This window comes from Zootoca vivipara, chromosome Z1 (genome assembly GCF_965207765.1).
Source record: "Zootoca vivipara chromosome Z1, rZooViv2.hap1.1, whole genome shotgun sequence".
NCBI classification, from domain to species: Eukaryota; Metazoa; Chordata; class Lepidosauria; order Squamata; family Lacertidae; genus Zootoca; species Zootoca vivipara.
This window is the reverse complement of record NC_142583.1, coordinates 47390461-47451448: the sequence shown is the minus strand read 5'-3', so window position 1 is coordinate 47451448 and position 60988 is coordinate 47390461. Positions and strand designations below refer to the sequence as shown.

General features: G+C 42.3%; 2 protein-coding genes across 2 annotated transcripts; both read left to right on the top strand.

Moving 5' to 3' along the window:
* Nucleotides 1-5587: 5587 nt before the first annotated feature.
* Nucleotides 5588-11513, top strand: REC114 (REC114 meiotic recombination protein). The gene is made up of 6 exons (XM_035112013.2): nucleotides 5588-5840; nucleotides 6290-6379; nucleotides 7460-7543; nucleotides 9336-9548; nucleotides 10046-10093; nucleotides 11292-11513. Exons 1-6 carry the CDS (start codon nucleotides 5634-5636, stop codon nucleotides 11451-11453), a joined length of 804 nt encoding a protein of 267 aa, XP_034967904.1. The 5' UTR covers nucleotides 5588-5633; the 3' UTR covers nucleotides 11454-11513.
* A 10459-nt stretch (nucleotides 11514-21972) lies between these two features.
* On the top strand, nucleotides 21973-42453 carry LOC118083516 (uncharacterized). Its single transcript, XM_088660799.1, has 5 exons — nucleotides 21973-22033; nucleotides 33858-34093; nucleotides 39421-39496; nucleotides 41086-41253; nucleotides 42190-42453. The coding sequence occupies exons 1-5, from the start codon at nucleotides 21973-21975 to the stop codon at nucleotides 42231-42233; spliced, it is 585 nt and encodes a 194-aa protein (XP_088516925.1). The 3' UTR covers nucleotides 42234-42453.
* Nucleotides 42454-60988: the final 18535 nt, after the last annotated feature.

Genomic DNA, 60988 nt, shown 5'->3' with positions numbered 1-60988 from the left:
ATCCCTTCTGAGTTCTCACAGTATCTAACCCTCAGACAGAATAGAGGGAATTGCCTTTTGAGGGTGACTTCTGTTTGCTCCTTCAAAAGCCTGTCTTGTCAAGCCACTGTCATATTTTCAGCAGGCTTTTTGACTGGATGCAGGCCCTCATCTCTTAGGCCTTCTTGGCTGAAGAAATTGCACAGGTTCTGTGAATGGATGTTAGTTCAGGCCTGTGAGACAAAATATGGGAAACTGCTGGAGGGGGTGAATTCAAATTGCTAGGAGTTTTAATTTGGAGGAAGCATATTTTCTAAGAGTGCCCCCCCCCCAAGGCCTAACCAAGTGCCTCAGCTCCTGACGGCTTTTTTCTTTCTATGAGGCAGCTCTTCTATAATAGAATTGTGGTGTGTGTTTGTAAATAATAGTCCAAAAATGACCCCCCCCACATGAGGCAATGCAGTTGCACATGTGAAGCAATCATTCAAACATACAATTGCTCTGAAGGCCTGCTGTAGGTATTTGGGCACGCTGCCATTGTGCTCTTTTCTTCAAACTGAATTTGGGCCTTGATCTACAATTTGAATATCGCAAAGGGTATTCACAGAGTTTGGTAGTACCCTGCACAGAATTTCTCTCATGACAGACTTTTGAACAAAATAGGGCGGGAAGAGGAAAGAGAAGTGACTTTCTGGGTGGCGGCGGCTTCCATGGACAGCAATAACTTTTATTACCTCCTTGTTTGTACTTGAAGTCTCTCAAAATTATAACAAGTTGGCTAAACAAAAATGACATGTAACCCTTAACAAGAAAAAACATTTGAGAAGGTTTTAGGAGAATTTGAAAGATGGCTGTGGTTACATAAATTGTTTGTGTCAGAGAACACCAGAATAAAGTTCTGTAGTAGCTTGTTGACTTAATACGCATTTCAAAATGATACTTTCATTTCATTTTCTTATAGAAAGTAGTATCAAAAGGAGAGTATGGCATGTGAGCACTGAGTCATAATTAAATACAAATCAATCAAGTATAGTTTTCTGTTTTATCCATGCTGTCAAAATATTATACATAAATTTTGTCATGTGCCAAGTGACCTACAGTTAGTTATTAGCTTGCTCTTCCTTAGATTAAAACAAGTGGATTTGACATCTAATGTACAGTAGAACCTAATAGTTCTCTTTCACTAAATGTTTTCCTTTTACTTCTTAACAGCACAGTCCACTTTTTCCAAGTTTCTTCCATTCAAAATCCTCTTTAATTTTCAATCCTTGTGTCTCCTCATTTGACCATTTTAAAATAGGAATTTCAAGGCTGATCATCTGACTCAAGGTATTTCCCCACAGCTGTCTTCACAGCAAAAAGCCCATTATGTCACAGAAAGGCAGAACATATTTCCTTGAGAACATTGACAAATGAATCTTAGTTGCTGTCCCCTTAAAACAATACTCAAACCAATGTATCCAGCCATAGAATTTTAAAAGTTCATCACTATATGGATAAATCTGCTTTTTCCTGGTATTATTCCATCCTGTTCTCATCAATATTTTCCAATGTTTAGCCCCACTCCCAGCTTTCCTCAGTTCTGTAATCCTTTTATTTCTTTAATCCAGAGGGGATAGGTATTGAAACCTTAGAGGCAAATTACAATGTATGTCTCAAACTTTGGGATTGTTGAAATATATGCAACAAAAAATTACCGTATTTTTCGGCGTATAAGACGACTGGGCGTATAAGATGACCCCCAACTTTTCCAGTTGAAATATAGAGTTTGGGATATACTCACCGTATAAGACTACTCCTCTTCCAACGCACACCAAAATAATAATAATAATAAAATAAATAAATCAGATTTGATTTCAATATAGTAATTTTAATTCAAATGCTTATGACATGCAGGTACTTAACAGGAAAACTGTCACATAAACATAAGGCTGTTTGTCATCAAACATGTAAACATAAAACAGTGCAAGTGGATTAAACTTTTCCTAATTCACTCTAAAGCTGAAAGGAAGGATAAGACAATAAACCCATGGGAGCTGCCATGCTGTTTGTTTTCTAACCTGTCAACCAAACTGGAACTGATGATGATAGGAGGAAGATAACAAACAATAAGAGAGAGAGCAAGTGCCGGGCAAGTCCCTGGCGAATTAGCAACGCCCATCATAACTGCAAGCTACGGTATTTTTACAGGTTTTGCTGGCGTGACAGTTTCCCTTTAAAAGCCTTCAAAATCCTCCTATTCGTCATCTGATATCATAAGTACATCAATGACATCTTGTGATACATTTGTAAGGCAGTCATCGTATGGATCGAATTCTGTATCGGATGGTGTGTGGTTTCAGCTTCGGCTTCCTCTTCCTCTTTCCACAAGTAGTCGTCCTCCATACCAATCAATCAATCAAAATTTTATTGCATTAGCCGGTTGGCCATAGCACATAACACATAAAACATTAATAATAATAATAGCGGTAACCTACCGCTATTATACAGAACATATATCAAACACTTACAAAACATTGGATATAAAAAACATGTGATATAAAACAGAATTTAGTAAAAACTAGGATGCATCATGTGTGTTTTGTCCACTGGGGGATGTTTAGTGAAATCCGCATCTAGAGAAAGCCAGTCGAGAGAGCTCTGAGTTTCAGGGCCTGCAAGATATAGATGGACACTCCGCGGGTAACCCTGGGGTTAGCGTCCACCAATAGAAATTTCATGTGGTCGTCTTCCAAGGCGATAAGCGAAGGGATTAGTATGAGGAGCCTTGGTCTTATTGCGTCGTATAGAGGGCAGTGAAAGAAAAAATGGATAAAATCCTCTATCCCTTGTTGCACGGGCAGTCTGAGATCAGGGGGAGTGTTGGAAAATATACCCTGTAAAAATGCTGTGGGAATGGAATGGAAGTGGGCAAGTGTGAAGGCCCTTCTTTGTGAAGGGTTCGTCAGGTCGCTCAAATAGTGAGCCATAGTTCTTGCTGCCTTCACACGAGGATACCACGTGGATAGGTTGGCCGCATTAGATAGGGCCAGGTCCAGTGCTTCGTTCCTGTCTAGAATCCATTTACAGATTTTATCATTGTCCCAAGCGATCAGAACGGAGAAAGTTGGGAGGGAATAACGTTCACAGATGGCCTCCATGCCTTTTGACCAAATGTGGCTGCCAGTAAAGGCTAGAAAGGCTTGTTTGGCAAGAAGCGAGTTGGGGGCTTCTGCAAGAGATTTATAATAAGTGATTATCCTGATGTGAGCTCTTGCCACAATAGATGGCAGTCCCAGTTCCATTCTTAATTGGGCGGGGATGGTCCCGTTGGGGAAGACCCAAGATCTTTCTTACCAGGAGGTTTTGCAGGGTCTCCAGGCATTGGAGTGCTTTCAAATTCCACCCCCATATTTCCACCCCGTATAGCAACATTGGAGGGATTTTGCCGATATAGACCTTTCTTATTGGCGCCTCCATACCATCTAATGAATTTGATATGCCACACGTCTTGAAAGATTTGATTACTGTTTCTGCATCAATATCATTCCAGGCTTCTATGACAAACTTGCACAAAACATCCAACTGTGGAGCACGCATGTTTCCTCCTTTTGTGAATGACTTTTCGCCGCTAACCATCCATTCATTCCACTGTTCTCGAATGCGATCTTTAAATGGCTTGTTTAGGCACACATCCAGTGGCTGTACCAACGATGTCAGTCCTGCAGGAATAACTGCCATATCTGTGTTTAGTCTTGCAAGCCTTTGCTTGGTGCTGGGAGTTAAATGAGCCCTGAACATAACCCACACCAGTAGACTTATGTTTTTGAATAAGTCCACCTGGTCCCCTGCTCCATACATTATCAAGCCATAGCTTTACCCCTTCTTCATCCATCCAGCCTTTTTCATTCACATGTACAAAACAACCAACAGGGAACTTGAGTTTCGGCATTGTTTTTCTTTTAAAAATAATCATTGGTCTCAGTTTAGCACCATCAGCTGTGCATCTTAGTACCACTGTAAAACTGGACTTCTCATGTCCTGTTGTTTTAATTAAAATTGTTTTTTCACCTTTTTGATGGACAGTTTTATTTCCAACCATATCAAAATTCATTGGAGTTTCATCCATATTTCCAATACTACTTAATGCATAGCCATGTTTAGTGCGCTGTTGTATTACGTATTGATGGAAACTATTTACTTTGCTATCAAGATCTGCAGGTAACTTTTGGGCAATTTTCGTCTTTTGCCTCAGTACCATATTATGCCTTCCCATGAATCTAGTACACCAGGATACAGTGGCCTTAAATTTGTTGCTGTGATCTGGGTTAGATTTGGCCCACTGAAGTGCAAACAAACATATTTTATTTCATGTCACTACATAACCATTTTGGCTCATTCACCATGTTTTTCGAGTTCTGGCCAATGTGGGGAGCCTCTTCTTAATGCACACTTACCCCTTGGCATACTCTTTAATGCTTTTTCATTTGCTTTCCAGTCCCGAACCATCTTTTCTGTTACTCCATATTGTCTTGCAGCAGCGCAGTTATTATGTTCCATGGCAAAGTTTACAACTTTAAGTTTGAAACTGGCTTCATATTTCTTTCTTCTTGCTGGTGGAGCCATGATGGGGTTTTGACTGTTGGACATTTGTATCCTGTACTGTATGTGCTGGTGCTATACTGTATGAACAGGTACAAATACTGGTGCTGTACTGTATGTGGTACCCAGTATACAACAACCAGCCAATCACTGCAAGTGATGTACCTTACTGGCGATTGGCTGGTTGTTGTATACAAAGCCTGCTTGGATTGGTCAGCTCTCCCTGCCTGCCCAGCCCTCCCAGTCTCCAAGACTGTCAGAGCGGTAGCACAAACACGCCTCTTTCACCCGTCTGGCCCGCCCTTGTATCCTATTACCTCCTTCTCTGCCTCTCAGATCTCGCACATGCGCGCCTGTGCCGCTTCACTGCAGTCCCCAGGAGCAAGATCTGAGAGGCAGAGAAGATACAAGATGCAATAGGATACAAGGGCGGGCTAGACAGGTGAAAGAGGCATGTTTTTCTGGGAACAGCGCTGCTCTATCTCTTTTTTCCATACCCCAGGTATCCCGGACGCCTGCCGCTTGCTCCGCCCTTCACTTACACCTTCCCGGTGAAGCACCCCCTCACCTCGTCATCGGGACCATGTTAAGTCACTTCTTTCCATGAATCCTGCTGAGTGGATTTTCTTCTACTGTACTTGTACAACGCTACCCTTGCTGCTTTCATATGGTTGCCGCATACGGTGGGGATGCGGCCGCGGCCGTTTTTGAGCTCCCCCCACCATATGCGGCGACCGCAGATTCTCCAGTCGAGCTTGGAAGTTTCAGCACCCGCCCTATAAGACGACACCTGACGTATAAGACGGCCCCTGACTTTTGAGAATATTTTCCTGGGTTAAAAAGTCATCTTATACTCCGGAAAATATGGTAATCAGTTTGAGTTGTGCAACTCAAACTGGGTCTACTAGTCCCAAACTTTTTAAGCATTGTGGACTAAAGTCACTTCCGTGGCCCCTCCAGTATTAGGATGGAAAACAGGCTTCATTGGACTATTGCCTAAATCTTACAATTGTGTTGATTTTGGTAGGTTCCCCCATTTTTTGGTTTCCTCTCAAGTGACTGTAGCCTAGAAGATGGCGACAGGCAGCAGTAACAGCCATGGGTGGGTCAGTTGTGATCCAGCTTCATGCTCTGAAGTAGAGCGACCACTGCCAGACCAAATTCCCGAAACAGAACAGTCACGGGATGCTGCTTCCTGCCTTAATGCTGCAGAATGGATGCTGAGACGTTATGGCACATTCATACCTGGAACATCAGGCAGTTCCTCAGGCTCTTGGAAGGTAAGCTTAATTTAGCTGAGCCTATACGGAGGACCCTGAATGTCAGTAAAATATGACATCCATGCATGGCAGTCTCCATGTATTTCATTCTCCAAAGGGACACAGACCGTTCGTGTGCTTGGAACTCCATGGGCTCTTGCCACTGCTCGGCCGAGAGAGGGGCAGGCACCAGTCTTTGTAACAATATACTGTCTGCCCCTGTGTCTCAGAGACTTAAGATAAGTAAACAATAGCTGCAGTAGGTGTTTTTGAGAAATCTAGAAAGTTTGAGAAAATTCTGCACCTATAGGTGCTTAGTGATGAAATAAAACTACTACTGTTTCTTAAAATAGGCACCAATAGATTTAAGTACCTGTAATTCATATACAGTATGTTGTAAAAATAGTTGCTTTGAAGCAAAAGATAAATTCCTCATACACATTGTCTTTTTCATTGTCATCATAAATAAGGTTTTGGAATCAAACAAGGAATCCGGCTTCCTTGCTCTTACCATAGTTGTTTCTGGCCATTTTTTCATTTCCAGAGGAAAGGAAGTAATGGTGAGTATTCATTTTCATAAGTAATTGTGTTCATTGAAATTATCCCTTCAGTTTCACAGTGTTCATTGTAGGAATGTTATATTGGTTGTACTAAGCACATCTTAAATGGTTTCCAAGTGTAAGAACTTTGCTAGATGCTTTCAAATTTGCACATAACAAAAGTGCAAATTTTGTGCAAATTTGCACAGAAGAAAGCTATATAGTCCAATTAAAAGTTCACAGTTGGGCAATAATTTATTAGGACAAACCCAGTATCACAAAACAGACAGAAAGCTTTCAAGCACTCGGAAGGGGTGCCCAGCAGATTAGGGGGTGCAGGAGAAAAAACAAAGTTGGCTGGATATTTTAGCCATAGAGTCTGTAATTTAGATCCAGCTGTAAAAAAGAATTTACAGAAAGTCTCCCCAATGCCATGGTCCTGATCTGGATGGGCTAAATTTTAGCTGGAATACAAAATTAAACAGAATAATGCCCTAGCCACCCACCCCGGGATACTATAACCATTTAAGGGCTCTGACCGCTCTGAATACACTTTGATCTCCAGACCCATGATAATGATAGTTTCCCTTCCACTTTAAAAATGAATCCCTCATTGATGACTTTGATCTCAGTAGTTTGCCAAAGAAATAAAAATATTTAACATTTAGATGTCTCTTGAGTGTGCAAAGTGGCTCACAGGCTCACACTGCAAGCTCCTATTTTCTCCACTCAGAAAGACAACAAAAGCACGTGTGATTGAACAATAATTCCAAAATGGAACAATGATGTTTGCTGCTGCTAGTTGGGTTTTTGTTCTTGCTTTTGAGGAGCGTGTTTTCTGCTAACTGCCTTCTAATAACACTTTTTAAAAAATCGCAACATCCCTACAGAATATTCCTAATCATTACTGTATATATGCTTATGCACCTGTCAAACTGTTAATTGTTTATGGGCAACTTTAAGGCCCCTGCTCTTCCTTCTTATGGTTCTTTATCTTTAGCCTGGACTTGGATCAGATAGCCCTTGAAATAGACTGTAAGCTGTATTCCTGCTTCAGAGCTTTTTCTGTAGATAAATTGAGCCATGTTTTTTCCCTCCCAGGAAGGTTTTTCATTGATTGATGCTTCTCAATGGCTGAAGATAGTTAGAAATGCAGATTGCATGTTGTTTGGTTCAAAAACAAAGGTATGCTGTTCAGGATTCAAAATTATTTTCTTAGCATGTTTTTATATCTCTCTCTGGTGTTCTCTGACACAGTTGTCTAGATTATTTTCCCTTCGTTATTCTATACTTTAATTATGTTCACTTAATAAACCTTGAATAGTTCCAGGTATGTGTGTGCTCCTTACACATCTATTTTGTTGGCATTTTAAGATTATGTGCACACAAAATCCAATGTAAAGAAAACCCTTCTGTTTTGTGCTGTATGTTGCCTGGTAGGCCCCTCCTTCCTTATCATCCACAGTACCACAGAAAATTTGACAGCTTGCACAGATCTGGAACTACTGCATTTCTTGCTGAACAATGCACTTGATGAAGAATGCTATCAGAGGCTATGTGGGGGGAAAAACCTTCATTAATTCTGTACTCTTTGGTTTCCTGCTGCCTGATTATAAATCTACATTTCTGACAGCTTTATGCCAAAGAAACATGGAAATAATAGGATTACATGCTTTGGAAAAGGTTTATAATAGTTCATCACAAGTATTAGAATTTATTTTATTTTATTTTATTAAAAATACAATTTGGAGTTCCTACATGCGATTTGGTACACTCAAGAAAAATCATTTACTTAGATGTCATATTTTGATGTACTCATTCAGTTGTCATATTTATTTATATATTCAAGTCCTCTTTCTTATATATCTGAAGACCTTGCTAAAGAATTGTGCCAGCTGTGAATACTGTTGCAACAATCACCATTCACAAAATACTTTGCTCCATAAAGTTGTGTGACCGGTAATTATTGATATGGCAAAAATGACCATATGAAGCAGCCTAGAGTGTTTTTGATAAAGGTCTTCATATAGTCACATTAAACACCACACTAATTTTTAAAAAAATAAATACCTGAAAAAGAAGCTCTGAGGTTGGAAAAAGCAAGTTACATTTAAGTTCTAGTCAAATCAATGCGATAAGTTTTATCAGTATCCCACCCATCAGAGTGTGAGCCAAAAAGACTCCCCACACCCAAGTGTCTGTTGTTTCTTTTGGTAGCCCAACTGGTGATTGATTGTTTTGGCTGGGTCAATCTTGGGTTAAGGGTCACCTTATGACGTACATCAGATCAGAGCATTCCATCCAGAACTTCCACTTAGGAGGTGTGCCATGGCTAGTTAGCTCCTGTCTGGGTATCAGAACAGGCACTGCCTTCTGGACCCCAGGGCACCTAAATATTTTTAGTGGGAGGGATGGGATTCCCAATGCTGCCCCCCCCCCTAGGATCCAACCTTGTCCACCACCGAATGAACTGGGAGCTCTCCTTTATGAATGATGCAGCCATACCCAATAGCCTGCCCGTCATTGGCCTGTTCAAACAGACAGTCTCCCATCCACTTGCGCGGCCACAGGAGGATTTTGTCCCCCAACAACTGCGCAGGATGGGAAGAGGGCGCCTAGCTCAGCCACAGTTGTGCCAGGCAACAAACCACTGCTCCCAGGGGTCTTGCAGTAAGTGGCCATTGTGAGTTGTATTGTCATTGCTGCACCAATTCAGTAAGATCTAAAAGAAAAGCTTTTCATAAAAAATGAGCTACTGGTCAGAAAAAGCAAGTATTAGATGTGCGAGCTATTGCTAGCTACTTCTTAGTTTCCATTAGAAAGTGATGGTAATATATCACAACTGTAGGTGTATGTATATACCCAGGTTGATGGTTTTAGCACTGCATCTATAAACACCTAGAACAGGCAGGCAGCATGAATTAAATTAAGGAGCTGGAAAGTTAGTTTCATTTTCTCTTTTGTGACTTTGAAATAGAGCAAACACCGTATGTTTCGTGTTCAGTTTATTGGAGACTCCAAAACACAGGCAGAGGAGCACTGCAATAACTGTGTGCAGAAGCTTGCTGATTATGTTCCAGTTCAAGAAGTGAATGCAGCTAGACAGGAATTGCAACCAGTTCACAGCCTGCTGCTGGATAATGAGCGTCAGATGAAAGATGCTGAGCAAAATTTACCTACTGAGCACATTGTAAGGTGATGGGGTGTATGTAGGGGGTGGATTGACAGAAGGAACAGAAAAGTACTGCTTTCACTGTTTACATTTCTTCTATAAAATAGGAATATTGGGTTGGCAAAATAGATTACCCCCCCCCCCCCCGCTTCATGGGGTTGTCTCAGCGTGCCTAATGTAAGGGCTGGCCCTGCAAAAACTGTTGGGCTTCAGCCAGGAATGCATGTTTACCTATTCTTTTTATTACCTTTTTATACTTTAATAGCCCTTAGGTATCAAAGTCATGGGATTCTGACCATTTTCAGGTCACCTTGACCCCAGCTGTCTGCTGTGAAATACAAACATGCTACTGGAGTGATGCTTTAGAAGGCTCTTCTGATTTTAGTAATTTTTTGGAGCACACAAATTCTAAATATTTTGGATCACAAAAACGGGGGGGAGCTCATTCCATTTTTCTGTTATTTTCATTCCTTTGGCAATATACATTTATTGAATTTATCTTCAATACTTTTTAGATTGTAAATCAAGCACAAGAAAGAGCATCTGTAGCAGAGCTAGCACAGGTAAATAGTTGAGCACAGGACATATAATGTCTCTGACAGAGCAGAATAATGAAACTGATGATAATAACACAGACATTCATCTAAGGACACATAAAATAACAACATACCCCCTAATAAGTAAGGGGAAAACCAAAACACTGGCAGCAGCCAAAAGGGCAAGAATCACCCCTCCATCTCCAGAACCCCCCTCCTCACTGCAAGCAAGATACCTGTCTGCCTCACTTTGAGAACATGGTGCACTGAAAAGAGAAAGACAGTGTTAGACATGTTCACATATTTTATTATGATTGGCTATGGATGGCCATCGCCCTGCCCTGCCTTATGTTAAGTTAACCTGGTGCTCTCTGTAAATGGAGCAGTGGGAGGGAGAGACAAAACAGCCGGCTCAGAGGAACCAGACACCCTAGTAAAAAGCAAAAAAGAGCCACAGGTTCTTATGAATGCCCCTGGAGACAAAAGGGCTAGACCAACTAAACCGCCTCAAAAAAAAACACCCAAGAAGAGGACAATATAAAAAGACAATTACAAACAAGCAAACAATATATTAAGACCATAATGCAGAGTTTCTCTGCTCTTGTTTCCTGCATTTTAATCAGTTTATTATTTTTAATAGCATATTTAGAAGACAAAAGCTTCAATCCTGTGCATGCTTATTTGGAAGTAAACGCTGTGGAACAGTGGAATACTGTATAGATATATGGTAGATATATACCGAGTGGCATGGACCCATGACCCTGAGATTAAGACTCTCAAGCTCCAACCACTGAGCTATCTGATGTAAAGTTCCTACATATTAAGGCAGCCCAACACCTCTTCAACTGCAGCAAGCGACTTAATGTTCAAGTGATGCAAACCCTTTATGCACACTGTGTATATACGTCTATAATCTATATAAGAATTAGCTGCAGCAGGCTATGTATTGCAGCCCTTGAGTGCAAGAAGGGCCAAGGGGGAAGACCAACTAAGATGTTGCGTCACATTCCGGCAAAAGAGGAGGTGCCGCAACCAGTGCTCACCAGGAGGATGGTAAGTGGCCATTCTGAGTAAATAGGGAAAGGATAATTCTGAAAGAGTACTTAAGTTGTTCCAATGCCTTTGGATTTCATCAAGAGAAGGACTTAATTAGGCAGAGCAAAATTGGTAGAAAGCATTGTTATTTTATTTGTAAGCAGTTGACCATATCTTCTTGCTTCTGCAGTATGTGTTGACATCAAACATAGAGCTTCCTCTTGCATATCAACACTCCCAGTGGAATGCTGAAGATCTAGGCAGTTTCATTCGATTGTGTCTCTTGGATCAGAGCTTCCCAGCATTTGTGCAAGAAGTGGAGAACCAGTTGAAAAAAATTACAGATGAGTAGGAATCAAAGCAATAAATGAAAATGTATTACGATTAGATAAATTCAATATAGATAACTGAGAAAGAGTACCATAGCTAGTGGTTTTATTTTTAAAAAGGTTATCTGTTTATTACACTTCAGAAAATACACACAAGTTTTAGAGGTATGCATAAAACAACATAACTTTAAATTGCCATGGGAAAAAAATTGCTTTTTGTTATTGTGGCTGAAAGGACATTAACACAAAAGGGTCTTTCATAAGAATATAAAATCTTAATGGAGAAATCCTGCTTCTACCACAGTGTCAGGGACCTGGTCCCTCAGCTTCACTTGTCTGAAGTAGCTGTGTCTTGTTTCTTTAAGTTCTTTGCTGCCACCAGTTCCCTCGGAAGGCTTCAAAACCTCATTGTAAAGGGGTTTATTAGGATTGGTCATGACATGGACTGCACCACAAGAGACAGGATAAAAACTGGGGTTGTTAAGGGATTATATCTACATAAGCGGCATCCACATCAGCATAGTTAGGACCCAGTACACCAAAAATTGAGCAAAGTCATATTTCAGTCAAACACCTTGTTTCAGAATGGGTGCTCAGCATCCAAATGTAGATGAAGATCACCACCTCCCATTCAGGAACCCTCATGCTGAGTTGGGTGACAATATCTTTTAAGGGGTACCAGAATTGGCACAGGTTGGGCCTGTCACACAAAATTTGGCAATGTCCCTTCAGATGTGGTGACAGTATCTTCAGAGGTAACCAAATCAATGCAGTGTGGACCTGTCATGCCAAAAGTCGGGCAAAGTCTTGCCAAAGTATGTTTTTGTCCACCATCTTAATTTAAAATAGCGCCCAGCAGCCCAATATTGACAAAACAAAACAAAACCCTGCCTCCATCTCATGCCAAGTTTGCAATTGGTGCAGTTTAGACCTATCATGCCATGCTGAAATTTGGGCAAAGTCACTCCAGCCAATATATTGAACTGCCGTCGTGATTCAGAATGGCAGCTGGTATCCTAACATTGGCGAAAACCACTGTGCCTACCTTGGGAACCCTCATGTCAAGTTTGGTAACAACAGTTCAAGAGGCCTCTGAAAAACACAGGGCGAACCATTTCCCAACATATATAGTAGACACGGCATGTAAACTGCTGCTTATCTTCCTGAGATTTTATGAACCAGTTCAACATCTCTCTATAGTAATGATGAATTCAACTATTTTCAGGAGTATAATGGCTTCAAAATATATGACTTTGATGGAATTGTGCAACATGAAAGACACATCAAAATTTCTATTTCCCACGATACATTAGGTGCTCCCATGTGCATTGGTTCAGATAATAAGTGTGTCTGAAATGTATTGAATCAGTGGCTGAGAAACTTTTCATTAAGACAACATTTCCAATTCACTGATCCCTTGAGAACACCATTAAAAGTATTAGTAGCACAGCCCCACTCCCCTCAAAAAGGAATCCCATTTTCTTCTGATGGCCAAGTGAAAACTCAAGGCCTCATCCTCATTTGGTGTAAACCAGGACAATATTGGCTTGAATATCTAATTCTGAGACATCACAGAAAAAATGCACTGAGTCAATGGGAAAGGATGATGGAAACCAACAGGCTATTGTTTACAGAAATTGGAAGGTAAAGAAAGTACTATTGATTCTCAGCCACAAACTTGTCAAATAATGGATAAATTAATAACACAAGGGCATTCTAAAAACCCGGTGTTGCTTCTCCAACATTCTGGTAGTATTTTACCGTATTTTCATTTTGATCTCTGCCCCTTACTCTGTTTTCTATACAGTACACCTTTTGAATAAACTGCTTAATTGGATTTCTGGGCTGTACTGGTTTCTGGGCACACTCAAGGGGTAGTTGAACACACAAGCTTGTATGGTTGCTGTGAACCATTTGACCTACGTATACTGGATTTAAATGTGCCTGAGAGATCTGGAGGGGAGACAGGCTGAAGTTGCCAAGTAAGCAGCCTTGCTCGTAACTGACACATAAGCAAGTGGTGGCAAATAGAGAAATAGTTGCCTGGTTGGCAGGGCCGTCTCAAGCAGGTCGGATGCCCTGGCGCTGAGGCACGGAGATCGCTCCGGTGCCCGCGTAGCACGGCTTCCTGGCGGCTTCGCCGTGAGCACCTCCCCCTCTCGGCCCTGCGCCACCGGGACCTTACCTAGAGCCGGGCCTGCTGGTTGGTGTTCAATTGAAGTGACACTGTCCTCTGCACATAGAACATCTGTAGAGTGTCTTTCTCTTATCACTGAGCAGCTAACTCCCACACAGGCAGATGAGGGGAAGCTTGCATACACAGTACATTAGCTCTAGTGCAGAGCTTTCCAAACTTTTCGTGTTAGTGACACAGTTTATAGGCATGCGTCATTTCATGACATAGTAATTTAGTTTTACTAGCAAACCAGAAGTTAAACTAACCCTTTCCCAGCCCCGGGAGGAGTGCAGGGAACATTTGTGCAACACACCGACATGCTGTAGCTGACACACTTCACGACCCACAGTTTAGAAAGCTTTGCTCTAGTGCCTCATATTAGAAACTTAGAACAGGGAGCAGCATTTTAAAATTTCTCAAATCTATTAACTCCAAAAAATGTTATTTCAAACCTCAATGAGTTGAACGGTTTCACTACAACACATCACTACTTACATCAGAATTAGTTTTGTTTCCTTTACCCTGTCTACAAAAGATGCATACATGCAAAGGTTCTCAGTCACAACAATGTTGGAATATCTTCCCAAACTTAGTTTGATATTTAGCAGACTTCTCAATCATCAGGTCTTCCCTAATTGTTAGCTGCCTTTCATTTTTCTCCATTTCTATAGACAGTTGGGACTTTGAGTTATCAAACACATTCTCCAGGCATTTGAGGAGTGATTTGTCACAGACAGGCTGCTGTATCTTGAAAGTCTCTCTCTGAAAAAGGACATTGCGTTCTTTACATGAAACAGAAAATGAGATTGCGTTCTTTACATGAAACAGAAAATGTTTCAAATATAACTGTTAGAAAGACACTTCTAATAAACTTTCCTAGCTTTCCAAGAGAGAGTTGAATTCCAGACATTGTTGGCAGAAGGATTTGCCAGGATGAGATAGTTTAAAAATACATCACAAGAGGGTCTTTAGGAGATCTGTGAAGGATATTTTAAATCCTGTGTGTAGACATTTTCATGCATGTACATTCATCATTTGATGACTGCAATGCATCATCAAGTAATGACCTGTAAGTTTAAGATAACCATCCCAGATCAAACATTACAATACAGACTTTCATAACATCTGACATTAACTCAGATGCAAAACTTTCAAATGCATCCAGTTTGCATGGATAGCTGTGAATTACCAAGTGATGAGAGATCACGTTTATGTATGTGAATGTGTGATTTATCCCAAAGCATGGTTTTGGGTTTGAAGGCTCCTTCCAGTCCCATAATTCTGATGTGTGTCCCTGGTCAGAGACTGGTCTGCCTAGTTTAAGAAGATTTAACTTACATGCAGTGTTACAATGCCAACTGCCCTGCTCATGGATACTATGCATCCCAAGAAACATTGCACGATGTAGAGTTACCGTATTTTTCGCTCGCTCCATAGGACACACCCGACCATAAGACGCACTTTGTTTTTTAGAGGAGGAAAACAAGGGAAAAAATATTCTGAATCAAATGTTGTACTAAACTATTTAATAAACAACCGGTATTGTATATCAGCATAATATTTTAACATGTAAAGTGAACAGCAGTCAACAGTGACATTAAGAACCATCATCACTGTCATTAACAAATGAAGAGAGACTTTAAGGCATGAGTACTCTTCTAGTCTGCCAACCAAGCAGTTCGAAAGCACGTCAAAGTGCAAGTAGATAAATAGGTACTGCTACAGCGGGAAGGTAAACGGCGTTTCCGTGTGCTGCTCTGGTTCGCCAGAAGTGGCTTTGTCATGCTGGCCACATGACCCGGAAGCTGTATGCCGGCTCCCTCGGCCAATAACACGAGATGAGCACCACAACCCCAGAGCCGGTCACGACTGGACCTAATGGTCTGGGGTCCCTTTACCTTTACTCTTCTAGTCTTCTGTGAACCCCAAGAACTCATCAGTGTAGAGTTAGAGTTTAGGAAGCTCAGTTGCTCACAATCACTGACATCGCTTTCTTCAATATCTTCAAATAAAATACCATCTTCATTTCCATCCAAAGCATTGGTAATGCCACATTTTTTGAATGACTGGACAACGATTTCCTCCTTCACTGAGTGTCATGATGTTTCCACCCATTCACAAACTTGAGTGATAGTGGGCCTCTTCATTCGTCCAGTAGGTGTCAGATCATGATTATCAGCAGCCATCCATTTGTTCCACTCTTCTCGCAGAAAGACTTTAAATGGCTTGTTGATGGAAACGTCAGAGGTTGCAGCTGGCTGGTAAGACCTCCAGGAATTACAGCTAGATGAGTCTTCACTTCTTTTAAAGCACTTTTTTGCAGTTTTGCTAATATTGCTCTAAACTGGTCAAACACTAATATGGCAGGTTTTTTCCCCAAAAGCCCTCCAGGACATTTGGACCACACTTTTTCAACCCATACTTTCATTCCATTTTCATCCCTCCATCCTTCCTCATGAACATGTACAACAACTCCTCTTGGAATCACTTCTTTTGGAAATGTTTTCCTTTTGAAAATTAACATGGGTGGCAATTTGGTGCTGTCTGCACAGCGAGACAACACAACTGTGAAATGGGTTTTCTCATGTCCGGAGTTTTTCACAGTAATAGTTTTGGCACCTTTCAGATCAACAGTCCCATTAGATGGCACATCAGAGGTTAGCGGAACTTCATCCATATGCCCAATCTGGCCAATTTCAAACCCATTTCTCTTTCTAGCATCAATTACAAATTTATGAAAAGACAGAATCTTAGATTCATCCTGTGGTACCTCGGGTTACAAACGCTTCAGTTTACAAACTCTGCTAACCCAGAAATAGTACCTCAGGTTAAGAACTTTGCTTCAGGATGAGAACAGAAATCGTGCTCTGGTGGCCGGGCGGCAGCAGGAGACCCCATTAGCGAAAATGGTACCTCAGGTTAAGAACAGTTTCAGGTTAAGAACAGACCTCCGGAACGAATTAAGTTCTTAACCAGAGGTACCACTGTATTCTGGCATTTTTTGTGCAATTCTAGTTTTGGTGCACATAGCAAGACCACATCGCTTTATAAATCTGTAGCACCACGATGGTGATCCAGTAAAATTGTTAATGCCTTTCTCTACAGCAATGCATTTGGCTTCATATATTATCATTTTTGTAGAGACTGAGAAGCCATTATTCCGGTGATTTGTAATCCATTCTTTCATGGCAATGTCCAACTGTGGCCACTTTGCAGCATGTCCCCAAAAAGTGTGCTTACTTTTATCTTTTTGCAGCTGATCCTCCCGTTTCCTCCACACTCTTACCATTTTTTCAGTTGGAGGTGGCCCAAAATGTCTCGCCACTACTCTGTTTCCATGCTCCTTGGCATATTTTACTACCTCCAGTTTAAAATGAATCTTATATGCTAGTCTTTTCTGTTTTACCATCCTTATCAGAATGGGTGAGGTTTCCTGCAAGAAAATACAATGATATTATATTATAGCATATGCATAATTTTGCTTTTTTTTTAGTTGTTCTAGGCATAGCAGCCAACTCCTAGAGACCTAGGTGCCTTCACCCCCCCATTAAATACCATATTTGAGAGAGTCACTCCCCTCCACGTTAAGGGCATGTGAGGTGGGGCTTACCTGCGCTCCCAATATTTTATTAAAGTTGGAGGCACGCTGTTGTTGTTTTCCGCCCCCCCTTTCCTCACTGGCGCACCCACCACCTCCACTTTCTGAGAGAGGGAGGGAGGGGAAGGCGGCGGCAAACGCTCCCCTCTCTGAACTCTCCGCCCTCGCTGCTGGGAGGTGCAAAGGAGAGAGTTCCTGAGATGGAGGGAGGGTGTCATGCGGCTGATGGGCGCAACAGAAAGGGGTGCTTTCGGCCGCTTGTCTGTCTGCCCCCCCGCCTCTGCCACTGCCCGCCTCTGCCGCTTGCAAGAGATCGGAGCCTGCGGTCAAGAGAGGCGCAGCGCAGTGCCTCTCTCGACCGTGGCTCCGATCCCTGCTGTTGCAAGCGGCAAAGGCGGACAGCGGCAGAGGTGGACGGGTGGGCAGATAAGTGCCCGAAAGCTCGCAAGAGCTGTGCCTCTCCCAACCGCAGGCTCCAATCCCTGCTCTTGCGAGCGGCAAAGGCGGGGAGCGGCCGAAAGGAGTGCCCCCCCACCTCTGCCCCTGCCCACCTCTGCCGCTAGCAAGAGCAGGGATCGGATCCTGCGGTTGGGAAAGGCACTGGCTCGGCAGCAGAGGCATCTATCCGCTCCATAGGACGCACAGACATTTTCCCTCACTCTTGAGGAGCAAAAAAGTGTGTTCTATGGAGCGAAAAATACGGTATATGTATTTTAGGCAGGTGCCTGAATCATTATTTGCTTTATGGTGTGAGTATTGACACTTCTTCAAATTTGTGATCACTTCCCTCCCTTGGTTGAATTCCAGATATCAGTTCCCTTAAAGTTGATAACTTTTCTAAGAAGATCTCTAATAATATGTCAGAGTATATTAAGTTGTTACTATGCTCATTTTTATTCAGGAAGCAGACAGGCAGAATCGCTACAACTCAGTGACTTTTTTCTAGGCAAATTCTGAAACTCCTGTTAGTATTTCACTCCTCTCATTGCAAGGATCATCTGATCCTATTGCTTATTTTCTGTTTCGTGAGAAAGGAAGCCTGTCTGTGTGACTTCCATCTCTGGTACTATTGTACTTTTTACTTTTTTCTGCTCTGTCTTGCAACGAGACAGGATGTCTGTATGACAGCTGCTCCACTCATATGTGTTTGTTATGTTCTTTAATATGTAATTAGTAGAAATAAAGTAGGTATGCCCAGATACCACCTCACCTCCGTCTGCGCTGCTGTACTCTGCTAAGACTAAGTGCTCACAAGAGAGCAGCTGTGAGTCCCAGGACCCCTTCCTGGGAATGCTGTGTAGCAAATAACCCAGAGATGCATTTTAAATAAAAGCACATATTCTACTCATGTAAAAAAACGCTGATTCCCAGACTGTCCGCAGGCCAGATTTAGAAGGCAATTGGGCCAGATCTGGCCCCTGGGCCTTTGTTAGCTGGATCCGGCCCAATCGCCTTCTAAATCCGGCCCGCGGACGGTCTGAGAATCAGCATGTTTTTACATGAGTAGAATGTGTCCTTTTATTTAAAATGTACCTCTGGGTTATTTGTGGGGCATAGGAATTCAATCATCCCCCCCAAAAAAAATATAGTCTGGCCCCCCACAAGGTCTGAGGGAGAGTAGACCAGCCCCCTGCTGAAAAAGTTTGCTGACCCCTGGTCCAGACCCACCTATCAGACCTTCAATATTAAGGTCAAGGTGCTTGCACTTGAAATCTGGATAAGCACCATTCTTGTGCAGGACTACCTGAGAAATACATTCATCAATCAGCTTAAAATTTCTTCTGCCTAAGGCAGAAGAAATGAAACAGAAAATAGTGTTAGTGCTGATGCGCAAGAGTGCAGGCTTGCTTGAGACATCCTGAGACCAAGCCTATAAAGCAGGGATCGGCAAACTTTTATGCCGGCGGCCAGAGTGCATGCACCCATGCACATGTGTACACATCCGCCGCTCTTTTCCCACTGGCTTTTGAAGCCATGACGGGGGGGGGGGGGGAGGCAGCACCTGCAGCTTCCTATTGGTTGCAGGAAGCTCCTGCAGCAAATAGGAAGCTGCAGGCGCCTCCTCCTCCCCCATGGCTCCGAAAGCCGCTCTTTCCCCACTGGGGAAATAGCAGGCTAAGCCCTTGAAGCAAACCTGACAAGTTATAAGAAGTTTGCCAATTAAGACTGTCTGCAGTGTGTGCGTGTGTGCGTGCGCATGCCTGCGTACACACAAACACACTCACTCCCTCTTAACTCACACAAAAGCAGCACAAAAAGTCCAAGATAATAAGTAGCAAATTCAAGTACCAGTGGCTATATGGACAAAATGAGGGCTGAGAAATAATAAAGATGTATCAGCAGAACCTTGAGGTCTGCAGAAGTACAGAAAAATCTTTTTTTGCTGCAGGCCATACTTGTTACCTTTAATGCCACTGAGGTGTCACTCTTCAGGCCATCCAAGATGGGTTTGAATCATTCCACTTCATCCATCCCGTTGCTTGGTCCCAGCTCCTGCCAACCTAGCAGTTCGAAACCATGTCAAAATGCAAGTAGATAAATAGGAACCGCTATAGCGGGAAGGTAAACGGCGTTTCCATGTGCTGCTCTGGTTTGCCAGAAGCGGCTTTGTCATGCTGGCCACATGACCTGGAAGCTATACGCCGGCTCCCTCGGCCAATAATGCGAGATGAGCGCGCAACCCCAGAGTCGGTCACGACTGGACCTAATGGTCAGGGGTCCCTTTACCTTTTATGTAAGAATAAGGAAAACAAATCAGTAACAGATTATCTGACATGTCTACTTGCTAGTCTGAATGAGTTCAATGAGATGCACTCCCAGGTGCTTTAAAGATGGCAGTCTGACTTTCATACGCTCGCAACAGGAAACTATGTAAGAGTTTTATAAATTGTACATCTGTTAAAATTTCTAAAAACTGTTAAGAACCAATGTTGCCTTGAATCCAGGGGACCAAAAACCCTCCTAAGCAATATGGAGTACATAGCTGCCAAGTACCCCATATTCCCTGGGAACCCCCCGTTTTTCCTTACCATTTCCCGGCGGTCTCCCGTTTGAGCTCCTCTCCTGTAAATCCGCTCCTGCCGGCAGCCATTTTTCTGGTGCCGGTTTGCCCATCTATGGGCACCAGAAAATGCCCGCCGCTCATGCTGCAAATAGCTTCTACGCATGCCCGGCGGCCATCTTAGGGGCTCCCTTCCTCCGTTTCAAGCATCATCTTAATTCCAAACTAAAAAAGAAGGGGGAATAACCATTGAGTGCATGCACATACAGAAAGGTTGCCAGTGCCACAGGAAGAGAGCAAGGCAACTTTCAAACCTGAGAAATAGGTGCAAGGGGGGCAAGCCCCCCAAAGATTACATGTGCAAAAGTGATGTGGGAAAGATCCCGTAAGTGTGGAAGAGTAATCAAACTGGAGGTTTCTCATCTTTAATCTAGAAGTTCGTTTACAATTTATCTCTTCTCTCAAACTTTTGATGTGCTTTAACCTATATACATTTTAGATTAGAATTAGGGTTATTAAACTTTCCCGGGGACAGTCCCCGGATTTGCAAAGCTTCTGGAGTTTGGCTGCCTTCTGGAGCTGCTTGCGGCCGTGGCACCCACCATTTTTCATTGCCGGAAGTCCCCATATGATGTGCTGCGCACAAGACACATCATATGGGGACTTCCGGCAAGGAAAAATGGCGGGAGCAGCTCTTGAAGCCAGCCAAACTCCAGAGCCAACTGTGCTACCAGGCTGGCTCTGGGATGCTGAGACTGCCGCTGCTGCCACTGCCACGTTTCCTGGGGATATTTAATGAAATCCGGGGACATTCCGGGGATTGAATTTGTCTGGGGGCAGATTTGCAAATCCAGGGACTGCCCCCGGGAAACGGGGATGTCTGGTAACCCTAGTCTACTGTTGTATTGCTTGGCTTGTCAAAAAATACGGGCGTCTTGTCAGCATTACCGATTGGTGTAATGGGTATGAGTGACACTGCTGCATTTTGATGACGTACCGCTGGAAATTAGTCCGTTTTGTCTCAAAATGTGCTGGCAGTCTCTGTGCTAATGCGGCACTTCGTCAAAGAGCGAAACCATTTCTCCGCATAAACCGACAGCACCAACCAATACTTGCCTGAAATCCCCTCTGCTGCATGCTTGAGGTCCTTGCAATTTCCAAGGCCTTCAGTTGGATTACTTCTTGTTAAATAGACATCCCATCTTTTCTCGTATCTTGCACTTAGGAAAGAATCCTAGCTTCAAGTTCCGGATATTTGCCATGATTTGGTCCCCTGAAGGATTTTCTTGTTGAAAACACATCAACACATTCCACTTTCCAAATCCTCTCCTTGGTAGCTGGGAGAAGATGAAAACCCAGTGGGGCTGATGGCTCTGAAAATGGGATGGCATCCCTCTAAACTGCACCGAATGGATCAGGGTCAGTGGCGTCACAGCAGGGGGGGGTGCGCTCCAGATGTCATGTCGGTGGGGGTGACAAGAAGGCACCCTGTGGGGGCTCGCAGCGACGTGAGCAGCCATCGCGCAGTCGCATGTGGAGGATCCTCCATCCGTGGCTGCAGCCGCGAGCAGAGGATCCCGGCGCCAGCGGCAAACCGCTATGTACAGTGCATGTGCGGCATCAACATGCATGCGCCATACGTAACACCGCCGCACATTTGCTGTACATAGTGGTTTGCTGCCAGCTCTGCTCCAGCGCTGTACAGACGGTGCCAGGATCCCTCCGTCGCCGCTACAGCCGCGAGCAGAGGATCCCGGCACCGTCCATATGGCGATGGAGCGGCAGTGCCGGCAAACCACTATGTACAGCGCATGTGCGATGTCGCAACGTACAACGCATGCGTCGTACGTAGCAATGCCGCACATGCGCCCTACATAGCAATGCCCCGCCCCTGGGTGTCATGACGCCTTTGTTTGCCCCTGATCAGGGTGGGGCAGCACTGATAATGTGGACTTGCCTGCTCCACTTCGTGTCTCCCCACAGCTGGTGAATGTTACTGAATGAAAGGGTGGCACCACAGCCTCTGCTGATGGGGGTGACTCGGTCACATCCACACCTCCAGTTCCCCATACGTGATTAGTTTCCCATGTGGGTGCACCTCCACCACTAAACCCCCTTGAACACTGCTCAGCTTTGCAAGTGTGACTCGATTTCTAGCAATCCGCCACCAGAAAGCACCTTGTCAAGGCAGGCCAAAGCAGCACCTTTATAACCAGGGATTGCTTTTTTTCCTACTTACCATTTATGGGTTCCAAGCTGCTGCATTTTTCCACAATAAGACCTAGCAAATGATCCAATGCAATATAATCTTTTGAACAGATAAGCAAGAATAGGAGAGAAAGTAAACAAAATAAATAATATGAAATGCCTAAACCAGGGGTCCTCAAACTTTTTAAACGGGGCTGGTTCACTGTCCCTCAGACACTGTTGGGGGCTGGACTATAGTTTGAAAAAAAATATGAATGGTCAGCGCTCAAACATATATATGCTGCAACATTATTAAAAATCCACAGTAAAAAATAGGCTTTAGGTTCAGATGCCAGACTGTCACCCTTGTTCTGCCCCACTCCACCCTTTTAAAATTTACTAAGAATTTCACTCAAATAATTCCCTAAATGAGCTTAGGGAAGAAGTGTGAAGTTAACGCAGAGACTGGGAACCACATAGCCCATTCCTTTTGGGTTGAATTTACTCCCAAAGGCACCTTCAGTTGTGTGGGCTGGGTGGTCCCTCCCCTTACCTGGCCAATCCCCTGGCAACGCCTCCCCTAGGCGGGATTGGGCGGATGACTGAGGTAGGCGGAGACCCCAGGTATTCAGCCTGGGAGGATGAAGCCAGCCCGAACTACCAGGAGCCGCACGAACTACTGGGGTCCAGGGGGCTAGGCACGACCACGCAAAAGTCGCCCCCCATTTGATATGGGGAGCGGTCATTCTAAAGCCCTGAGCATGCCCTCTTGCACTCTAGAGACAGGAGCCGTTTTCTCACAAGTAACCCTATTCAAAAGAGAAAGAGCAACTCAAGAGGCTGGGGAATTGTGGAATACAACTTGGACCTGTTTGTACTACTGCAGTTCTCTAACCAAGGAGCTGCCCTTCATTACTGGGAACTCTCTTTTTAAAAATCTCAATACTGGAGATCTCTTGGGAAACAAGACAAGGCCTGGGTGATGCCACTGAGCCGACTCAACGTGGCTCTTTCTGCCTCCCAGGTGGGAATTGATGAGAGAGCAACAAAAAATAAACAAACTACAAAACCCACCTTGGCTGGGGAAATAAACAAAAAGACTTGGGCTTGACTTGCGGCACCCTTGCAGGACCCAGTGGAAACCGATAGAGGTGTTTGCCACTGACTTCAAGCAGGACATGTGTGTTGTGTGAAATCCTTGTGCGCCAAGAGGCGGCGGGAGGGCTGCTCCGGCTCGCCCCACACCTTCCCCAGCGTGAGGCTGGAAAGAGGCGACAAAGGGATGACACGGCATTTCAGCCAGTGGCATAGCAAGGTCAGATAGCACCCGGTGTAGAAAATTTCTTGTCACCCCCCCCCCATTGATTATTTGCCTGCAAAAATGGTTTGACTTTATTTCGTATTCTCTTAAAAAGCACCACTGCAATGTGGAGCATCTTTCAGTGCTGCTAGGCCAAGCCACTAGTCAGAAACTGGGCTGGATCTGCTCTAGAATCCGACATCTTAAAATTACCTCAAGACCAATATTCTCAAAAGAAACTTAACCAACATTTATCACCAGTCATCAAAAATGGTGGAATGGACCCTAAGTTGCCATCAGCAATGATTTACATAACGGCTTTTAAGTATATTTTGGGTTTTATGTTTTGAATTGGATTAATATTTTATATTTTTTTTAAATAAAGGTAGGCTGACAGACACAGATGGATGGATATTCTTGCTAAGCCTAGCAATACCAAAAAATGGTTGCTGGAGATATGGGCAGTGCTTTTTTTTCAGCTGGAACTTGCCAGAACTCAGTTCCATCCCCTCTTAGGTGGGTGCCATTGCATTTAAAAGAGAAAAGGGGAGGCTTCAAGGCAAGTTCTGAGCAGTGCTTTTTTTCTGGAAAAAAAGATGGGGAAACTTACCACGAGTAGATAGATAGATAGATAGATGATAGATAGATAGATAGATAGATAGATAGATAGATAGATAGATAGATATTGATTGATTGTGGGCCCAGTTGTAGTGGCACAAACCCACACCCTGGGCAGTGGCTAAATATAAGATGTGATTAATAAACACAAGCAGACAATGATCTGGGTAAGAAATACCCACAACTTTGTTGTTGGAGTGGCATCCGAAAGACAAACAAATGAAATTGGTAATGATAGAATGGGCTAATATGTGGGGCATAGCATGTTTGAAGATTGGGAGAGGCTGTGGAAAAAAGGAATTAAGTTTTCTGCATGTACTGTTTTGAGAGAAAATATGATGAAGATGATGTATAGATGGTATTTAAAACCAGTAAAATTTGCAAAAATGTATTATACATCTGATAACAAATGTGGGAAGTGTAAAGAAAAAGAAAGAACCTTTTACCACATGTGGTGGACACGCCCCAAAGTAAAAGACTTCTGGGAAAAGATTTATAATGAGTTGAAAAAGCTGTTGAAAGACACTTTTATTAAGAAAGCAGAAGCTTTTTTACTGGGAATAGTAGGGGAGGAAATCCCCAAAAAGGACATTACATTCTTTCTGTATGCCACAACTGCTGCGAGGCTACTACTTGTGAAGAATTGGAAGAGTCAAGACATACCAACAATAGATGATTGGCAAATGAAGATGATGGACATTATGGAACTTCCAACTACCTACAATTTCTGTTTAACCCGCAAGAAAGAAGGGCTTTCTCACTCGCTAGGTTTAACACTAATCCCTCTAACTTGCTCTGGGGTAGGTTCGCGGGGACGGCTGAAGGAGATAGGATCTGCCCATGTGATGCCCACCTGGTGGAAACTCTAGCTCACGTGGTCCTTAAATGCAAAATGTATGATGATGTCCGCCAGCAATACATCAACTATGTATCCCAAAATGGAAATGGAAACTGGAGATAGAGGTTATTCGCTTCCTATTACAGGGGAGAGACCAGGAGCTAACTAAGACAGTAGCTAAGTTCCTCTATCTGATCTTTTGCCACTGAAGTACATTACAGGACCCTGCCCTTGTTGGAGACCCACAGAGGTGAAATAGATTGCACAGAGGTGAAATAGATATGGTGACGTGATTGTACTGGCCAATTTGTTTTGAATGTTTCTGGATGATGCCAATAAAGGTTTTGATTGATTTAAGGAACTTGCCAAACTGACTTGGAGACTCCGCAACGAGGAAGAAGAGGAGATGGAGGAAGATTGGAATAAATTTAAGTTATATCTTGGAAAATATTGTAATATTTAATATCCTTTAGGGCAGTGCTCCCCAACCTTTTTATTGCCACGGACCAGTCAACATTTGATAATTTTACTGCGGCCCGCTGAGGGGGGCCGTTGATTGTTTTGTGGCCCGCCGAGGGGGGGGCGTTGATTATTTATATTTTATTTAGATTGTTTTGATTTAATAATTTTAATTTAATTGGGCGGACCGGTACCAATTGATCCACGGACCGGTACCGGTCCGTGGCCCAGGGGTTGAGGATCACTGCTTTAGGGAAAGGGTTAGAGGCTGACGGTGTAAATTTAGAGAATAGGTTAAATTTAAAGAATTTTTTATACGTAGATTTTGATGAGGTATTGAATTTTGGAACTGCCAAAGATGATTTGATATGAAATTCAGATGGAGGGGATTAGGGGGAGTCACATACCACTGTCTAAGAAAAATTAATGAATTTATAAGTAATATTTGTGTTTGTTTTTATGTTTGTTTTTGCTTGTAAAATGAATAAATATTATTATATAAAAAAAGAAATGCCTACAACTTTTATTGATTAGAGATACAGGTGGATTTTTGCCTTGGGCATTGGGTGTATATCTGTTCCATACAATATACAGGGCAAGTCTTTTTAAAGAGGCCCCATGGAACATGTGTACTCTGTATCCACAGGGCCTCTTTTAAAGGACTCACTTTGTATATAATTTAATTTTTTTAAGATAGGGTAACTCAGTTACCCCGAGGTCCCATTCCCCCCCCCCAGTAAACATGGCTAGGCTTGCACTGTGACTTCAGATGCCTAATACTCACCCTTCACTAGCTGTTTGGTCCCCTGCTTCTTCCACCTTCATGCAGTTTCAGTTGTCGTGAATCCACAAGAGCCAACACACACACACAAGGGCTACTTCAGTCTTAGTGTCTCCCCCATTTTTCTTTCTTCACTGCCTCCCTGGTTTGCTTTCCTCACTTCCTATCTTCTTCGCAAAACCTACAGTCCTAGATTGACTCCTCTGACAGTGGCAGTGAGTTCCACTGAAGTGAATGGGATTCACTTCTGAATAGATTTGGTGAGGGTTGCAGTGTTCTGTCAGAAGCTCCCCCTCCGTCCCATCCCATCCAGTGTTTTGCCTCAAGCCTTGACAGAGCTCTCTTCCATTTTTGAGGCAACCCTAACTTTTGAAAGTGTGTAGTTTTTTGCCCAAGGAGCTGCTTTAAAGGGGACGTGAGGGAAATGGGAAGCATCCTAGCAGTGCAGAAAACTGTTTTGCTGTCTTGAGAAGTCCAGAAGAGGAGAGAGAGAGAGAAAGCTGAGGGCAGAGTTGGAAGTGGAGTTTGAGAATACTACTGTGAGATGATCACAGAATCACAGATTAGGAAGAGACCTTGTTGTAAGCCAAAAATGGTTTTCTTCTGAGTTTACGCCAATAGAGACAAGAGGAGTTAGGAAGTAATTCCATTGTTGTTTATTGCAAAGCAATATGTTACAGTCTAATCTTTTCACAAAACAGCAACCCCGCCCAAGGGTCAGGGCGGTGGTATTTATAACATTTCAAACAAAGGATTTCAATTTTCACCCATCATGTACATCATTACCTCATTTCATGTTTAATACACAAGCGCAATAAGCATTGCTAACTAACCTTTATTCTCACCGTGATCTGTTACAGTGTTAGTACCGGTATGCATGTTGGGAACCTATGTTACGTGTAGCCATTTGTACCATGTATCAACTTATGTTCTATCTTATGAGCTGTATCTTCGTGATTTACGTGTTTGCTGTCCTTCTGTCCCAGTGGGGGACGGCAACTTGCCAAATCATCAGTTTCATAAAGCAACAGGTCACCATAACTTCTCTATTAGAAGCATATTCTAGAATTTATAGGGGTTTACATTATCACATTCATTATGACCCTTTGGGCCACTATCACAACCTCAGAGGATCATCTAATCCAACCCCCCTGCAATGGAGGTACATCAACTCAATAAGCCTCAAGTTGAGAGCATAAGGCAGCCAGTTAAATCTTCCCCCTCCATTAATCCCTATTGCAGCACAGAAGATGTCCCACCTTTTTATTGAAGGGGGGGTGGGCAAGCAAGCAAGCAAAGAGCTAGCCTTCTTTATTTTATTTTTCATTTTTAATATGGAGGGAACAGGGAAGCTATTTAGGGGAAACCAACAACATAAACACCACAAGTAAATAAAAACAAAAACACTTTCACACACACCCCCCTTTTCTGCCAGTGGGGGTGGGTGCGAGGGAAGAAAAATGAAGCAGCAGCAAATAAAGACGTTTAGGGTTGGGGAAACAGATGTGTGAAAAAGGAAAGGGGGGAGGGGAGAATTGGGAAGAGTTCAAGGGTGAGGAAGAGAAAATAGTAGAGATAGACAACACAGGGAGAGGGGAGGAAGGGAAGGCAGCACAAACAGAGAATGAAGCAAACGCGGCTTTAAAGGCACTGCAATTTCCACCCCTCTTAACTTCTCAGCAAGCGTCTCTGTCCTGGAGAGGAAAGGAAAGTGTCCACGGAGGAGCCCTGCTTCTCCCGCTCATGCGACTGGAGGAACCACTGTAGGTGCTTTTTTTTTTTTTACACGGAGGCTTTTTCGTGCGAGAGAGGAGAAGTCCGAGGGAAAGAAGAAGGCAGGCGCTGGAGGGGGGGGGAATAGAACAGCGCGCTATCTAAAACATTTCCCTTTCCAAAAAGAAAAAGGGAGGGCGCCATGGGCGTAGGCAGGGGGGGCAGGAGGGGGCAGCTGCCCCCCCCTAGAAGCAAAAAAATTAATGTATTTTACAGACCATAACCAGCACTTTTCCCCTCCAAAAACTGAAGTGGAAAGGGCTTTGCTTTAGCAAGAGCAGCTAAGTCTCCGCTTGCTGGGGGGGGGGGACACAGCAGTAACAAAAACACATCAAATAAATAAAGCAAAGTGGCTACCAGTAGTTAAGCAGTTAAGACAATGGAGCATATATCCCCAGGCAAGATTCGATAGCTGACCATTTCACCCTATTGTTCTTAAGTGGGAGTTGTTAATGAGCATTCAGGAGCATTAAGAGTTCTATTGGCGATTTAATGAGGGTGCAGACTCAGAGGATTCAATTTGACTAAGGAGGCTCTGCAAGGCTAAAAAGAAGTGAATAAGAAAAGGGGGGCTGTAGCTTTGACAGACACAGTGATGTTTATAAAAAGCATTGGTGTTCCAGTCTGCCCCTCCTCCTGCATCTGTATGCTGTAAATCAGGGGGGGGGCACCTCCCAAGAGACTCTGATCTACTCAGAGTTTAAAACTGGGGGTGATCTACCCCCTTTTGGGGGGTTCAGGTCAAAGCTGTTGAGTTTTTTTTAAAGGAAGGGAAGCCCTGTTTTTTGGGGTTTAGGTCAAACTTGTTGAGCTTCTTTTAGGAGGGAGGGAGGCCCATTTTTGTTTAGGGCTTCAGGTCATAGTTCAACTTTTTTGAGGGAGGAGGAAAATTTTGGGTGAGCTTTTTTTAGGGGTGCCAGTGACCTACCAGTGATCTACCACAGACATCCAGTGATCTACTGGTAGATCACAATCTACCTGTTGGACGTGCCTGCTGTAAATCAAGCAGAGAGAAAGCTGCTTACAAGGCTCCTGTACATGCAGAGTTCCAGCATCACAGCGTCACCCAGAGGCACCCACAAATATGAGTTATCCCTCTCTCTATTTCTTCCTTCCTTCCCTCCCTCTTCCATCCTTAATAAAATACGGGGGGGGGCAGATAAGCCCCACATAGAAAGCCCATCAACATGGGGGGATGACTCTTTCAAATACGGTATTTACCAGTAATTGGGGGGGGGGAGAGGCACCTAGGCCTCTAGGAGTTGGCTGCTATGCCTAGGAGTAGGACAATTCAAGAAAGCAGAACGATGCATATGGTATGGTAATATATCAATAGAATCGTAGAATTGTAGTCGGAAGGGACCACAAGGGTCATCTAGTCCAACCCCCTGCAATGCAGGATTTTTTTCCTAAGGTGGGGCTTGAACCATGGTTGAAATATTATGCTGATATGCAGCAACGCCTCGGAGCCGTCGTGGCTGCGGCCATGCCTTGCCCCGCCCTCGCCCGCCCTTCCACCCCCTCTCGCCTGCCCGACCCTCCTGTCCTCTTGCTGCAGAGTTCCAGCATCACAGCGTCATCCAGAGACACCCACAAATATGAGTTATCTCTCTCTCTATTTCTTCCTTCCTTCCCTCCCTCTTCCATCCTTAATAAAATACAGGGGGGGGGGCGATAAGCCCCACATAGAAAGCCCATCAACATAGGGGGATAACTCTTTCAAATACGGTATTTACCAGTAATTGGGGGGGGCACCTAGGCCTCTAGGAGTTGGATTCTATGCCTAGGAGTAGGACAATTCAAGAAAGCAGAATGATGCATATGCTATGGTAATATATCAATAGAATTGTAGTCAGAAGGGACCACAAGGGTCATCTAGTCCAACCCCCTGCAATGCAGGATTTTTTTCCTAAGGTGGGGCTTGAACCATGGTTGAAATATTATGCTGATATGCAGCAACGCCTCGGAGCCGTCGTGGCTGCGGCCGTGTCTTGCCTCGCCCTCGCCCGCCCTGCCACCCCCTCTCGCCTGCCCGACCCTCCCGTCCTCTCCAGCCAAGCAGGGTAGCCGCCGCCGTTGCCAGCCCCAGAAGCACAAGGTGGCTGCTGCTGCCACCGCCACGATGTCATCAGGCCCGTTGGCCCTTTAGCCCCGCCCACTTTGTGGCCCCTCCCCGTCTGTGCCTTGGCCCCGCCCCTGAACGACCATGGCTCCCCCCCCTAGTTTTGATCCTGGCTACGCCCCTGGAGGGCGCTCTAAGGAAAAAGGCAAAACTGCAACAAAAAGCTCATGCCGCTCCTGCTATTACTGCTCCATTGCTCCCTAAATAAGCGCAGTTTTCCGTCCTTGCAAAGCAGGCGAAAGCGCCCTGATGGCGAGGCTGAAACAGGCATGCACAGAACTCTGAGAATGACAGCTCTCTATGACCCGCCCCCTCACTTCCACGCTCTCCCTCCCGCCTCTCTCGCCTAGCCGTGCGCTTCCAGGCAGAGCTCCATAGCAACGGAGGCCTGCTGAAGCGCTGCCGCCTTTGAGCCTTCCCAACGGAGCCATGGTGAGGGAAGGGGGGAGCTTATGTTGTAATGGGATTCAGGGGGGAGGCGGTAGGGAAGCTGTTATCTTGCCGGGGTTGTATATGTAGGGAGAAAGCGCGGGGGGGGGGCGAAACGGGGGAGCCAAGGTAGATCTCAAGCGAGTGCGCAGGTGGGAGGAGAAGATGTAGAGTGAAGAACAGGGCAGGTAGGTCTTCTTGAGCTCAACAGTTAGGATGGCGGAGTGGAAACAATTAGGGCAGGGCTTCTCCAGCTTTTTATTAGTTGCGTAGAAGAGGGGATTTCACCTGCTCAGATATTTAACTATTAAAATCTGCAGGGCCCGCATTCTCTTTGCTTTCACCTGGCCACCCGACTAAAGAAGGCCTTCCTCCCTATTTAGTGTGTTTAGGGTTGCAGCCTCAGACTGAAACCCCGTGTACATTTAACTCGGAACTTGCTTGCAAACAAGAGAACTAGTGTACATTTATTAAAGCTAGAAGAGAATCTTATGCATGCCTACTCAGAAGTAGCCCCAGTGCGCTCACCTCCCAGGTAAGTGTGTTTAGCACAGATAGGGAACCTGTGGCCCTCCAGATGTAAACATATATATAATAACACTGACTGCAATAAACTACTGCTAGTAGAAAGTTCCCCTGTTTAGGGAAGTTTTTAATGACAGATGTTTTAATGTATTTTTAATTTTTGTTGGAAGCTGCCCAGAGTGGCTGAGGAAACCCAGCCAGATGGGTGGGGTATGATTAAAGCTGCAATCTTTTGCACACTAATTTGGGACTAAGCACCCCAATCCAGCACAATTTACTTCTGAGATTAAAAAAATAAATAAGTAGGACCGAGCTGCATATAACTTGCCAGGTGTGATTTTGTACATACTCTGTGGCTAGGAAATGTGTTGGAATGCTGGTGAAGGTGATGTGCCTAAGGAGATTCAGGTAGACGCTGGCAGAGATAGTTACAATGGGATGAACATGAGAATATATAGATTTAATTGGTTTATATTTGCTTTTAAGCAACATTGTACAACAGAACAGAACCCATATTGCACACAGAAAAATATAGATATAGAAAGATACATAAATATAGGTATATATCCCAGCCTCATTGTCCTGCCACACTTTTAAGCCAAATAAGGCTTTCAACATGGCTTGCAGATAACAACCATAAGACTGTCTCTGCTCTGAGGCTCACTGAAAAGGAAAAGGGATTGGGAGGGAAGATGAAAAAAATAATAGACAATATTGACATAATTGTTTTTATATTTGCTGTTTTATTGCCTTTGATTTGTAAGCTACTTTGAGACATACAGATATAAGAGATAGATACATGCACACACACAAACCTTTCCTGTAACCTGGATTATACTTTTACAGTGATTAACATTGCTTTAATGTGCTGGCACTTTTCTCAGTTGATATTCAGTCTTTCAGAAAATTATAAATAAGAACAGTGCCATATAACCTGGACTTGATGTATTACTTATTATAGGACTACTGTCTCCCAAATCTTGTAGAACCATTGCTTAATTTTTTTTGGGGGGGGGGAGAGGGTTCCATCTTTCTCTCTATGAGTCATGTAATTTTTTGCATCCAGGAGCAAACTGAACATAAGCTATTTGTGTAAGCAGGTATGCTGGTTCTTGCCTGGGTACATGCTGACAAGACGCTTTTTTTTTTTTTTACACGGAGGCTTTTTCGTGCGAGAGAGGAGAAGTCCGAGGGAAAGAAGAAGGCAGGCGCTGGAGGGGAGGGGGGAAATAGAACAGCGCGCTATCTAAAACATTTCCCTTTCCAAAAAGAAAAGGGGAGGGAGCTCTAAGGAAAAAAGGCAAAACTGCAACAAAAAGCTCGCGCCGCTCCTGCTATTACTGCTCCATTGCTCCCTAAATAAGCGCAGTTTTCCGTCCTTGCAAAGCAGGCGAAAGCGCCCTGATGGCGAGGCTGAAACAGGCATGCGCAGAACTCTGAGAATGACGGCTCTCTATGACCCGCCCCCTCACTTCCACGCTCTCCCTCCCGCCTCTCTCGCCTAGCCGTGCGCTTCCAGGCAGAGCTCCATAGCAACGGAGGCCTGCTGAAGCGCTGCCGCCTTTGAGCCTTCCCAACGGAGCCATGGTGAGGGAAGGGGGGAGCTTATGCTGTAATGGGATTCAGGGGGGAGGCGGTGGGAAGCTGTTATCTTGCCGGGGTTGTATATGTAGGAGAAAGCGGGGGGGGGCGAAACGGGGGAGCCAAGGTAGATCTCAAGCGAGTGCGCAGGTGGGAGGAGAAGGGGCGCGCCAGGGCATCTGCTCCCCATGGCATCTCCAGCGAGGGTTGGGAGAGGCTCCTGTCAGAAACCTTGGAGAGCCGCTGCCGATCAGTGCAGGTAACACAGCTTACGTGGATCCTATCTGGGTTCCTATACAGCAGGCATGGCCAACAGGTCGATCACGATCTACTGGTAGATCCCAAGGAGGTTTTTGGTAGATCGTGGGTAGATTCTGGGTTCCTTAACCAAAACGGAGCCCAGTCCCATCGCCTGCCTTTGCCATAGTACTTGCATCCCACCCGCAGTAAAGCGGGGCAAAGAGAGCTCCCGGCTTCTTCTCCCTCATGCTAGGAGAGGGAGGGGGTGTGTTTGCAAGCCGACAGACTGCTGGCCAGTATGTGTGTGTGTGTGTGTGTGTGTGTGTGTGTGGAGCGGGGCTGGCTGGATCGCTCCCCCTCCCTTTCCAGCAGAGAGAACTCCCGGCTTCTCACTCATGCTAGGAGAGGGAGGGGTGTGTGTTAGCAAGCCGACAGACTGCTGGCCTGTGTGTGTGTGTGTGTGTGTGTGTGTGGAGTGGGGCTGGCTGGATCGCTCCCCCTCCCTTTCCAGCAGAGAGAACTCCCGGCTTCTCCCTCCTGCTAGGAGAGGGAGGGGTGTGTGTTAGCAAGCAGACAGACTGCTGGCCAGTGTGTGTGTGTGTGTTGGGTGGGGCTGGCTGGATTGCTCCCTTCCCTCAAGGAGGTAACAGGGATGGTGCCCTGTGCCTATCAGAGCCCGGATCCTAGCCTGCACCCTGCTTGGTCAAATGAGGATGCAGGCTGAGATTTGGGCAGTGCCAGGGGGCGAATCTGAAGACTGACCATGGGCTTCCCTGGATCCGCCCCTTGCCCATTTAAGAAGCCCACACCTGGGACATTCCCTCTTCCTTCCCTTGCCAGTTTCCAGTGTGGAGCTCTGTAGGTCTCCTACATTGTGACTTAGACCTCGCTGGAATCTCATCCTTCCCTGCCCGCTTTTTGTACCCACGCTACTGCATCGTGCTGGCAAGAGAGGAACAGGCGTCTGTCCCAGTTTCTGCATTTGCCGGGCTTCGTCGTTGCAAGGGAGCTTGGGAAACTGAGTTCCCTTGCCTAGTGAGTAGTAGTTCCTTTGTGAGGGCTGAGGATCCTGCGAAACTGAGTTTTTCAGCCATTTGGGGCTTCCTGTGTTTGGGGAAAAGTTTTTCTGTTGGCTAAAAAGCTGTTTTTTGAAGCTGGTTTTTTTTGCTGTTTGCATAACGTGGTCAATTGGATACCAGCACTCTTGGGACTTTCATTGATTGATTGTGCATTTTAAAACTGAAGCCACGTGGGGCCAGGGGCAGGCACTGCTTGGGTTGTTATTTTCCTGTGCCTTCCAGGTGGGTGTGCTCTTGAAGTTTCCAGTGCTACTGCCTTAAATAATAAAGGGAAATCAGTTAAAAGGAATAAAAAAATATTATTTTTTAAAAAAATCATTGTGCATTTTAAGTTATCAAAGAAGGCAATTGGTGCTTCAGCTTGTCCCAGGTTCCTTACCTGGGGCAAGTTCCAGCCTCCATTGGGGGTGGCATTGTTTTGCAGCAAAGTACTTTGTGTACAGCTTTGGCTGTGTGGTTGCAAGGGAGCTTGGGAAACTGAGTTCCCTTGCATGGTGAGTAGTAGTTCCTTTGTGAGGGCTGAGGATCCTGCGAAACTGAGTTTTTCAGCCATTTGGGGCTTCCTGTGTTTGGGGAAAAGTTTTTCTGTTGGCTAAAAAGCTGTTTTTTGAAGCTGGTTTTGTTTGCTGTTTGCATAACGTGGTCAATTGGATACCAGCACTCTTGGGACTTTCATTGATTGATTGTGCATTTTAAAACTGAAGCCACGTGGGGCCAGGGGCAGGCACTGCTTGGGTTGTTATTTTCCTGTGCCTTCCAGGTGGGTGTGCTCTTGAAGTTTCCAGTGCTACTGCCTTAAATAATAAAGGGAAATCAGTTAAAAGGAATAAAAAAATATTATTTTTTAAAAAAATCATTGTGCATTTTAAGTTATCAAAGAAGGCAATTGGTGCTTCAGCTTGTCCCAGGTTCCTTACCTGGGGCAAGTTCCAGCCTCCATTGGGGGTGGCATTGTTTTGCAGCAAAGTACTTTGTGTGCAGCTTTGGCTGTGTGGTTGCAAGGGAGCTTGGGAAACTGAGTTCCCTTGCATGGTGAGTAGTAGTTCCTTTGTGAGGGCTGAGGATCCTGCGAAACTGAGTTTTTCAGCCATTTGGGGCTTCCTGTGTTTGGGGAAAAGTTTTTCTGTTGGCTAAAAAGCTGTTTTTTGAAGCTGGTTTTGTTTGCTGTTTGCATACCGTGGTCAGTTGGATACCAGCACTATTGGGACCTTCATTGATTGTGCACTTCAAAGGCGGCTTTTCAATCTCACTCTTGAGGAAGGGCAACTGGAATTAATTTTACACACAGATGTAAGGTGGCTCAGTAGGCACAAATTTTTGGTAAGATTTCATGGTTTGTTGGAAGAAATAATATCCTTTTTGAAGGAGAGGGGAGATGAGTACGCTCGGTTAGAAGATGCTGAGTGGTTGTTTGATCTGGCTTTCCTTGCTGATTTCACAGGTAAACTTAGTGATATGAACCTTGAGCTACAAGGTAAAGATAAATGCATTGGCGACATGATTAGCATAGTTTCATGCTACAAAACAAAATTTAAGCTAATGATTGATGACCTTACAACCAAAAATTTTGATCACTTTCCTAATATGCAGGACCGTCTGGAAAAAAAATCCTGACTTTGTTTTTCAAACAGAGAAGTATGTGGCTGAAATTGGTTCTGTTATTCTGGAGTTAGAAAAAAGATTTGGCGACTTCCAAAAAATTGAATTAATTGTAGAGTACATGTCATTTCCATTCAAATCTGATATGGACATTAAAAAATTGCAGCCGATATCAGTACAAATTACTCATTGTGCAAAATATCTCTTGAAAATGAGATATTAACTCTGAAAAATGACATTTTTCTGAGGGCACGTGCAGAAGAAAAATCATTTTGGAAGTTTGTGCCCAGAGAGAAATTTCCAAATTTGAGAAGATGCAGTGAAATTTTACACTCCTGTTTTGGTTCTACTTATTTGTGTGAATCTGCATTTTCATATTTAAAAATGACAAAGAGTAAGCAACGTTCAAACATGACAGATGAGCACCTTAAGGATTCCCTGAAGCTGGCCCTGACACAGTACTCGCCTGATATCGAACAGTTGGTTGCTGAAATGGTGACGCAGGTGTCACACTAACAATGGATAAAGGCATGTTTTTTTAAGGAAATCTTGATAGGTAGGTTAAAGGAGTTTGTGTGGCGTACAGTTTTTTAGGGCAGGGCTCTCCTTTTGACAATGCTGCGGACCTCGGTTGGTCGCCATTGAGGGGCCTGGTAGGAATTTTCCCACTTGGCAAATTGGCTCTGGCCTGGTGGTTTTCGCCTACCTTGTAGCAACTTGTCACAACTTTGGTTCTGGCGGTTAGGCATTGGATTATCTCGGAAAGGTTACAGGTGGGGGAGGGAGGTTTCTGCCATCACCTCCCCCAAAATGCTGAAGGGTACTCCCTTACGGAGTCCGGGGGTGTGGCCATGTCCGAAGCTGTGGCAGGTGAGGGCCTAAGGCACACCCCCTATTGGTGGCCCCAGGGTGAGTTCCTAGTTGATGTGCATCGCAGGGCTCACCCAACGGTGGTTAACCCTTCCCAGTCTGCCAGCACATCAGGCTGGAGTCGGATATAGTCTGTTAGATCCAATGCCTAAGCCAGTACCTCTCTACATCTGTAATCAATAAAGTTGTGGCCTTTTATGCCTGTTAACCTTACTTAACGTGTCCTGTGTCTTTATTTACTCCTGGGAGGGATCTGGGTATCGCCACGCAACTCTCTCTGAAGAAATCTCTAAAAGTTTCATGTGTCCCCCGTAAGAAAAGTATTTGGGCAGTGCTCCCCCCAAAAAGTTTACCAAATTTACCAAATTTGGGTGCACGCACCCTTTCCTTCTCCGTAAAAAATGTGGGTAGATCACCGCCAGATTTTAATTCTGAAAGTAGATCCCAGTCTCTTGGGAGTTGGCCACCCCTGCTATACAGTATGCGGGAAAGGCATGAGCTCTCTGGTTCAGCACCAACTTAGCATGCAGAAGGCTCTAGGGTTCAGCCTCTGACATCTCCAGGTGGGGAAAAGTTGTTGGTCCCCAGCCTGGAAACGGGGGGGGGGGGGGGAGAGAGGTTTTAGATGGACCAGTGGCCTGGCTGTTAAGGCGGCTTCCTATGTTGCTGTGACCTGATGTAGAGTGAAGAACAGGGCAGGTAGGTTTTCTTGAGCTCAACAGTTAGGATGGCGGAGTGGAAACAATTAGGGCAGGGCTTCTCCAGCTTTTTATTAGTTGCGTAGAAGAGGGGATTTCACCTGCTCAGATATTTAACTATTAAAATCTGCAGGGCCCGCATTCTCTTTGCTTTCACCTGGCCACCCGACTAAAGAAGGCCTTCCTCCCTATTTAGTGTGTTTAGGGTTGCAGCCTCAGACTGAAACCCCGTGTACATTTAACTCGGAACTTGCTTGCAAACAAGAGAACTAGTGTACATTTATTAAAGCTAGAAGAGAATCTTATGCATGCCTACTCAGAAGTAGCCCCAGTGCGCTCACCTCCCAGGTAAGTGTGTTTAGCACAGATAGGGAACCTGTGGCCCTCCAGATGTAAACATATATATAATAACACTGACTGCAATAAACTACTGCTAGTAGAAAGTTCCCCTGTTTAGGGAAGTTTTTAATGACAGATGTTTTAATGTATTTTTAATTTTTGTTGGAAGCTGCCCAGAGTGGCTGAGGAAACCCAGCCAGATGGGTGGGGTATGATTAAAGCTGCAATCTTTTGCACACTAATTTGGGACTAAGCACCCCAATCCAGCACAATTTACTTCTGAGATTAAAAAAATAAATAAGTAGGACCGAGCTGCATATAACTTGCCAGGTGTGATTTTGTACATACTCTGTGGCTAGGAAATGTGTTGGAATGCTGGTGAAGGTGATGTGCCTAAGGAGATTCAGGTAGACGCTGGCAGAGATAGTTACAATGGGATGAACATGAGAATATATAGATTTAATTGGTTTATATTTGCTTTTAAGCAACATTGTACAACAGAACAGAACCCATATTGCACACAGAAAAATATAGATATAGAAAGATACATAAATATAGGTATATATCCCAGCCTCATTGTCCTGCCACACTTTTAAGCCAAATAAGGCTTTCAACATGGCTTGCAGATAACAACCATAAGACTGTCTCTGCTCTGAGGCTCACTGAAAAGGAAAAGAGATTGGGAGGGAAGATGAAAAAAATAATAGACAATATTGACATAATTGTTTTTATATTTGCTGTTTTATTGCCTTTGATTTGTAAGCTACTTTGAGACATACAGATATAAGAGATAGATACATGCACACACACAAACCTTTCCTGTAACCTGGATTATACTTTTACAGTGATTAACATTGCTTTAATGTGCTGGCACTTTTCTCAGTTGATATTCAGTCTTTCAGAAAATTATAAATAAGAACAGTGCCATATAACCTGGACTTGATGTATTACTTATTATAGGACTACTGTCTCCCAAATCTTGTAGAACCATTGCTTAATTTTTTTTTTGGGGGGGGGGAGAGGGTTCCATCCTTCTCTCTATGAGTCATGCAATTTTTTGCATCCAGGAGCAAACTGAACATAAGCTATTTGTGTAAGCAGGTATGCTGGTTCTTGCCTGGGTAAATCAACCAAAGAGCTTGAGTTTAACTTGGATTTTAAGGAGCCAACCCATCTGGTTTCTTATCGACTCATGATTGCGGCTTTCTGCTCTCAGTATTGCTGCTATCAGGGTGATGGTAGCAGGAAACCCCACATGAGCAGACTACTATATGTGGGAGTAGAGGGTGCTGCAGGTGGCTGTCTTAATGCTGGGTTTTAAAGAAAAAATTAGATGGGATTTTAAGCCTCTATCTTACCATCTACCCTTTAACATAGCCATAGCACCTCTCTTGCTTCACTAAGAGCATGCCCCTTCTGACTTGCCCCACTAATGCAGAGCAGCCTCGTTCCCTAGTGCGTTCAGCGTGATTCCATAATTCCAGATGCTGTTCTGCAACAGGCCTCCCTCCACGAGTGCTCCATTGCTGTTAATTCAGTAGCTACTTCAATGGGCTGGATCCAATGTTAGAGTAGACCCAATGAAATTAATGGTCATGACTAACTTAAAGTCTATTAATTTCAGTGTGTCTGCTCTGATTTTGATTTAGTAGGATACTATCCCATGTTCTGGAGCTGGAGACCAAATTGGTTAGAACTGGTTAGAAATCTTGGCTGCTGCCAAAATTTTACGGGCTAGTGCTCACATTTTGTTACAGTGATTTTGCTTCTTTTACAGGCAGAGGTAGAAGAAACTTTAAAGAGGATCCAATCACATAAAGGAGTTATTGGAACTATTGTTGTAAATGCAGAAGGTAAAGATCTGCCTTTTGGGTGTTCTCAAAAGTACACAACGCTTTGTACAAAAAGATGCCTTTTGAAATTTTTCTTTTGATATTTGAAATCTTTTTTAAAGGTGATAAAATTAAGATAATATTTTATTCTGGTAAGCCTAGCTAATGAATTTGGATGCATGGTTGGGTTAAACTGGAAACCAGTGAAGCAAATAAAAAACTTCTATTATATTTAAGCTAATAAAAAAGAGTGTATATAACTAAAGACAGTTACCTGAGTTATGCTATTCTGCATCAGAAACTTAACTTGAATTCATGGTGTAGCTGGTTAGAGCTCTTTTGACTTGCACAGTGCTTTACAAGTTTTATTCAATTTGGCATTCCATCACTAGGACTTCCAATTAAAGTGGACAATACTGTACTAGATTAGACAGATGTCTCTACCTCATGAATATAAGGACATACCCTCCAACATTTCTCCGATGAAAATAGGGACGTCCCAAGGAAAAGCGGGACATTCTGGGATCAAATCAGAAACCAGGATGGCTTCTGAAAATCTTGGACTGCCTTGGAAAATATGGACATTTGGAGGGTCTGTAAGGGCATAAGAGCAACCTGCTGGATCAGGCAAATGAACCTTCTAGTCCAGCATCCTGTTCTCACAGTGGCCAAATAGATGCCTGTGGGAAGCTTGTAAGCAGGACCTGAGTACAATAGCACACACTCTGGTGGTGATTCTCCGAAACTAGTATTTAAAGGCATAATTCCTCTGGGTGGCAGCAGAGGTAAAACATACCTATTTTGGCTAGTAACCATTGATAATAGTTATTCAGTTTAAGCAGAAGTGGATATCAAGCTGCATGGAGAAGACTGTTGAAAACTCTTTTTCATAGGGTTGGCCCAAGTAATTTTGATTACAGCCTGGCAGCTTACTTCCCAACTAGGTGTGTGTGTGTCCCCCCCCCCCCCCAAGTCTATGATAAAGGGCAGCAAAAGGAGGGAACAGATTCCTATTTATGGATTAAATAGTACGTTTCCGAGCACAATTGAAGTGTTGGTGCTGACCCTTTAAAGCCCTAAAAGGCCTCGGTTCAGTATACCTGAAGGAGCGTCTCCACCTCCATCACTCTGCCTGGACACTGAGGTCCAGTGCCGAGGGCCTTCTGGCGGTTCCCTCGCTGTGAGAATCCAAGTTACAGGGAACCAGGCAGAGGGCCTTCTTGGTAGTGGCACCCACCCTGTGGAATGCCCTCCCACCAGATGTCAAGGAAATAAACAACTACCAGACTTTTAGAGGACATCTGAAGGCAGCCCTGTTTAGGGAAGCTTTTAATCTTTAAGAAATTAGTGTATTCTGATATTTCTGTTGGAAGCCGCCCAGAGTGGTTGGGGAAACCCAGCCAGATGGGCAGGGTATGAATAAATTATTATTATTATTATTATTATTATTATTATTATTATTTGTCTCTCCTCACCTGTAACAGTTGCTGATTGGCTGTTCTTTCTCCAGAGTAAAAATGGCTTTTTCAGAAGTGTCCTTAACCTCAGGTGTAGTTTGGTTCTGATGTTTCCCTGTTTAATCCTAAAGCAGCAAATGACTTCCTTTTCAGGCATCCCAATCAGAACCACTCTCGACAACTCAACTACAGTACAATACGCAGGTCTCCTTCATCAGCTCACGATGAAAGCAAAAAGCACAGTGAGAGATATCGATCCCCAGAATGATCTAACCTTTCTCAGGATTAGATCAAAGAAACATGAAATCATGGTTGCCCCAGGTAATATATTTTGTCTTCCAAAAGAAAATATTGCTCCTACTGCTATGTGGATAGCTTTTGAGTTCCCTTTCATTGTTCCAATGCTTCTGGGAAACATCTGTCTTCCTATTTCAGTTAGGAAGATAAAAGCATAAGAGATGTGCTTGCCTTCAGATCCTTAAATTGCTTAAATCGGGCATGTCCAAAGCCCATTTCGGGGGCCCAATCGGTCAATTTAATCTGGCCCCCCGTGATAGTATATGTCCTGGGGTTAAAAACTCAGCAACTTCAATCCTTTGCAAAAGATGACTTAGTACTTGGTGGCAAAACCCTTGTTGGCAATTACAGAGGTCAGACGTTTCTTGTAGGTGACCACCAAGTTTGTACACATCTCAGGAGGTATTTCATCCCACTCCTCTTTGCAGATCCTCTCCAAGTCAGTAAGATTTCGAGGCTGATGTGTAGCTACTCAAACCTTCGGCTCCCTCCACAGATTTTCAGTGGGTGGCCACCTACAAGAAACATCTGGCCTCTGTAATTGCCAACAAGGATTTTGCCACCAAGTACTAAGTCATCTTTTGCAAAGGGATCAAATACTTATTTCACTCATTATAATGCACATCAATCTCTCAATTTGTCTTCTGGGTTTCTGGGGTTTTTCCTGTTGTTATTCTGTCTCTCACAGCTACAATAATCCTACCATTAAAATTATGGACTGGTCATTTCTTTGTCAGAGGGCAAACGGGCAAATTTAGCAGATCAAATACTTTCCCCCCTCACTATAACAATCAATATTGGGAAAAGGATTCACCAAATACAACAAAACATTGTAACTATGAAAACATTTGGCTTAAAGAACTATTTTGAAATGTATATTGTAAAAATAAGGAATAGCCGAAGTAGAACAAACTGTAAGCATTTGCCACCACTTTCATTGTTTATTTTCTTTTTCCACAGATAAGGAATATCTTCTGATCGTTATCCAAAATCCTTGCGAATAGACCAACCACACCAATTTTATGGGAGCTGTGCTACAATTTTAAAATAACATTTACTACAGATATACAATGTCATAGCATACCACTAAGAAACTTTTCCAGTAACTTGTCAGGAAGTTTGCAAGCTCAAATCTCTCACGTGTGCAAAAGCATTGTATTTGTAACAGAATTAATGAAAATGTGTGTCTAACTGCTTAAAGGACAATAAACATAAATGCTTAAAGCATGTGTTAACATTGATTGGGACATGTGTTCTAAAATTAAATAAACCTTTTGAAATAATTAAGCACAGAGCTAAGGCTATGGCTGGAACTCTAATAAAAACAGCTCAAAGCCATTTTCATGTAAACAGTCGGAAGTATGGAATGAGGAATTAAATAATGGTTGCATTTCAGCTGCCATTAAACAGGATTATTAAGTCCCTTTGATTTCAGGGGGATTGTTAAACATATGTTCAAGTTTTCCAACTTCAGATTGATTGTGCTCAAAGTAAGTGAATTCAATAATATAGCGAGCTCTTTGACCGATCACCCAGTGGGTTTTTTCTGATAGAGCTAAACAGGCATTTTCTTATTAATTAATGTCTGCAGTTACTCTTTGTGCAGTGGCTCACAATGATTCAGATGCCTGAATGAAAAAAACATTTATCAGTACTGGTAGTTTACAGATAGAAGTGAAATGTAAAACAAGCTACTGGAAATATGACGGGGACCACAAGTTCTGAAGCAAGCCTATCCCATTGAACTCAGTGGGGCTTACTTCCAACAGTACTCAAGCAGGTTCAGGCTGCATGACTTCTGAACCTAGTGAGGGAATTATTTCAAACAAATGTATGGAGCACTGCAAAAGCAGGAGGGAAGCAAAAGACTCGAGCACAGTGAAGATCTCTTAAGCAGAAGTGCTTGAAGAGGGCGATTCTGTTTCATCACAGAGATGTGCAGCAAGACAGAATGTGATCTCTTTGCAGGCATTCACTTAGCAAAGCAGTATGTTTTAAGATAATATTGAGGTATGCTATTTCTGTGGTTGGCTTCATTGAACTGAAAGGTGGGGACTGTTAAATGCTTAGCAACTTCTTAGGGAAGTTTTTAATGTTTGATGTTTTATCATGTTTTTAATATTCTGTTGAGAGCTACCCAGAGTGGCTAGGGAAACTCAATCAGATGGGTGGGGTATAAACATTATTATTATTATTATTATTATTATTATTATTATTATTATTATTATTACCAAACTTAGGAAATCGCTACAACTTCCTTGAAGTTTTTGTTTTCATCACTTAATAAATATTTCATTTCTAGTAATATAAACATTTCAATAACATTTCAGCATTCATAAAAAAATGTGTTTGCATTTTGATTTAGAAAAAAGTCAGCTTCTAACTTCAAATTCATTCAGTTTATTTGTGGAACGTTAAAATGCATGATCTAGATGTGTGTTACAGTATGAGTCCAATTAAGCATAAGTCTTACAAAATGTGATTTTCATAATAAAGCATTAGAAAGGGAAAAAACAATAATTCAGATCTAATTCACAGCCAAATGGTCTCAAGGCTTAGCTGATGATTTAAATAATTTAAACTCACTTTACAAAAAAACAAACAAAAAAAACCCGCTTACTAAAAGCTCTTAATTCCTCAAACACACACGAAAAGCTTCTTGCAACAAGAAGCATCCTATTGAACATGCCACATTTTTAGTATGTATACATGCTGCAGTTTTTATGTATCATATAACTAGTTTCTGCTAGGTAGCAAAAAAAAAAAAAATTCCCCCAGAAACAATTCTGATGCAGATACATGTAATGACATCTCAGGGTCATATAAAATTGACAGCATAATATACTAACATCTTCCATACCAATCCGATACTTTGTAAGATGAAACTTGCAGTTCTATGAACTGAGAGAAACCCCATTGCATACACTTACCTTTGAGTAAGCATGCATAGGATTGTGCTTTAACACTCTGAACATGTACGTAGAATAAGTCGCGGTTCAATATTTTCCATACTTACTATTGTTGAACAAACTGCTGCACATTCTACAAAGGGGGGCTAAATCCAGCTCCTTCCTTCTTCTCTGGAACATCTGGTCTTTTTAAAGAAATTGGTTTTGCCGTATTTTCCCATGTATAAGACCCTTTTTTTGAACAAAAATTTTTAAGAAATTACCATATTTTTCGTGTATAACATGCCCCCTTGTATAACTCAAAATTAAGAAAATGGGGGGGGGGAATTGCCAATACTTGTTAAGCTTTTTTGTGGGGCGTTGCCCAGAATTCTGGAGATTTTTTGGGGGGCGCAGATTGCCCAGAGTTGTTGAGCTTGGGACAACTTGGAACATGGGGGCGTCTAATACACACAAAAAAAATACAGTAATCCAAGAAAAAAGGGGGGAGAGAAAGGGGAGGTTCTAGAAAGGGAAAGGTGGCTGGTTATTAGGGAACTCAGCCAATACCAGACCTGGTCTGGAGGGTGAGATGTCGCCTCCCACTAAGTGAGGTCAGAAGATTAGAACCTACCTGCCAGAGCTAGTGGGAGGAGCTATTCCAAAGTATGGAATGTCCTTGGAACCACAGGTGAATAGATGTGTTTGATACTGAGGTTCACTAATATGGGTTGAAATTTACACTTTGTTCAAACATGTGCATTGAAAGGATGGAAAAATACTTTATTTCCCTTGTGCCACTCTTTAAACACACCCTAACGGTTAACAGGTAACTATTTATTATTTCATAAGGTTTTTAAAATGTATTTGCAGCCACACATATGCTTTATGATGGGAAAGAAACTTGTCTTTGTCTTGAAAAGATTGATAATCAAAATGACAAAGGCAGGAAACATGTTCTACCAAGGGATAATATAGCAAAATATTCAGTTTGAGTCTAAGGGATATGCCAGATAATTGTTTTTACTGCAAAAGACGAGGTTTGTCCTTGATCACTGTTCCGAAATATGTCGAAAGGTTAAACTTTCAAACCATTTCAACATAAATGTTTTTCTTCCCCCTCCTGTTTGCACAGAGTAAGTTTAATAGGATTTTTCTATAGGGACATTCAAAGATCTTGGATACAATTAGGTCAATGGAAACTATTAAATTTAATGTAATTAAAAGTTACAGCGATTACTAAAGAAATATCAACTAGCCTTTCATCGCAAATCGTCTTTGGGCAGAGCATATCTGAGAGCTGTTTCAGGACTGTAAAGCTTGAAACTTGATTGCATTATGCAATGTATTTTAATTTATTTGTTTAATACATTCTTTCATGATTTGTCTCAAAAAAACTTCCAACTGTTTTCCTGCACCCATGGAACTGACCCAACAACTAATTACGAACAGCTTTTGTGATTTCCACAAAGTGTAAAGTTTTATTCCTATTATTTATTTGCGTAGAGACCTTTGGAGCGGGGAGAAAAATCTGTTGGTCTTAATTGATACAATAACAGTTTGATCTTGGGGGATCTGAGTTCAGTTTCTTGGCCGGGGGGGGGGGGGGAGATAACAAAGGTGGGACATTGCCAGGTTGAGAAGCTTATGAACTTAATACACAGGAGTACTGCAACTGACTTCATAAGACAAAATTCTGACTTTGTTTTAGAAATGGTAAAAGCATCTCAGTTGTACTTTGTGTCTTCAGTTCAGTTATGCCTCACTGTAAGGGTAAAGGTAAAGGGACCCCTGACCATTAGGTACAGTCGTGTCCGACTCGGGTTGCGGCGCTCATTTGCGTTATTGGCCGAGGGAGAAGGCGTACAGGCTCCAGGTCATGTGGCCAGCATGACAAAGCCGCTTCTGGCGAACCAGAGCAGCACACGGAAACGCTGTTTACCTTCCCGCTTGGAGCGGTACCTATTTATCTACTTGCACTTTGATGTGCTTTTGAACTGCTAGGTTGGCAGGAGCTGGGACCGAGCAACGGGAGCTCACCCCATCGCGGGGATTCGAACTGCCGACCTTCTGATCGGCAAGCCCTGGGCTCTGTCGTTTAACCCACAGTGCCACCTGCGTCCCCTTATGCCTCACTGTACTTTCTTCTTAAAAAGGCAACTTAACCCAAAGCAACTTACAAGCCCTCCACACGCCCACTTTCACAGGTGGAACTCTGGATCCAACCCAACATATATACTGTACATAGCATTTGGATGTAGTGTGTACTATGTATCATCACACACAAACATAATCATAGACAGCATATAAACTAATAGCAGGTATTACAAAAATAAACAACAGAACTGTAAGGTTCCATATAATATTCTAAGTCATCCATGCAAGCTTTTTAATATTTATTTTTTAAATATTTTTAAATATTTTATTTTTTGTTTCAAGATTTAATTATATAAATTTTTAAAAGTTTTTCCTTTTAAATTTTAAAATGTTAGGTTTCAATTGGAATATTAAATTGGTTTTATAGAAAATAATAATACTAAACAGTAAATTATGGATTTTCTTTAATATTCACAGTTTGTGAATTTATGATGGATATTTTAAAGACAGTATCTCTTATGTACCCATTTTGAAATGCAATCCTAAATATATGTTTTAGTGATAAGTACTATTGAACATGACTTTAAATTTGTTTTTCGATCGTAATTGTTCGATCAAAAAAGCAAAGGATCGCAATGTGTTCTGAAAACATTATATCCATCCTCTTTTGAAATCAATGGGATGTGGAAGTGCTTAACTCAACCTGGATCATACCCAGATATTTTTAAATAAGGTTTTCAGTGATGCGGGGAAGTATTGAAACTTAAAAAATAATAATGATGCAGCCTTAAATTTTGTTGAATTTAACGGGTGTCATAAAGATACTCGGTTCCAAATTTCATGCCCATAAAAAAGGATGTTGAATCATGCACTACAAAATCAACAGTCACAAAGCTTGGCATGAGATCAGAAACTCTGTTATTTCAGCAGTATTTTTAAATTTCCTTTCTTTTTATGTCCTCCATATATTTTTCCTACAAGCTTCTGTTAACTGAAACCTACTCATCATACATTTCTGCCAATAATTTCTGCAACCAGATTCCTGTTTCCATTGTACTTACTGTTTGGTGTTAACTTTACAAACTTTTTGGAAAAAATCATTTTGTTTTATAGGGATTATCCAATTAATTCAGTGTAGGTCTAATACAATATGCTGAAAACCAGCCATCAATCAGCCAACCACAAGACCTACTTCTAAGTCCAGCAATCTTATGCCACTATATCTGCCCCTTGGTTTTCTGCTTTGTTTAATCCAGTTAGCAATTATTTTTGGCTCTAATCCTCAAAAGTTCTATTTGTGTTTATTCTGAAAGATATACTAAACTATTTGTGAAGGCTTCTTTTTTTTAGTTTTAGTTTAAGGCATCTTCAAGAACAGATCAGACAACACATCTAGAACAGGAGTGTCAACAACTGATACCCAGACTTTGATTTGTGATCCTTTTAAACTGGAGAGCCTGGGTTATCATGAATGCAAAGTATGTGCTGTACTTTTGTGCAGTTCCCTCCTCCTCACCTGAAGCACTGAGTTTCCCATGGGGGGTGGGGGGTGGTGTATCTCTGGATGAGGAATTCTGACCTGGACCTGATGGGATGGGTGGACCAGATCTTAAGCCATTAAGAATCTTTCAGTTTGCCTATAGGGTCTGTCTCTCACACCAATTTCAAAGTAGCAAAGGGAGAGAACCAAAATTGTAACAGTAATAAATACAGGCAATGGCCATTTTGTCTGTGTCCAAAACACATGCAACTCTGCATGCAGACATCACCAAGGACCTGGAAGTAGCAGGGGAAAGGGGCAGGGTGGGCGGGTTATACATGCACCTCCATCACACGTGATGACCCGGAACCCAATCCCTACACAAATTGTGGGTTGTCTGTATATCACAGAGACTCCACCTTTCTGGACACTTGGTACAGCCAGATAAAGGCAGCTCAGGATCTGCGTACACACTGCCCAGGCCTGCGCCCCAGGAGGCACACTCCATTGTCTCTCAAGACAGACGGATGCCAACAGCCTTCGCATAAGTACACGTATTGTTCCCTATTCAAAGTGCTGACTTGTTCACAGTTGGCTATGCCGCTAGGCTATGTTTTATTATTTTCCCATCAAAGTTCTGACTAGCTTGACATTGCATAATCTGATCATAAGTCACAGATTATTATGCACCCATCTCTATTATTTGTAGTTGGCTTAACTGGAAACCTTTTGTAGAAGTCACTATTCTGGGCTTTTGGATGATCTACAGTAACTGTTCAGAAATTTGTTGTTTTGCGCAGAATACTTGTATGTAGCGGGGAATATTGCATTTTTGGTATGAGAATGGAAAACTATGGATATTTGTTGTATTACTAATTGCAGTGAAAAGCTCTTGTTTCGATACAATTAAATGAGAAGGCCTTATTTATGAAAGCGTATTTTAAAGTGTGTCCAGCAGATGGTAGTAGTGTAACGCGCTGTAGCGAATGTAAAACAAACAAACTAAACTTTAGATTTTGAAGCAAGTTAGCAAATGCTATTGCTGGGAATGCACATATGAGTAAGTGAGAAGGTGATGTACCAGAAATATTTCCTTTACACTTTGCAGGCACAATAAATTTAATGGGCTTGCAGTTCACTTTATCGGTTGCTACGTTCACACCTTATTCTAAAAAATAGTTTAGCACGACATGAATAAGCTTGAAAGAGATTCTGTCTTTTGCTACTGGAAAATTTGATTATTGTTTAGAGGCACTCTTCATCTTAAAGCTTGACGTGTTCAGTGTAGGCCAGACTTCCTCAAACTCGGCCCTCCAGCTGTTTTGGGACTACAATTCCCATCATCCCATACCACTGGCCCTGCTAGCTAGGGATCATGGGAGTTGTAGGCCAAAAACACCTGGAGAGCCGTGTTTGAGGAAGCCTGGTGTAGGCTCTCCAGATTTTCTTCTCTGAAAAGTATATATAGGAGGTAACTTGCTCCAGGTGATGTCTTTTTTTAACCAAGTAGATTAGGCCAAACAACATCACCTACATTTTGGAATAAAGTTACTGTCACAGTTCCCTTTGAAAATGGCCCTCACCAAATCTCCATATCAATGCCTAAATTCAATTTTGTTCTGGGCTAGAAAGTCCACGACATCTGTTTTCCCAACCATATAGTGCATGATGTCAAAGTTGAGTTGCGCTAGAGCCAATGTTGTCTGTGCAAAAGCACTCAAAAAAGATTTTAATCGGGATAACACTTCCTTCAAGTTTCAGTAATATGCTTGCCGTTCTCTTTCCTGTTTCTGTGTTCTTAGCCAGTAGGAGTTCTGCCATCACTTTTAATAGGAAGAATTTCAAAGCTATATTAAACTTTATTAAGAAATTCCAAGCCAAAATGATTAAAGACCGCTAAAAAAAGCCAATCAAGACAAGAACAAGTAACAGTCTGCACTGATTTCCAAATGAATGAGCTCAGCATAGCTCTCCTGTGAGGAGGTGAACATTCCTGTGATGCTCTTTCCAGATGCACAAGAGAAGGAAAGCCACTGTGTCCTCCTCCTGAGGTCAACAGCATTGTTCAGCATGTTGATTTTTAGTAATGTTCATGCTTATTGTTTGGATAACCTTGGTTTAAGTAGGCAAAACAGCAAACCTTTTTTTCCAATAACGGTAGGTTGCTGAGTAATAGGGTAGCAATCTTAAAACAAGGATAATAAAGAAGGCAATTTTATTTTTCACATCAAGACTTTTTGGCCTACCTTTAGGTTTGGAAAACCTACCCACCTCCTACTTTTTTTGGAAATGGGTGGGTGGGTTAATTTGCATCTCTAGCAATGTTTGAGGAACACAAGCTCAATGACAACTTCAAGATTACTCTTGGCTTTTCGGTGAACCTTACAAGATAAGTGTAAGCTAGACCTTCCCATTGTCAGAAAAGGGGAATAACAGAAAGTTAATAATGATTGACTGTAATTGGTTTCTGTGTTGACAGTATCTAGAGAGATATTCTGCATTAACATTAAGAATTGAACTAAAAAGCTTGCATATGAAAAGGAAGGCCTACTTTTAAAGAATGAATCGTGTCAGTTACAAAGTAATGGAAAGTTGTTATTTCAGCTATAATTCTAATATGGAGGAGGATGTGTGAAACAAGAACAAATTATGATACACATATATTGTTATCTCCATTTCATGACCAAGGGCTACTAGTGGCATGTATCAAAAACAGAAACAATATCATAGGAAACTTCCTTTAGACAGTCATTATTTGTCCATCAGCCTAGTATTGTCTATTTCTGACTAGCAATGGATCTCTGGAATCTCAGACAGAGATCTTCTATATTACCTGCTACCTTACTCTTTTAATTTGATATCCGAGGGATTGAACCTGATGTGCTTCTACCATTGGCCTACCTATCCCATTGGGGCTCTTTTCTTTTCATCAGTGGCTTTCTCTAGGTTACTGTTGAGTTTGTATAACTGCTCTTGTCCTTTGGGCAGCTACATTCTGCCTGGGCTGTTCCCTTTCACATGCAGTCTCTGGATCAGGTGTAGGAGCTTTTATTCCCTTGGAGCGGACGAGATCTAGAGGAGCCTGAGCAATATTGTACAGTAGAGGCTTTCTCGACTCTTCCTTTTCCACTGCAGCCCTTTGCATTCCCCTCTCCCATTGCCACTCATATGCATGAACTGGCCCTAAAACTGTAATAGTCACATGTCTAATCAATCTGATTCTTTCATGTGGTAGTTCTTTCTTTGATCATCTTGTTATGTGGATGGCAGTAGCTGTCAATGAGGGGAGAGTTCCCATGTAAAGAGATTATCAGCATATGTCTTCACTATTAATCAATTACTACAAATAGGGTCCCATAGTTACGGCTGTGTGTGTAATCCTACTGAGTCGATGTTTCGGGGACCGGTTGAAGTTGCCTGCGTTCAAGTTGAAGCTGAAAGAGATGTTTAATAACACTTTTCAGCTGTTACCAACATTGTTCCCTAGTGGAATGCATGTAGAGTCCTCTGCAGGGGGCTTTGGAGGTAAATCAATACAGCAGGATGGGAAACAGAGTGTCACTGGTTATGATTCAATTGCAACAGGGCCTGAGGCTGTTTCACGATGCCGTGTTTGTAGAGCGATGATCGGAAATTGCATATGAAGCAAAACTGCACTTGCTTAATGCTGGTTTTAATTTATCTGTTGGAAGCTGAGAAAAAAGGGGATAAACTTAAAGGGGGTGTTAATTTCTTAGCCAGGGATGGTTGCCATTTTACCAGAAGCACATGTGTATGAGATTATCTCCTCTTCTAAGCACGTCAAGCGGATGAAGGATAGCATTTGAACAGGAGGGATCTAGGCTGATTCTGAAAGCAACGACGGCATGTGTGTAAAACTTTTTATGTTTATCTTCTGCAACAGAATATTGTTGCTAACACAGTCAATAATATCATATTGCCCCAAATTAGCTGTAATATACTGCACAAGTTTTGTGGTGAGAAATAAAATCTTTACTATAGTTGCTCCTCCCCAGGGCATATTTTGCTAGGTCACTTCCATTTTGTCTGCTTGCCTCCATTTTGTCCATCTCTAGCTGCCAAACACTAGCAGTTAATGGCAAAATAATTCAACTTTTGACCTCCATCTTCCATGACAGTGTGAAGAAGAGTGACCTAGCACCCAAATGCAATGGAACTGGGACTTATACCAGTTTAACCATCAAATCTCTACCACCCCCTTTCCAGAAAATACAGCACTTCCATTTTTGTTCCTTCAGGAAAGTGGTGTTTCAAACAAGGCCTTCATTGCGTTGATGAAAACTCTGTGGCACCTTTAATATAGTCCTCAGCAGGATATCTACCCACATCTCAGAACATACATGAGGAAATATCATGATTATAGGGTAGATATATTTTAGCCTCCAACCCCTTCATTCCTTCGTTGTCATTATAAAACCTTAATGTGCCAGCATTGTTCTTAAACAAGCACTATGCAGTCAGTTAGTCTTCCCATCAAAATAAACTATAAAAGTTTTCTATATATGCTATTGTCCCCGATTGGGGAAAAAAAAGGAAACTGACATATTTAAGCAGTGGGGAAGGTTCAGAGGAGGTTTTCTTCTACGAACTGTTTTTTCCATTTGATCCACCCTCCTACCTAGTCTGCCTCTATGTATGAAAATACATACCATGCAAAGTTACACCCACATTTGGATATTTGATACACATTTGTTTTGTGATTCATTTTTTTTTCATTATGAAAGAGCAAAGTTGAAAATGCTGGTTAAGGAACTTAATAATTCTCAAAGCTGGAGTCCTCCCAGTGTATGAGAAAGGAGGCATGGCTATAAGAAGTTGGATTCCCATATGTTAGAACAGGCATCCCCAAACTTCGGCCCTCCAGATGTTTTGGACTACAATTCCCATCATCCCTGACCACTGGTCCTGTTAGCTAGGGATCATGGGAGTTGTAGGCCAAAACATCTGGAGGGCCGCAGTTTGGGGGTGCCTGTGTTAGAACATTTAAACATATTTACAGCATTGAATGTTTATTTGAAGTGCCCTGAACTACTTCTTCTTTTAATGTTACCAATTTGCTTGGTTTTAACCCTGTGGGCCTTCTAGATTGCTCCTATTTTTGAGTGGGATCTAGTCACAGACTGCTCCACCAGGACCCACTCCTTGCTAATTGTATGGTGTCTTGTCTAGTGTGACTCTCACACAGGCTAACTGAAGTGTTAAGAATTTGACCAGACTAGATTTGTATAGACACTATATTCATAGCTGCCAAGTTTTCCCTTTTCTCGCGAGGAAGCCTATTCAGCATAAGGGAAAATCCCTTTAAAAAAGGGATAACTTGGCAGCTATGACTATATTTATAGGTATAAAATTGGTTGTGTGCTTTGCTTTGATTCATGCCTGCTTTGCAATTCAACCATGTTTACTATGCTCTCCCAAATAACTGAGTCGATCATGAAAACTGACCTCCTTTAATAAATAACCACACAGGCTTTGTCATGCGGGTGGTTGAGACAACAATTGTAGAGCATTTCATGCACTGACAGTGTTGTACAATGAACTCTCTGAATCCATCAGTAGCCAAAGAAATGAACTGTGTTAAATGAAAGTGCCATACTGATTTGGGGGCATTGAGGACTCCAGTGGCATAAAACCTGATGGTATAAAATGAGGAGAGAAGTGATGGCAATCAGCATGGAAACAAAGGAGAAATTTAAATAAAAAGATATTTTTTTAACATGAATTTTAATAAAATGGCTTTCTTGTGATTAAGATGAGATGCAGTGGTGGGGTATTACCGGTAACACTGTAGATAAAACAAACAGCAAATGAAAGAAGAATGCATTTGAAAATAACATTGAAAACTGAAGCAAAACTGAAGAAAGGGCAATTTAATCTGAAGGTTTTGCATGGAATTATTTATCATTAAGCCATCAAAGCCTAAAGCAATGCAAATTAAGTCCACTTTTTTTGGGGGGGGAATTTCCCCAGTTTTAGAAGGGGAAAATGACATTAATCATATCATGAGGGTAATTCAAAACCCTTGTCAAGAGGCATAATTGCACAATACAAGCCCTAATCAAAGCCCCAAAGAGAACATTAGTAATCATTACAGATTCAGAAGCATTATCATACCTATCATAAGCTGTATGAATTTTTTGACAGTCTCGGGAGTCCTAAGCTTCGAGTATCATGTTCTGTTAAATAACCCCAATACAACAACTGAATTCTGTCCTATTTGCTTTTTAAAAAGGTTTAAACCTTATTTTGCACCCGCCAACCCTCCAACGTCTATACAAAGTGGTTATTTGGTCACTATCTGTCAGAAATTGTTTAGTAGATCCAGTTCACTGAACGAGGCTGAAGTTGTTAACTAATCCAGTTCATTAACTTTGTGACAATCAAATTGTTCACGTTATTGTTACCAGCAAACAGGCAGGCTCACAAAACACATAAACAATCTGTTCTATGTCTCATTATTGTAATGTATACCATTATTGTACTGTATACCATAGTTATTCTTACACATGGCTGGTAAATAATGTTTTGCAAATCCATTTGTGTGTATGTCACCCAGAGAGTAGGCAAGGCTGTTTTTCTCATTTAAGTGGATAGCTTGTACTAATAGCCTGGGAACAGGCCACATGGAAATTACTTCTTAGTGGACAGGTTTAGATCTCACTGTTTAATGTATCAGGTACCTTGACCCTATGAATCATTGTTGTTCTTGTCATCCACTTGTCTCAAGTGATCATGGAATATTCCTCCAGGGGTGAAGTCGAACCGCTGGAGAATCACAGTGCCTGCTGTGGCTGCAGAGACCAGTAACTCCCATGTTGCCTCCCATGTTGCTGCTGCCTCCCATGTTGTTTTTGCTGCATTAGCACAAAGTGGCCTCTCTGGGGCACAGGCCTAATCCTACGAATATTTGTTGTTGTTTAGTCGTTTAGTCGTGTCCAACTCTTCGTGACCCCATGGACCATAGCACGCCAGACACTCCTCTCTTCCACTGCCTCCCGCAGTTTGGTCAAACTCATGTTCGTAGCTTCGAGAACACTGTCCAACCACCTCGTCCTCTGTCGTCCCCTTCTCCTAATGCCCTCAATCTTTCCCAGCATCAGGGTCTTTTCCAGGGAGTCTTCTATTCTCATGAGGTGGCCAAAGTATTGGAGCCTCAGCTTCAGGATCTGTCCTTCCAGTGAGCGCTCAGGGCTGATTTCCTTCAGAATGGATAGGTTTGATCTTCTTGCAGTCCATGGGACTCTCAAGAGTCTCCTCCAGCACCATAATTCAAAAGCATCAATCCTTCGGCGATCAGCCTTCTGTATGGTCCAACTCTCACTTCCATACATCACTACTGGGAAAACCATAGCTTTAACTATACAGACCTTTGTTGGCAAGGTGATGTCTCTGCTTTTTAAGATGCTGTCTAGGTTTGTGATTGCTTTTCTCCCAAGAAGCAGGCGTCTTTTTAATTTCGTGACTGCTGTCACCAACTGCAGTGATCAAGGAGCCCAAGAAAGTAAAATCTTTACAAATCCTATGAATATTTACACAGAAACAAGTCCCACTACATTCAGTGGTGCTTATTCCCAGATAAATGTGCATTGGGCTGCAGACTTTGAGACTCTTTGTTTATTTAAAAAGTAGTGAAATTAGTGTGATAGGACTATAATGTATACAAATATAATTTGTAACATTCTGGGCTATTTTAACAGATATTACCTCATTGTTTATGATGATGTTGGTAGCTTTATTAGCTGCTCAAATTCCATCCCAGTCGCATGAATTGTTGTCCCATTGTGACCAAAAAGAGGTCGTGGTACTTGACTTTGCTAGGGGCAGAAGAGAAGAAACACAATGAGTTTTAATGTGGCACTAAATTAGTGGCTTTAGGGCTTGTCTTCCACATATACACATATGTATATACTATGAATAGAGGGAACTGTGGCCATATATATATTCCTGCTGCCAAAGACAACCATACATTGTTAGCTACTTCTACATAGAATCATTGTGTTGTCTCTGATAACTGCTCATGGTCCTTTAACAACAGTTTGGGGATGCCTTTGAAATTGTATTGACGTGTAAAAATCAATTGAGTCCTTTGTATGCAAGCACAGAACAGAAACCAGAATGATAATGTGTTTTCAAATACAACATTACATCACTGCTGAGTTCCGCTTACTGCTCTAGGCATTAAAACCTTGGGTGGTCAGTGATTTTTGTCTATTAGGAAACTGAGGCTTTAATAGCAAAGATAATAAATCCAAAGTAGAAAGAAAACCTGGGAGGAAAAGGGACAACGATTCAATTTGACTTTAGAAAATACTTTTGTCTCTAGCTTTTATTTATTGTGGTAGACATGCAATCAACTCAAGACTTTACCTTATATTTGTTGCCTTCCTTTTCTGAGTGTGATTATGAATAAAACTGTTGACTGAAGATTTCTTAATATAAGATGTATAACTGACATAGAAATATAAGGCACAGACAAAAACTGAGCATGGCAAATATATGTCAGAACATTTTTATTTTTTACTATTTTGGCATGTGCAGTGGTTCACATTTTTATTTAAAAAGTGCCTTGTTTATCTGCAGAGAACCAATGTAAAATTAGAAGTCTAACATCAGCTAAACCCAACGGTGTTATATTCCATTTTGTTAGTAGCATTTTCCATCATAAGAGACCAAACATTGGCCTTGTTTTTGTTATCGGAAAGAGAAAAATGGGAGCTATGAGTTGGGGGGGGGATAACTTCATTCTGTTAAAAGCAAGTAGTCTAAAGATTCTGTCATTAGTTTGTGGAAAATATTCTTCTTGAAAATAAAAAAAGGATATAGACAAAGAATAGGATATAGACACAGAACCAGCAGCGTGTGTGGGCTGTTTTGTGTAGAGTTCCCTACTAACCTTTCTCTCCACTGGAAGCAAATACCAGATAGCTTGAATCTTACATTTGGGTATAATGACTCTTTCCATTTGAGTGCATTGTGCTGCAGGAAGCTAATTGACTTTGTATTTGCTACCATAACTCTCAGTGGGATCATGCCAGTGATAATTCTTTTATTGATTTGTTTTGTGCAATTAGGAGAAAGCAAATCTCCCCAAAGAGCAGATAATTTAGTTCTGTTACAGTATCGAACATTACACATCTGATTTGTTATCCATTTGGAGCAAATAAATGAACACATGACTTCATAATGTGAAGCAAGGAAGGTTAACTCATCATTAATGCCATTGGTAATTAGCATTCTCACACTGCCACTCTCCATGCTGTCCGCCTGCCATTTCAAATGCCTGTATAGCTTGTGTTTATGTCTGACAACAATAGCTGGACCATATGCAATCCTGAAATTTGTAAACAGTAGTTGGATAATGGCCGTTAAACATGCCTGTTTGACTACTTCCTTGGGAAAGACATGAGACTTTAAACCTTCAGGGCATGACCCAATCATTGGGTCACCTGTACTAGGCACAGAATGTCACTCTCAATTAATCGTGTTTTTGGTGGTCACAAAATGTCTTTTGTTCATATTCTCTTACTTTGAGACACTGGAGCTTGTTATCTCACATTCCATCATTACTTTAGACCTAGGTAACCAATAGAGAAACTCTGACACAGCCCATGTAGCTGTTAATAGCATAGTCTACTTAGGTGCAAGATGGTAGATAAAGAGAGGCTTTGATTCTGACTTCACATCAAAGGACAGATCCTGGTTTCTTCCATTATGTTCAATGTATCCTTTGCCTAAAAGAAGCAGTTCTGTAAACTTGAGTATGATCATAATTCATACACTGAGAAATTTGGAGCATTCCAGAAATTCTTTCCTAAACGTATCAGAAAAAGGACAAAAAGCACGAAGGGTAAACTACAGTGGAACCTTGGGTTGCAGACGTAATCCATAATGGAGGCACATCCGCAACCCACAGCATTCACATCCTGAAGCGCCGCTTCTGCGCCGGCGTGAGTTGGCACTTCTAGTGAAAATTGCTGCAGGACCTGGAAGGAGCACACAGCTACGGAAGTAACTTACAGTTTGGAGTTGATGGCCACAATTTTATGAGCAAGGCTTGCAACCAGCAAAGTCATTGGTGTTGGAAGCATTTCACAAAATATGGCAAGTCTAAAACTTAGTACACAAACAATCATGTCTGTTGTTACCTGTATACAATGAATCTATTGGTTCATTGTCCAGCCACCTACTTATACATCCCTTAAATAACGAGCCATTTGAAGCCTATCTGAGAGTAATGTGTCATTGTTGTTGTTGTTTAGTCATTTAGTTGTGTCCGACTGTTTGTGACCCCATGGACCAGAGAGTGCTCACTGGAAGGGCAGATCCTGAAGCTGAGACTCCAATACTTTGGCCACCTCATGAGAAGAAAAGACTCCCTGGAAAAGACCCTGATGTTGGGAAAGATGGAGGGCACAAGGAGAAGGGGACAACAGAGGACGAGATGGTTGGACAGTGTTCTCAAAGCTACCAACATGAGTCTGACCAAACTGTGGGAGGCAGTGGAAGAGATGAGTGCCTGGTGTGCCACATGATCCATTCCCTTCTGAGTGCTCCCTGAATGTGTCATACCTAGGTTGTTACAGCCTATCAATGGATGTTGTTGTTCTTTAGTCGTTTAGTCGTGTCCAACTCTTTGTGACCCCATGGACCAGAGCACGCCAGGCACTCCTGTCTTCTGCTGTCTCCCGCAGTTTGGTCAGACTCATGTGTATTCATCTGCTAATGAAAATCAACCTTTACTTTGGGTCACATCAAAGATTTAGCTAAGGAAGCTGACTGTTCTTTTTCACTGTGGGCCCAATTGGCTGTTCATGGTGCCTTGTTTGTTGCTTTTAAATAAATACTTTTATTTATATATATCAAAGTCAGACAAAATACACACACACAATTTGCTACATTATTTTACTTACTTATTTACACCAGGAGTAGTCAATGGGAAGCCCTCCCACGCTGACTGGAGCTCATGGGAATAGCTGTCCTACAATTTCAGGAGGGTACCTGATGGAAAACAGAATCAAGTAAAAGGTTTGATGACCCAATTAATCTTGCAGTGATAGAAAAATGACATTCTTTGAAGGCCTATATGGACCCAATCCAACACAGTGTTAGGCCTACTTAAGCAAATAGTAGGGACCCTGAGGTTCATCTAGTCCAACCCCCTGTAATTCAAAAATATGCAGTTGTCCCATACAACGTTGACATCACCAGCACCATGCTCTAAGCTGAGTTAGCTGTGCTTAAGACCTGGATAGCTCAGTTGGTTAAACTGAGCTATCCAGGTCTTAAGCACATCTAGCTCAACTTGGGGTACTGCTACAATCATCATACATTAATTTTGCTAATTTACATTTCACAAATCTTTTGCTAATTTACAAGGCTGCCAACGATTGGGACAGTTGCTGTAAAACGTTGGACTGGTACCTGAGAGACTCATTGGGTGACCTCAGACCAGTCACCGTTTCTTTGGCTAACCTACATCACAGGGTGGTTGTGAGGATAAAAGGGGAGAGGTGAGAAAGAAGCCTATATTGCACCTCAAGCTCCTTGGAGGAAAGGTAGGATATGGATATGAATATAAAAATATTTATGACATGATCTGTGAACAAGTTTCTTTAAGGGTGTTTACTGTCCAGCATGTATTTTATTACTTCGAATTGCTAATCCCTTATCACAATATTGGATACCAATGTTGCATTTACAGTGTTCCCTTTCAACCATGTGGGTGATGAACAGCTTTTGCCAGTCTAGTGACCTCCAGATGTTTTGGACTACAACAGGCCGCCTAAGCTGCTTATGGCACAAAAACACAACATGCAAGTAATATGGCATACTCAGCAGTTACAACAAAAGTACCATTTTTGAATTGGAATTGTCAACTCCCGGAATCATATGTTGCAAAGCTGTAATTTTGTTGAATGGCTCCAACACCATGAGTGGATCACTTAAGCATTTGCAGCCCTAAAAACACACTTTCCCATTAGACTTTTGAAATGCAATTTCCCTCTTTTTGTGTATATATGTGTACATATATAAAAAGACACGTAAGGATTCACACCACCAGATGTTAAAAGAGACTGCTGTGTGCAGTTTATTTGGCAGGTTTTGGTTGTCGTGGAACTTTTTTTTTTTGGACGATTCAGCTAATAGGCTCTCATTCTCAGTAATTTTGGATGAAATCCCTAAATGATATTGCAACATCCTGTATTAACAAGGAATGGAGTGTCCTTAACAAATAAATAATACAAGTGCCAAAACATATAATTGTAAATCAGTCACACCAAATTCCATGAACTCTTCCATATTCTCCACCACTTTTTTTTTACCCAGCCAGATAATTTGTATATTGTTAGCCAAATGTGTTACTATTACTTGTTTTCTCTTGAGAATAGCTGATGCTTCCAATCTATATAATTTTGCCAAAGTGCTGTCAATCACTCATAATTTTTAGTGCTGTACTCTTTATTGCTATAGTGCATCTACTGTGAATAAATATAGACCAAAATTCACTTGTAAACTTGTATGAGGAATTCACTTGTATGAGGAAATGAAGAAAATGAAGCAAGTTTTCTGATAGTCCTGTAGATCAGAGATTGCCAACATCTCTGATCTATCCTTCAAATACTGGTCCACAGACCCAGAAGCATCAAAACACATCAGATCTCTTATTCAGGCTCCATAATAAGTTGGCATCAGACATCACAGATATCATGTACAATATCTCTTTGTGTCACATCTTTGAAGCTTCCATTTTTCCTACAAGTTGAAATTGTGAGCAGACCTTTTCGCCACACCTTCTAAAATCACTGATTAAAATAAAAATAAAATTGTATAAGTCTATGAAGCACCAGAAAATATTGTCTGAGGTGTGAAATCTGCCCCCTTGACCACCTCACAATCATTCCTGTTAAAGATTGCCTACCAGTGGAAAGAGTTTGGGAAGGGTGCATGTGGAGAGGAAAAGTAGGGGAAGATCCGTTGCACAAACATAAATCCTTGCATTAACAGAACTTCTTCATGACCCTAACTACTCCTTAAGTATCACTAAGCCTGGACCCCAAGGCATGGGTTTTTTCTTTAATGTAGCAGCTGAAGGCCCTATAAATTTTATTTTGCACTAAATTTACCATTAAAAAATCATACAACCACAGTGGTAATAAATCAGGTGGTTTTTATCATGCTTTGAGAGAAATAGGAGTCTGTAATACCATCACCTGTTTTTAAGAACAGCAATTTCGGTTCAGGAGAGCTGGGTTGTGTGACTGGTTAGGCTGGC

Coding starts and splice junctions, on each gene's coding strand:
- REC114 (XM_035112013.2), top strand. CDS start 5,634: ATGGCGACAGGCAGCAGTAACAGCCATGGGTGGGTCAGTTGTGATCCA. Junction 6,380..7,459: donor CCAGAGGAAAGGAAGTAATG/GTGAGTATTCAT, acceptor TTTCCCTCCCAG/GAAGGTTTTTCATTGATTGA. Junction 9,549..10,045: donor ATTTACCTACTGAGCACATT/GTAAGGTGATGG, acceptor AATACTTTTTAG/ATTGTAAATCAAGCACAAGA.
- LOC118083516 (XM_088660799.1), top strand. CDS start 21,973: ATGGCGATGGAGCGGCAGTGCCGGCAAACCACTATGTACAGCGCATGT. Junction 39,497..41,085: donor TATTGTTGTAAATGCAGAAG/GTAAAGATCTGC, acceptor CTTCCTTTTCAG/GCATCCCAATCAGAACCACT. Junction 41,254..42,189: donor TGAAATCATGGTTGCCCCAG/GTAATATATTTT, acceptor CTTTTTCCACAG/ATAAGGAATATCTTCTGATC.